The sequence below is a fragment of the Hydra viridissima genome, unplaced genomic scaffold, assembly GCF_058129835.1.
Source record: "Hydra viridissima isolate aposymbiotic clone 2 unplaced genomic scaffold, HvirCarnegie_v1 scaffold_14, whole genome shotgun sequence".
In the NCBI taxonomy this organism is placed as follows: Eukaryota; Metazoa; Cnidaria; class Hydrozoa; order Anthoathecata; family Hydridae; genus Hydra; species Hydra viridissima.
In genome coordinates, this window is record NW_028324313.1 from 5,421,724 (window position 1) to 5,493,812 (window position 72,089).

Sequence of the window (72,089 nt, forward strand, 5' to 3'; positions counted from 1 at the left end):
CACACTGCAACTAGTAATTAATGAGTGTATTTTTGAACAAACAGTTGTCAAGAATGTCATTGCAAACTGGTATTCAATTGTTGGGCATTTCAGTCATTCTCCCCAAGCCTGCCCTAAACTTAAAGCTCTTCAAGAAGCAAACAATGTTCCTAAGCACAAACTTATTCAAAATGTTCCAAAATGGTGGAATAGTACCTGTCATATGTTAGAACAAATTTATGAACAAAGGAAACCTCTAACCATATATGCACTTGAAAATGGTAAGCTTCCTTTATTAAATGCAAACAAATGGATGATTATTGGACAGTTTTGTGTTTTGCTAAAAGATTTCCACAAAACAAGAGTTCGCTTGAGTGAAAGAAATTCTATTGTCTCAGATATTATACCACAGATACAGTTTTTGAAACATTTCATAAATAAACCTTTAATTGATGACAACTAATTCAATGGAGAATAGTTTCAAACAATATACTGATAACTATAACATCATCTTGTCAATATTTCTTGATCCCAGATTCAAAGTAAAAATGTTCAAGAATGAAAACACCTTTTCAGCTGCTAAAAAAAGTACTGAGAACATAACCATTCAGCTTATTAAAACCCATGAAAATATAAAAAACATCAAAGTTACTGAAAATGATCGGTCTGCAGCTTGTGACATTGAAAATATTGACTCAGAATATGAAAATAATGGTACAGTACTAATGGAATAGAAAGATATAGTAGAAATGGGTTTTGACAATTGCTTTGAAGAACATGTAGGATTTAATTCTAAACAAATCAGTCAACCACAAACTTTAATTTCAAATGAAACTTTATTAAATAAAATTCAACTCAAATGAAGACCTTATTGACAAATAAAGCAATCTTTTGTTGTGGTGGAAATCACAGAAAACCAAAATGCGACTATTAGCAAAGCTTACTTTAAAGTATTTAAGCTCCCCACCGTCTTCTGTGGAGAGTGAAAGACTTTTTAGTATAGGTGGAAATGTATATACTGCAAAGAGATATAGCTTAACAGGAGCTCATGGTGAAATGTTAATATTTCTGAACTATAATATGAGAATTTAAAAATATTTGATTTTGTATACATTACTATAATTAGTATAGTATAATTCTTTACCAAGTGAGTATCTATGTTCTATTTTTTCATGAAATATAATTTATTTAGGAGTTTAAAAGCTTTGATACTATGAGGAGGTCAAATGAAAAAAAAAAAAATGTCATGAAAATTGTATAACTTTGTAGAATTAGAAAATTACAGGGAAAAAAAGTTTGGAAAAAATAATTGAAACTCTCTTTGAGAGCTTTTGCTCAAAAATAAAAAAAGAATGCCTCCCAATGCATTAATCAAAATTTCAAAGCATATTCTGTTGTGGATTTGAGGGTTGCGCAAATTAAAGAGTATTGTTAGCCAGGGTAACTTTGGGCAGTTTTGGCAGTTTTTCTTAAACATCTCTGAATCTTATTAATTTTTTACAGTTTTCTCTTGTGGTAATAACATTATAGGTCTTGACTATAGGCCTCTATATTTATTTTTTTAATTTTTTTATTACAAATATTTGTTTTTAAACGCCGAAAAGAGACCAATGTTACCCCAGGTTTTTATCATGTTTGATCAATAATACCCCTGCTATGGGGTAACATTGGTCACTTTTTGGAGTTTTAAAAAGTCATCAGTCCTTAAGCACTTAGAGAAACATGAAAAGAACATTTAAATGGACAAAAAATTTTGCAACTAGCTCCCTGTTATTGTGCAAAAGTCATTAAAAGTCATTTTCTAGTAGGTCATTATCGTCATCTGAGGATGATGACACTTGTTCAACTCTTGCCCTTTTCTTGTTATTCTTGGTGTTACTGTTATTCTTGGTGTTATTGTTATTCTTTGATGTGGTAGGAGTTGTGTTATTCACCAGATCTTGCGGTGTTATCGCTTTGCCAGGTGTGATCTTTTTCCCTCTGGTGCGATTTTTTTTCCCATTCTGTCCACAATGTTTCACTAATAGACCTTCTATATCTTAATTGAATACTTCCTTAACAGTACTACCGGTACCTCCTCCAATGTCTTTGTTAACCTGTGGCAAACGCTTCATGACCATTTCTTTATTGAAGGGAAATATTCCAATAGCCTTGAAGTCAGATCTCAAATTATCGCTTTTCAACTGACGTTGCAGTAGAGCAAGAAGGCCGAGGAACTGATTTTTTGGTATTGATTCTTTGATGCGCATTTCTATCTTTAGCGGACGGAAAACAGCAACGTCCAGCGGTTGAAGCCAACGGGAAGCGTATATTCCGAACTGTCGACTAGCCTTTCTCACGCTTATTCTTTCAGTTAAACATTCTTTTATAGCATTGGACAACGTTTCTTGACTGTATGAAGTTGCATATGCTCTTGAACCACGCTTTCGCTTATATTTCCTCGGCATTTTCACCGGCTAAGAATTCAAATGTATCAGAAGTGTCAAAAGATGCCAAAATAAACTCAATGTAGTCTACGAAGTAACTGTGCTATATTCACAAAAACTGTTGGTATACCAAAATTGTTAATATAATAGTCGATATATATTGTTGGTATCTCTAACAAAATTAAAACATGTTATCTTTGTTAAATTTTAGGAATTTAAAAAAAAAATCAACAATTGACCCCGGTCAACAAAGTCACCCCGGCGACCAAAGTTACCCCGGTTGACGGTACCATTTTGAATACTTTTTTAATGGGCGAACTTTTTTAACGCCGTAAGGCGTTAAAAAAGTTTTAATGATTTTGCGCATGCGCAGATTTCACATTTAATAAACTTTTTTAACGACTAACTTTTTTAACGAAACACCGGGATAATTTACACGAAACATCTCTTATATTACAAACAGCAGGTATGGCTGCACGTCAGCAAAAGAAACGTGATTTAGCATTGTTTCTAAAAGAATTGAACACAAGTCCATCTCGGCCAACTAAAATTAAAAAAACTGTATTTTCACCAAAAAAAGAAACAGTACGTTATGCAGCCGAAGAAGCATTAGAGCTAATTTTGGATTCTAATTTAAGTAAACAACAGTATCAAAACATTAGACAAGGAGCTGTTATCAAAAATTGTAAAATGTATCCAGATTACAAAGAGATTTAGAAATGTAAATCAGCATGTAGACTAACTGGTATATTAATTTCTGATATCATTGCACAAGTACCATTAAAGAGTTTGTTAGAGCGAAGGGGGTAGTGAAAGCGCTGAAGACCATGACGATGCAATTTCCGATGAGGGCTTAATTTCCGTAAACTATTTAGATTTAATTACATTTGATAATGAAATTTAGTTAAAATTTAACTGATTTTTTGAAGTTGAATTCATCTAATGATATTTTTTACAATAGATATAAATAATATATATATATATATATATATATATATATATATATATATATATATATATATATATATATATATATATATATATATATATATATATATATATATATATATATATATATATATATATATCGTTTGATGTAGTGTTGTATTAAAATAATACAAAGCTCTTGTTCGTTGAAAAGTGCTCGATGTTTAGGAAATTTATTTTGATTATATGTAAATTTCAAAACAGAGCGATTTACAACTATAATTAAAAACGATAAAGAAAAAACTTTTATTATGGAACTTTAAGTTTCATGCCTAACGGCAATCATCAGCCATATATTACAAAATTAAAAATTAAACGTTAAAATTACATTTATAATTACGGTGGCGTGAGTTCTAATGACTCCAAGGAAACAAAATTTTAAAAGTATAACGTGACGTAAATGTAGAGTAAACCAACCAGGATTAATCTTCGGTATCAAATGAGGAAATAAGGAACTTATTCTTGTGTCTGCACTTCGAGACCATTTCACTCCTTGTATTAAGTAGGCTATCTCCTTTATACATCAAAATTTGAAACTTCTAGTTCAAACAAAGGTTACAAACTCTTGATGCTGGGTTGTATGGTTTGCATTTTTTAATAATCTTCCGTCTGACAAAAGGTGTGAAGTTTTTTTCTCTTAATTTCCATACCTCTTTTGATAGCTCTGTATCATTCTTGTACCTAACTGCATTAAAAGATTTTAAGCGGTTAAGAATGTTATAAGCTCACCTCTTCAATATTTCAAACAATTCTTTACCAATGAGTTATTGCAGTTGATTGTTGAAAACACAAACTTGTGCAGCACACAAAAATTAGGGAAGTCCATCAATACCACTGTTAATAAAATTTCCATGTTAATTGGGATGCAAATGTTGATGGGTTTAGTCAAATTACCTGCCTACAGTTGTAATTGGTCCACTTCTCTTCGATATCCTCTAATTGCTGACAATATGTCGAGAAACCGGTATAAACTGTTGCGGCAAAATCTACACTTTGTAAACAACATGATTTTTTCTGAAGATTCTGGAAAGTTGTTCAAAATTGCACGTGTTATTTACTCAATCCGGAAGCAATGCATTGTTTTAGAACCTGAACGTTTCCATGCTATTGATGAACAAATAATACCTTCAAAAACTAAATACTCAAAGATAAGACAGTATAATACTAAAAAACCACGTAAATGGGGCTTTAAAAACATGGTCAGAGCTGGATGGTCTGGAATGATGTACGATTTTTACCTTTATGCTGGAAAGGAAAATACAATACTAGCAGAGTATGGTCATTTATATGCAAGTGCTCGATCAGTGGCTTATTTGTGCAAGGAACTACCTAAACATGAAGACAAAATTGTTTTTTTTGATGATTGGTTTTCCACACTTGATTTGATCCTATATCTCAAATGTATTGGAATAAAAGCTGCAGGTACCATCAGACCAAGTTGTTTACATGGGTGCCCAATAATACCATCAAAAGAACTCAAGAAACAAGATAGAAGTTCACTTGATTATCATATTGATAAAAATTCACTAACTTTTGAAAAATGGCTAGACAACAGTATTGTTCATTTAGTATCTAACTGTTTTGGCATAGTACCTATGAGTACCATATACCTCTGGTGCAGCAAAAAAAAAAAGAAAAACAGGCAATTGCGTGCTCATATATAATGGCAGTATACAACAAATGCATGGGAGGTGTAGACCTAGCTGATATGCTAATTGCCCTGTACCGCTCAGAATAAAAAATACAACGGTGGTACATCAAAGCGTTTTGGCATTTTGTAGATGTGGCCAAAGTGAATGCCTGGATTTTATACAAACGGCATTATAAGCAGTTAGGTTTTCCAATCAACAAACACCAAGCATTGGCAGAATTTACAATAGATATTTCAAATGCTCTTATCCACACCAATAAATCAAAGGCAACCCAGGGTAAGGGAAGACCAGCTAAACGTAGCAGTGTTGAGAAGATCCAACAAAAAAATAGAAAGAAACCAGCCATACCAATTCCTATTAATGATATTAGATATGATCAGATTGGACACAGGCCAAAACCACAAAAAGATAAAAAATGATGCAGAGTGTGTCAAAGTTATAGCAGAATGATGATGCAAAGTTATAGCAGAGGTATAGCAGAATGATGATGCAAAGTGTAATGTTTTCCTTTGCTTGGTAGCCAATCGTGATGCTATGTCAACTTTCACAATTGATTAAAACTGTAATTAGAGTTTTCTTAGTTCTTAGATATATTAAATAAACATGCTTTTTGAAGTAGAGCCGATTTGTTTGCTGTGTTTATATGTATTTATGTGTATATTTCAATGAAAGTGTTTCATAAATTTTTGTACCCATATTATCTTAATTGACCAATGATGCATGACCAATGATATGGCATCAAACCCAAATTTTACTAAAATTACAAAATTTTGATTTTTTTTTTTCAACAATATATTTTGTTAATTTAAATTGGTTATACAACAAAAAATGATACTTTTTATCATATATTGTCATAACTTGGCCAGTAAAGGGTTAATGTTAATGAGAATAATAGGTTTACATTTGTTAACTTTATCATTATCAGTAGTAATATTATAGTAGTAGTAATATTGATTAGTTCCTATATAATCCCCTGTTATTATTTAAGTGTTTTATCTATTTATGTTGTACTCAAAATGTGATTGTTAATAGCTAAATTATAATAATGGAATTAAAATTATTTTGGCTGGATGTTTATGGATTGCCAACTTGTCGTTTTAACTTTTAATTTCCATACCCCTCTTCCTTGCCTTATCTTTCTTGTAAGATTATTAACTTTTTATATTAATAAGCCGATGTATTACTTTGTCTAGGGTTAGGACTATTGTAATTGTAATTGTAAAAATTAAATACAATTACACATTACAATACAATAATATTGTATTGTGATATTACAGAAACAATAAAAAATTTTTTTTTTGGTATTGTATTGCTGTGATGAAAAACAATTACAATAAGTATTGTATTGTTTTTTTTTCTAACAATACAATAAAATTCGAGAACTATTGTATTGTTTTGTTTTAATGAATTAAAATTACAATAGCTATTGTATTGTTTTGATGAAAACAGTTACAATAACTATTGTAGTGTATTACTTTACATTAAAGTAGAAAAGCTAACAGATTTTAACGTATTTATATTCATCTCTGACGAACTTACTATTATTTTTGCTATTTTTTATTTACGGATTTGAAATATATTGCAAATTTTATTTTTTACATATTTAGATTTCGCATCACCTATCTTGTTATATATTTCTAAGCTCTAAATTGCCGCAAAATATTGCCTGTCTGATGATAGCTTAACTATTTAAAGTTGTCCAATTTACCATTCTGGCACCCCTTTCCCCTCCCATTATGTTTTAGTAAAATAGAATCAATCATTAAATATTAGTTGTACCCTATTTCAAGGGTACAAGGGTATATAGTCGGCAATTGGACTACTAAAACATTTATTAAATTTTGACAATAAAATAATTTTTTTTATTACAATAACAATATATTGTTATTGTATTACAAAGACGAATTACAATACAATATTTATTGTTATTGAAGTGGGTCATTACAATACACTTTTTTTTCAGATATTGTTATTGTTTTATAAAGATTAATTGCAATACAATATTTATTGTTATTGTATTACAGAATTACAATAGTTCTAAATCACAAGTATTGTTATTGTTTCTAAACTAAGTTGATACAATAACAATAATTATTGTTACTGTTATTGTTTTCATTACAACTACAATAGTCCTAACCCTAACTTTGTCTTTACACATGGTCAACAAATACATAGGAAAGACGTATTTGCGTACTTTTCTTTTATCCTCTACTTAAGTGCTCAGCTTCAGCAATTCCATTGGTTTTATATTAATTAACTGATCGACTTATATTCGTTTTGATATTTTCAACATTTTACACAATTTACTTTGTGTTGTTCTAGCATTATAATTATGAATGACTTTTTCTTTGAAAACACTTACGTTTATTACGTGCCATTCTGTCGCCTTTCAGCTGAAACTTTTACCGTGTCAACTAAACAACATTTGTTGTGTTTTTTATTTAACATAAAAGATTAATTATTAACTATTACGTCTTCCTTATTCTTAATTAAAACCTAAATTCGTAATAAACAGTATGCAATTAAATTGCAGTTCTGTTCTAATATTTAACAATATTAAGATAAAACTTCCGTTTGTTATGAAATATTACTATTTTTATACTGTTTTGGATTGATTCAAAAAAAAAAGTTACAAGAGAATATAAGTGAGAATATAAGAAATATAAACGAGAAAGAAACAAGAATATACAATACTGCTCAAAATTTTAGCACACATAAGATTTAAGTTTCATTTTTCTCCTTAAATTGAATTTTTAGGCGGTAAACTTCTTATGCCTTTTCAATTTTTTTTATTTACAGTTAGTTAAAACATACCTTATATAGAAAAAAAAAATAGAAAAAAATATTAGGTTAATTTTACCATCTGCTTTTAACTTAAACAAAGATCGCTAATTAAAGCGGTGTAAAAAAGCTTCTCATAAGTTTAGCACACTTGCACTTCTATTGTCTTTTAAATGCCGCTCTTTACTTTTTGACGTCAAATTTTTATTAAAAAATAAATTTAACTATCCATTTCTACTTAAACAAAACTGAACAAAAGTTTCTAAGATATGCATAGCATGTATTACCTCATTTGAAATAAACTTTGTATTTTTCGCTTAAATTTTGTCTATAATGTGACCAATAAGATGGGAAAAAAATCAATTAGCTCTGAAACAAAACAGCGTATTGTAGGACTACACCTTAGTGGTTTCAACAGCTCTGAAATTGCTCGAACTCTTAAGTCTGCATCTCATTCATGTGTACTCAGAACAATTCAGAAATTTGAAAAAACTGGTACTGCTGCAGACAAAAACCGATCTGGACGACCAAGAATCACAAGTATCACCGATGATAATAGTATCTATAGAATTGCAAGAAAAAACCCTAAATACTCAGCCAAAGAGATTGCACAAGAAGTGAACTTGGCTCTAAAAAATCATATCTCAAAACAAACTGTAAAAAGAAGATTGATTGATCGAAAAATTTGATGCTACGTTGCTGCTAAAAAACCATTGCTTAAACCAACTGATCGGTTAAAACCTATCAAATTTTGTAGAGCTATTTTGAAAATGACTTATTATGAACTAAGAAGAATAATATTCAGTGACGAATCCAACTTTACAGTTATTAACCGAAAGAACAGCGTGATTATCCGAAGACACTGTAATGAGATGTTTCGTAGTCGCTTCATTTTGCGAAACTACAAGGTGGTGGAGGTTCGGTAGGAATATGGGGTTGCATCACTTATGACGGCCCAGGTCTCTGCTTCTTATCCGATGGTCTTATGGATCAACAAAAATATATTGAAAAGCTTGAAAATCATTTAATCCCGACTAGAGATATCATTTTTAGCAATCAGTCGGAGTGGCAGTTTCAACAAGATAACGCTCTTTGTCTCATGGCGAAAACGGTGACTATTTGGTTTCAAGAAAACAGCATTAAGGTACTTCAGTGGCCAGCTAAATCACCTGACCTTTATCCAATCGAAAATGTATGGACTGCCTAGGACCGCAAACTCACTAAAGCTCCCGTAACATCAGCTGAACATCTTAGGGAAAGTTTGAAAGAGCCGTTCGACAGTTTATCAACTGATTATTGCCGAAAACTTTTTGATTCAATTAAAAGAAGATGTCAACTGTGCATAAAGAACAATGGTCGACATATCCCTTATTGATCTTGCTATTGAAGCAAACTTAAATTCAGGTGTGCTAAACTTATGAGCAGCTTTTTTTTAACTTTTTTTTATATATTAACTTTGATTAAAGATATTTAGTGAGAGACATTTTTTTTTTTTAGTTTTTTTTCTCTTAATGTAATTTAAAAAGTCAAATAAATATTTTTCGTTTTTTAAAAAACCTTGAATTTTTTATTTTTTACTTTTATTTCATTTTTAAAGAAAAAAACGCAACTTAAATCTAATGTGTGCTAAATTTTTGAGCAGTATTGTATTCCACATTTATTAGCAATAGTAACTAATAAAGGTTTTTAAGTTAAAACTCTTTTACAAAGGTTTTTAGCGTTTTTCTTTCCTTGAAAAAACTTTTTATTTTAGAGTTCCCTTAGTTTTGGAGGACAGTGTACAAAAAAACTTTAAGCGAACGGCATGATAATAGACAACGGAGTGGTTTTGCTGTGCCTCCAATCACATGTTTTTCGTCGACTACACCTCTTAAATGCACGTTTTATGAAACCAATCAGTGTTAAAATATGAACATAAAATTAGAATGTGGTCCCAAGGCAACCCAGGAAAAATTATTACTCTGTTTGATTAAGCATCCATTTTTGGCTTTGCTTTTGTCAGTGCAGCAACAATAACTAATACCGTTAAAATATTTGAATCAATTGTAATGTGGCTATTAAACATGCATTTAGTGATCCTTACTTTTTACTGTCTGTCCTAACAGATATTGAGATTCTTGCTCACAATTTTCGCTCAAGCACAAAAGTGTTGATATTGGTATGAAGAGTGAAAAAAGGAAAACAGCAGAGAAAATTTAATTTTAAAAAGGTGAAAGAATCAGACAACTCTGATGCAGATTTTTCATTTGTGTCGTCAATCAGCAACTAAAAGTTACTTGTAAAATATGCTAATGCAACTGGAAAAAAAATTTTATGACTGCTTGGATTCAGTATTTCAATTGTCAATGGTGGATATGTGGTAATTGTAATAATAAGCATAAGTAACAGCAAGAAGTATTGTTATGAGTAGACACTAGACAATCGGTCTCGAGTCTCGATTTCTCGTCTGGTATCGGTGCGATACCATACAGTATCGGTATCGAAATCACGCAATACTGGTATCGAAAGTATCGTTGATGTTGGTGCCGTTTGGTATCGCTTGGTCTCGATGCGATACTTTACAGTATCGACTTCGAGATCACGCGATACTGGTATCGAAAGTATCGTTTATGTTAGTATCGTTTGATCTCGGTGCGATACCTTACGGTATCGATATCGATACTAGTATCAAAAGTTGGTATTTTTGGTACCGATAGTATCATTTGCTATTGCAACTCGGGTCATCATGAGAACTTCCATGTTATTTTTATAAACGATTTGTAATTTGAAATAGTAAATTCGTATAATTAACAAGATACATATATATGGCTCATTTATTATTAAAAAAAAGTTCTCTAAGCTGGTTGTATGACATCATGTTTATCATTTAATTTCTCATCTGGTATCTTTGTTTTAATTTAAATAATTGTGTGGTATCACTTCTGTAATTTAATTTCTCATCTGTTATCCTTATTACAATTTTTTCTACCGTGATTAAAAGGAAAGAAAAGATTTTTTCAACATTTATTTCTGTATTAAGTTTTTACAAATTATTAAATTATGTTAAACAGTGTGTAAGGGCGGACAAAAAGGTAAGGGAGGGGGTGGTATTCGGGGTAACTACCCCCTTCCCCTACCTAAAAAACGTCAAACTTCAAAATATTATTGATAAAATTAAAAAAATAAGAAAAAATTAAAAAATTTTATATAACCATTCAATATATTTAATATTACTAACTATCTTATAACCTTTCTAAAATCATTCTAAATATCAAATGAAACAGTTGTTTTATTTTGAAAAAACGCAAACCTTATTTTTCATATTTTTTTTGGTCCGACAACTCCCCCTAGAAGAATGACCTGGATCAGCCCCTGCAATGTGTAATTTTCCATGTCGTTATTCCATTCAAGCGAAAATTTTCTGTGCGGATATAATCTCCAAGGGAATAATTTTGCAATCATTAAAGAGTGTTTTTCATATAATTCTCCAAAGAAAATTGCTTGTGATGCAATGGTTAATTATTATTCTAAACGAGTATTAGAAATGGTTGTTCAAAGGGAATTAATTTTGTAACTATCATTAACTAGAGTTTTTCATATAATTCTCCTAAGGGAATTGCTTGTGATGCAATCGTTAATGATTATTCTAAACGCTTATTAGAAATGATTGTTTAAAGGGAATTGATTTCGTAACAGTCACTACAGTTATTTTAATTTAGTTAATTGTGTGATATCGCATTCATATTTTAATTTCTCTTTTGGTATCGTTACTTTAACTAAATCTCTCGTGGTATCGTAATTCTCTCTTTGTTCTGTGTTCAACATTCAACAACTAAACTTTAGTTTTAAACAATTAAACATAAGTATACTTTAGTTGTTAAAGAAAACTAATCTTCACTCGTTATGCCTTTTACAGCATCTTTAATCTGGGATTATTTCAAGAAAAATATAGGTAAGCACTACTTACTAAGTATTTTTTATACTTTATTCTCAAAAGGTAATTGCCGGCAATGTCGGGAAATAATTCTAAAATTTATTACCGGCAGAATTATTGTTGCATTTAGTAACTTAACTTTTTGCGTGGCCAAGCGGATAAAGTTATGGCGTATAAGCACGGAGTTCTAGGTCCAAGTCTTTCATGAGAGTTTAACTTTTTTAAATTTTTTTTTAACTAAAAATGCAGGGTTTTTTTTACATCTTTACGTTATAACTATCATTGTTTATTAACTATTAATATTTAAAAAAAAATTAATTTAATTGGTGGAGCAATAGTTCATAAATTGCCAAGCACAATGTGCTAAATTGATGGCCAGGTTGTATGCTAGCCCACTCTAAATTTGTTTTTGTTTCATACTAATTGTAAAAAAAAAAAAATTGAATTCACGCCTATCAAAGCGTCTTTTTTTGGTAATAATTTTTTTGAAATTATTTAACTCTTATGACATTTTATAGAGGTAAAATTTACAGTAAATGCCCCAAAAACTTAATTTTGCGTCAGGCCCCAAGTGAGTTTGAAGCGTCCCGGCTCTATTGTTTTTAATAAAAGTAAAATAAAATGATAATAAAAAAGTAAAACTATTCTATTTGTTATTAAACTGTATTTGACATTTTTGTTATTAAACTGTATTTTACATTTTCAGGAGAATCTGCTCTGTGTAAAACTTGTGGAAATAAGCTTGCAACAAAGCAAGCCAATACTACTGGCTTGCGAAAGCATATTCAAATACAACATAGGAAGTTATTCATCGAACTTCAAAAAAAAGAAGACGAGCGGAGATTACAAGTAGATGAAGAACTAAACCTAATCGAGGCAAGTGCTTCTGGATCCTCAAATGATGTACCCTTCAAAATTCTCACTCTCCCGAAGAAGGCGGTTACAAAAAAGTGGCCACTTCAAGATCGGCGTCAATTAGTAGTTGATCATGACATCATTACTTTGATTGCTACTGAGTGCTTGCCGTTCAGTTTTGCTGATTCTGAAAATTTTAAGAGGTTTATGAACAAAATATTACCAAATGCCACAATAAAACATTCAACGACTTTCTCAAAAATTAAACTCCCTCAGCTTTACCATACACTGAAGGAGTAATGCATGAAGTTATGGAAAAAGAGCTCATAGATCTTAATCAGGTTGCCATAACCACCGACCACTAGACATCAAGGGCAAATGATTCATACATGCCCGTGACATTGCATTATATCTCGCCAGACTTTGCCCTAAAGAAATTTACATTAGAAGTGTGCCTATTCAAAGAGCGACACACTGGTATCAACATTGCAAAAGCACTTGATAACACACTCTCATACCAGGGTATCATTAAAAAAAAAATACCCAATAAACTGTGTGTTATTGATCAGGCATCAATAACACACAGTTTATTGGGTATGTGAGTAATCTCTAAATACCCTCCACAGTAACCAAGAGATGGAACAGCCATTACGATATGCTGCACGTCATGCTTCGGCTGAAGGTTCCACTCATATACTTACGCGATACAGAAGGTGATGATTGGAAGAAAACCGTACCTAGTAGGTACTACCTACAGATGAACAGTTCCTACTCTTTGAAGCTATTGTTCCAGTGCTTAAATCTGTTAAAGAATTATCAGTTTTTTTATCTTCTGACACAGAGATCCGAATTGACATGTCACTGTGGAAAGTAACAGCACTCATCAACTTCATCGAGAAAGAAAAAAATAATTATGTTAGTCATGGAAACAACAAATTAGTAGAAAAATTCTTGGAGGACTTATTATCAGAACTAAATAAGAGATTCCCAGACAAAGGCCGTAAATTACCCGCATTTGCACTAGGACATTACCTTCATCCATTTTTTCGTGGACATCTTCTTGATGTTGACGATGAACATATTCAAAAACTGGTTGAAAACCATCCCACAACCAAAGAATACTTTGAGAACTCTTCATTGTCTGTCTCAAGCTCCAGTAATAACAACGGTAGTAACGATTCCGTTGCTGATAATGCACAAGGTTGGGAGGAAAATGAGTACAATATTATTTTAGCATATTATAAGGAAGATACTATTTCACATCATATACACGAAAACCCTCCTATTAAACTTGAAATGGAAGAATACCAAAAAACAATAAGATCCAAAAATGCTGGAAAAACTGACACCTTAGCATGGTGGAAGTAGCATGCAGCGGAATTTCTTATCCTTTCGGGTGTTGCAAGATCTTGGTTGGCAACTCCACCAACCTCTGCATCATCTGAAAGAGCATTTTCTGCTTCTGGCCTTGTCATCCCTGATCGTAGATACAATCTCGATAGTGACAAGGCAGATAAGCTTGTATTTATAATGCAGAACTATTCCGCTCTTGAAAATTACATTAAAAAATGGCCCATCGAACAAGAAAATGAAAGTGATATAGAACATGAATCAGACTTATCTTTGTCAATATTAATTGAAAAAAATCCTAAAATACCAACGAAAGTACGGCAAAGGAAAAAACAACAAATGGACGATAGCCAAAGTATTGTAGATTGTTAAAAAACAATAACTAAATCTCTAAAAAGCAATTGTACTTGTATTTTGTTTATAAAAAATTCAATAAGTCACATTTTAACTTTTTGTTTTTTTGTTTTATTGGGAGTCTCGAGTCGAGACCATGCGATACTATACGATTCTTTTTATTATCGGTATCGTTTGGTATCGAAGCGATACTGATAGTATCGACATTGGAACATAAGCGATACCACACGATACGAGACCTTCTAGGTATCGAGTGGTATTAAACCGGTACTGATAGTATCGACATTAGTATATTAGCGATACCACGCGATATGAGACCATTCTTCTCGGTATCGACTTATACGATACCGATTATCTAGTGTCTGGTTATGAGTGCAACCTATGAGAAGTTAAACTGTTATTATCTTTTACACTTTCTCTTAAATCTGATTTTTTTTTACATCTGATTTTCTGTGTATTTTAGGAGAAGCTATAATTACTGAACTTTTTTTTTTTTTATGAACATTTATGAAGTTTCAATTTTTAAATGTATTATGTTGAGTTTTACCATGGACCAATAAGAGATGTACGTGCAACCTATTTTTTTTTTGCAAACCATACTTGTTGCGTATTGGTACAAATCTTTTGTTTCAAACAATAGAAATTAAATTATATTAAAGTCTGTCGGATTCATCGAAAATGTTTGGTCTCGTCTAACCAGTCTTATCAACTTCCTTTTAGTTATTAAAGATAACAGCAATAGAACCAGGTTTTAAGCTTAATTTTATATAGCTAGACATTCTTTTTAAGAAATGACGCTGATGATGATATAGAAATTAAAATTTACTTAACCACTTTAGTAGATGCATAACTTGAGATATAATAAATAATGCAAAATATCAACTTGTTTTGTAGCTACCTAGAGCACAATGGTTCCAAGGAACGACTCCATCTACTATATTGCTGTAGACTTCTAGTCTACAGCAATAAATATATTATTCTAGTCTATGAATAATATAAAGTTTTCAATTTTTATGTTTAAAAACAGAAATATATACAGTTAAGGATAAATAACTTATCATAAAATGAATATAAATACAATAAAGAAAAAATAATTTTTCACAGTTTTAAAGAATTTAGCAAGGCCAATTTATGGCAAACCGCAAGAATTACTAAGTATTTAATATTAACATAACATGATTTACCAGCTATATATAAACTAAATTTTATTTGACAAAAAGAAATGGGTTATTATGTGCTTTTTATGACAAATGAAATATATGAAATATGAAAAACGAAAACATGAAATATCTGGCCGCATTTTGCCAAATTATAATAAAAATGAATAAGTTTTTAAAAGGTTTTGCTTTATCAAATTAATTGTAAAAAATTCCATTAGAAAATACACCTGCTAAAAAAATAATGCAGAGTGGAATATATATTATGGAGCTTATAGAGTAGTCGAGGCAAAAAATGGCGACATCGGAGAAAATACTAAAAAATTACACAAAATAAAGGCTGATGAATGAAGGACGAAGGAATTGAATGAAACCAAATCTTGACAAAAAATTTTATTTAAGCTTTTTTGTATTTTGCTATACTTTTTTTAGTCATTTGAAAGTTAGCCTTACAGGTCTATTTTATCATTCACAGACTTTTTTTACACGGAAAAAGTTTAAAAAATTTACAAATGTTTATCTTGAAAAAATGATGAAAATCTGTTCGTGCCGACAACTAATTTCCTTTACCTTTTCCTTTAGTAATTTGTCAACGCGTGAAGTAGTTACTTTATCCTGAACAGTCTTATTAAACAAATGGTATAAAAGTTTAAACTAATACCACGTGATCAGAGTTTCTGTTTTAAAACTGTGGGCAGCCATTTTAACAAATTTTTTTGTTGACGGGTGAAAATTTAGAGTTTGTCGGAAACTCGCATGGCTCGCTGATTTCTGCGGCCACTTTGCTGTAAAACAATAGGTTGCATGTCAATCTCTTACAGGTCCATGGTTTTACGTTAACTAAATTAGACTTAATATGATATTAACTACAGCTCACGCTAATGGGTATTCCATACTCACATTCATACTGTAGTAATTTATCCAAATAAAAATCACAAAGCATAATATTCTTAAAGGAGAAAACTCTACTTTGGTTTAAATTAAGAAAAAAAATTGAAACAAATATAATATCTTATTTAATATCAAAATTGAAACAAATATAATATCTTATTTAATTTAAATGGAAATTAAAAATTTTACATCAAAAAATTAATAGATTTCAATATTAAACATTTGTTAAAGCTTTTATAATAACTCTCAAATAACTCTTAATTATGATAAAGAAAAATTTTATCCGTAAGGTTATGTCAAGATTTGATTGAATCAAAAGATAATTTAACCTGTTTCCGAAGCCCGCCCAGCATAAATTTAAACGCATCATAGAAGCAAATGGATTTAAAAGTGCATTTATTACAAATTGCAGAGTCTACAATCAAATTTAAAAATCATTCAAGGAATTAAGATAAATAAATCAAGTTGCTTTTAGTTACATAACGCTTATTAAGTTAGCAATTAACATTTAAAGTTAACGCTTTCATTTCATAACAAAGAAGTATTTTAAGCAAAAGGTCTATTATCAAATTCGAAAATTATCTAGAGAGGTGCGTTCATTTCTTTAGATGAGTTTACTTACATCAGGGATTAGTGGCTTATGCCATCTCTGATGTAAGTAAAGAGTGTTAGTAATAAAACTTGTCTAGTTTTTCAGTAATTTTGTATTTTATAACCAATGTCTGCCTATGTCGGCTGCGCTGCAAGAGTTTTTTTGTTAACAAAAAAACTTATTTTTTAAAAAAAAGTATAGCATATATCTATACAAAACTAAGAATTTTATTTTACGTACTATTTTTATCTAAAATTTTCTTATCATTTGTGGTTGTTCGTGTTTGTAGCCATTTGCGAAAGCAATGTTTGGGGGAAGCATCTTCTTAACGATCGTTAGTTTGAGTTGTATTATTGCGTATGTTTTGGCAACCGATAAAACTAACGCACAGCTTTTAGCAACCGATATCTACGAAACTAAAGTACGGCTTTTACCAACCGATATCTATAAAACTAACGCACAGCATTTAGCAAGACTTAACCAGAGCCTAGAATTCAAGTATTTTTTTTGTTTTTTAATACAATTAATTTAGCATAAAAATGCAACTTGTTTTAACTCTTTTCCCTCCGGTTTTTTTTTTTTAACTTTTATTTTATTTTATTTATTTTTTTTATTTGTTTGTATCATATACTTGTTTCTTCAACCGACTTGTTACAATTTCAAGAAAAAGTAGTAGATTTTGAACAATTTTTATAAAAATAAATAAATAAATATACCACGAAAATAGATATTTAAATTATTAAATGTATGTTTGGCGACCTAATAGTCGCAAACGCAGTAACAAAGGAGTTTATCATGTCAAAATTGTCGCCAACAGAGTTCAAGGGTTAAGATGATGTCTATTTCCCAACCACCAAAAGAAATTATTGAACTTTTAAATTATCATAAACTTATTTTTAAATCATTGTAAAATCGTTTTTTAAGTTTTGAATCTAGTGGCAAATCTTGTAGGCTGTCTCTGTTCTTAAAATCCAATACTAAATAATTCCACATCAATCCACCAGCTACCTATCCCCGATCTTTTAGAGGTTTTCACCAAAAGAAATCTTATACACCAATTGCTCAAAATACCACCTTCGGAATTTTTCTATAACTTTTAATTTCTTTGTATGGTTTTTGAAGAAAAGCCTAAAAAAATTACGATTAATGTTACATTCAAATTTCACACAATTCAAGAAATTGACTGTAAATATTTGTGTAGAAGGAAAATATTTATTAAAAAAGAAAAACTTTTAAACTTGATCTATTTAAAACAGCAGATTAGTATCTGAATTTCATTTTTGTTAGGTATCAAAATCATCTTCATAATCACCAGAAACCTTATATATTTTATCAATAAGAAGCACTTTTTCAAGACCCTCCAGCATAAATACTTTGAACAGTTTTTTAAAAGTATTCTTTGATAGTTTTCTCCTTTAATTTTGCATCTACGAGTAATCTTTATTATCGTTTATTTTGATGATAAAAAAAAAGAGCGTGTACTACTGTAAAAATAGATCATTTTAAAAAACCCTTTTTTAGTATTTGTTTTTAGATAGTCTTGAAAAATTTTCGTTACTTATTCCAGAACCTCCTAATTTTCCTAAATTTACTACTAAGCCTATTTTATTTCAGCTGATTCAACTGTTATTCAACTGTTAATTTTTTTCCTTGTCTTCTTTTTCACTAGCCTCTCTTACTTGATATTTCTCAGTTTGTGTTCTTATGAAAAACTGATACTCCTCCATATACCTATCAAATCCAAAAACCCTTCTTTCTTCAAATTCTCAGACATTGTTAGTACTTTCTCTCACTTATTGTAAACTTGCAATCGTATAATGAGCTGAGCTGAGTAGAGTTTGTTGTTCTATTGCGTATTGTTGCATTAATGACTATTATTTCTAACTTATAGTTTTAATAAGGACTCATAATGATTTAAGGTGACATCCTTTAAATTTATTTACGTATTGATATTTGGCGATCAATGCATTTTCCGTTTCTTTTACATACTAAAACCTAACAAACCTGCTATGTAAGTTGAAAACAATTTGTTGTTTCTCCAAAAAATCTGTCCTTTCACCTCTACTCACGGTGGTTTAGTAATGGACATTTGTTATGCGCATGCATTACATTTTGCTCAAATGTTGGTGAACAATAATGTTCGCAAGTAAACAGAGAACAACTAATAAAGTTGCCTAAACTTCAAATTATATTTTTTTGTAGATATTTCTAAATAGTCTATAAGAGATGATATCAAAACAATACTTTAGGTGTGGTATGTGTCATCAAAGCTATCATTTAAATAATTTTACAAAGAGAATAAAAGTGGGACTAAAGTGAAACTTAGCTGTGTTTTAGGCGAAGTTTAACTTGTGCTTACATTATTGTCTATATTCTAAAGTTTTAAATTTTTTAGTGACTATCTTGATTTTTTTTTAAAAAACATAAAAGTTTGTGAATCATTTAAAGCAAAAATCAAAAACCGTTTACTTTTTTTTGTGATAATATGCCTACATAATATTTCTGTCAGTATTTTTAACCTTTCAAATAAAAAGAAAACTTACCAATCTTTTAAAGATTGGTAAGTTTTCTTTTTATTGCTTGATTGTAGAGCTGATGCTTTTTCCACATGTTTTGCTCATATTATGTTTTAGCTGTAATCGTCGTCTGCGAATTGTGCGTAAACATACATCTGAACTTTCTTTGTAGGCTCTTGGTGTTGATGTAAAGCATAAGGGCTAAAATGTTGTGTAATTTATTTAAAATATTCAACAAATCATACTAAAGTTTCCTATTATAAAATTAAAAGCATTTTTGTTTTGTTACAGTAATTTTACAGTCTCTCTTTTTGTAAAGATAATCTTACCCTTGGTCCACCTGTCGGAAATTCAATGACCATAGATGTTGTTTGAGAGATTTTTTGTTTTATTACATGCAGAGCAGCATCTTCAATATTTCTTGGTATAACACTTGTTTAATCCAATTCAAATATATCTGAAAAATATATTTGTGAATTTGATGACGACGATATTGATAATGTTGTTGAACTTGATATCGTAGTTGTCTGACAAGTTTTTTTATATTTCTTTTGTTCTGACAGTTGTGTGACTTTAAACAATTTACCACAACCTTGCTTGCATACTTCTTGCAAATTTTCTATCATTTCAATGGTATTGGTTGATGAAATTAACCCATCACTTGGAATTGAAAAGGAACATTAAGAGTATTTTGTTTTTGATATTAGTTTGCCAATCATAAGTGGTAATAGACATAGTGCGCAGAATGAATGAAGACATTTTTTTATAATAATTGGTTTATGCACAATGTCGTTGCAAATAGTACACACATAAAGATGCAGTTTAAGATTAAATTTTGTTTTAGGTAAAAGTTTAGATTGTATGTTATTTATTATATGTCTAGTCCAAATATTTTCACTATAACTAATACTTAAAAGTCTTCCACTTATCTTTTTCTTTTTTATTCTTCCTTTATTGGCTTTAAAGCAAACACATTCAGTTGCAATGCAATTTTCAGGCCAAGATCTTAATTTTAGTTCAGTGTTTGAACCTTTTTCAATATTTCTTAATATTGAAAAGCATCTATAACTTATTTTTTTGAGGATGCATATTTGGGTGGTCCTTATCGATTCGGATAAAAAAACAAAATTCTATTTTAACAATATGTTTTGTTAAAAGAACACTATCATTATCTAGACTTTCTCTACATATTCTGCATAATGTTTTTAGTTTTGTTTCATGAGATTCAGTCATTTTTACGTGTTTTTTTATTGCTAAAATATAAGATTCGATGTAAAAAAATTTTAAACTTAAAAAAGTAACCTGACTCTGATTTTTTTTTTATTATAAAGTTAAAACCATCTTTTTTTTAAATATATATAGCTTTAAAGTATAAAAATTTTAATAAACGCTTATCTATTATGTTTAAGTGGTAAGGATGAACATAAAATAATTTCTGACTTTCCTGTGTATTTTATCACATAAAAATTAACAAATTTAAGTATTTCAAATAAAGTGTGTTTTCCTTGGCCACTCATTTTATCAGTTTATAAATTTATATCTGGTATACACATTTTCAAAGCAATGATCTGACTTTTTTTATTAGGTTACGGTAAAAGACCATTAAAAAAAAAAATCAAAATTACGATGTTGTTGTTGTTTTTAATGTTATGCATGCGCATAATAAATGTCCGCAAATCCTTAAAATTAAACCACCGTGAACTCTTAGCATTAACGGAATTGACCTACTTCTTTAGACATATCTTTAGGTTTCGTACCTTCTGAAGCTATCTAGTTATATTAAAATTACATATAATAAAATTACGTAGCATATATTTGATAACTGGGCAGTCAGACTGTCCAGTTATTAAATGCATGTCTGGCCTTGCTAACAATCAAAGTTATTTTGGCAGAAAAGACATTGAAATTATTCTCATCTCGTTAGTTTCCATTGCTAGAGCGTAAGGGAGAACAGTAAAGACTTAGAAAATATTCTTTTGTAACTTTACTAAATGAGAGTATAAAGAATTTATATCTAAATTAAATTATACCTGGATAAAAAGCAGAGTAAAAAAGTTACAAAAATTAGTTAAAAAAAGATTTAAAGATGGGAAGTTGATCGATAGATTTCTGAAAATGACAATTAGGATAAACGCTATGTAAATAGGATATTATTAACTGTTGAGTTCTGGTAGGTTCTTTTCTAAAAGAATTTGATACCTCACAGGTTGTGAAAAAAAAATTTCAGACATTCAGAAAATTCCACTTTTTATGCCATTTCTTTTGCTTCTTAAAGATTAATCAAGGTAGCTGTGCTATGAGCATTTAATATACTTCTGTACCGCTATATATTTGGTGTAGATGAATACTAATTTATCAATGGGCACTAGCACAGCATGTACTGGTTGAAAATTTACTGATTGGCTACCGTCAGCATCAATAGATAAAAAATCGATTGGACGATTCTCACTAATTGAGATCATTCAAATATATGTAATTCTTTCATGTGTACTCATCTAATGTCAATACAACCTTCTCTCTATAAATAACCCTCCACCCCTAGCACCTAACTTTTAGAACTTATTGTAAATATCTCCTTAAACACCCACTCAACTACTTTAGTTCTTAATTTATATATTAGAATTAGGAAAAAGTGTTCTAAAATCAACTAAGATATTGAGTTAGCCAAACTTTTCTTAAAAAAGTTTAAAAAACTCAATTAAACTAAAGGATTTTATTCAAAATAATTAAAAACTCAAATAAAATCCAAAACTAAATAAAATCTTGCAACCTCTTGCAACCTCTTGCAACCTCTTGCAAACTCTTGCAAGCTCTTGAAACCTCTTGTAAACTCTTGCAACCTGAAAAAGAGAAAAAATACCTTTATATAAGTTATACTAAATAGTTTGGAGTACCCCCATCCTAAAAATGTACTGGTATATTTTTCTTTATCTTTCACCCACTCCCAACCCTGCTTTTAGGGATAAATAGGAAAATACTATCCTTTCCAAAAAAAATAGGAAAATGGGTCACCATCTTCCCATCTTCCGCATATAAGGTCAAGAGATTGAGGACACATGTATGAATATGTAAAACATTCATTTAGAATTACAACTTTAAGCTTACGCCATTTCTAGCATTACATTCTTTTGGAACCACTTGACCACATTTGGTACATGATATTGAGCATTTTTACAAAATGCTATAACAGTCCGAGACAAAATGAATCAAAAAAAAAAGTAAAAATAAATAAAATAAGAAAGTTCATTTAAAAAAGCAAACAAAAAAAAAAGAGATCAAGAAAGGACCCGAAAGCAGCGTCAATATTAAAGCAAATAAAAATCTAAGTATGTTGAAGTATGTTAACTACCTAATTTATAAATAAACCTGTAAACGACATTTTGTATACACATTAATTAATATCAAAGGGATCTGAGGAATAAAATCTTAAACAATGTAAAATCTTCTAAGTGAACTAAATAAAATATTAAAAAAAAAAAAAAAATGAACAATCGATTACTTGTTTATAATTCCTTAACATAAAATTAACTTAAAAGCAAGGCTAAAGTTAATTAAAATGAACTATATTTTAAAGGAAACTCGGTTGCTGGAAAGACACACCCGAACGAGCTTTATTAGAGTTGGAAGGAAAGTCCTCGATTCTCGACGGATCGCCACAAGCACGTTTAGATCCTTTAGTGAAATGTTACAAGGCTGCTAAAGCGAGTGGTTATTTGATTTTTTCGTTGCAATACGGTGGCCAGTGTTTCGCAGGAAACGGACTGTCTTACCAAAAGTACGGACAGTCGAGCGATTGCAATGCAGACGGAAGAGGAGGAACTTGGGCAAATGAAGTCTACGAAGCAAGCAACCGTCATCAAGAACGACATGAACTTAAGTGAGTGCATTGCTTTTTCTCTCCGGAAACGCAGTTCTGCCCATTGCTGCGTTTCGCTTAGCAAGCCCTTTTTATACACGAACAAATTTACAAAAACTAAGTTGTGCGATTCGTATTTTTTGCTTCCTTTCAAAATGGTAAACTGCTTTTGAAATTACTTAACGGTATTCAGTAATGCAGACGCATTCTTTGTTTTAAGGAAACTTGGATGCTGGAAAGACACTCCAGAAAGAGCTTTAATTGAACTGGAAGGCAAGTCGTCCATCCTTGACGGATCGCCGCAACAGCGTTCCGATCCTTTGGGTAAGTGCTCCAGAGCTGCAAGAGAGCGTGGCTTTGAGATCTTCTCGTTGCAATATGGTGGTCAGTGTTTTGCAGGAAACGGGCTGTCCTATCAAAGGTTCGGAAAGTCAAACGACTGCAACGCGGACGGAAGAGGAGGAACATGGGCAAACGAAGTCTACACATTATATGACCATCCTCAAGAAGGGCAAAAGGAAGTTGACTTTAAGTAGGTTTTAGAGTTTATCATACTGGATTATTTGCTCGTATCAGTTTGCATGCAAAAAAAGAAATAAAAAATTTGTAAAAACAACAAAAACCTGCTCACGTAAAACTGATGCATAAATTTGTTGATTTACTTCAGGCAGGCTAAAGTTTATTAAAATGAACTATATTTTAAAGGAAACTCGGTTGCTGGAAAGACACACCCGAACGAGCTTTATTAGAGTTGGAAGGAAAGTCCTCGATTCTCGACGGATCGCCACAAGCACGTTTAGATCCTTTAGTGAAATGTTACAAGGCTGCTAAAGCGAGTGGTTATTTGATTTTTTCGTTGCAATACGGTGGCCAGTGTTTCGCAGGAAACGGACTGTCTTACCAAAAGTACGGACAGTCGAGCGATTGCAATGCAGACGGAAGAGGAGGAACTTGGGCAAATGAAGTCTACGAAGCAAGCAACCGTCATCAAGAACGACATGAACTTAAGTGAGTGCATTGCTTTTTCTCTCCGGAAACGCAGTTCTGCCCATTGCTGCGTTTCGCTTAGCAAGCCCTTTTTATACACGAACAAATTTACAAAAACTAAGTTGTGCGATTCGTATTTTTTGCTTCCTTTCAAAATGGTAAACTGCTTTTGAAATTACTTAACGGTATTCAGTAATGCAGACGCATTCTTTGTTTTAAGGAAACTTGGATGCTGGAAAGACACTCCAGAAAGAGCTTTAATTGAACTGGAAGGCAAGTCGTCCATCCTTGACGGATCGCCGCAACAGCGTTCCGATCCTTTGGGTAAGTGCTCCAGAGCTGCAAGAGAGCGTGGCTTTGAGATCTTCTCGTTGCAATATGGTGGTCAGTGTTTTGCAGGAAACGGGCTGTCCTATCAAAGGTTCGGAAAGTCAAACGACTGCAACGCGGACGGAAGAGGAGGAACATGGGCAAACGAAGTCTACACATTATATGACCATCCTCAAGAAGGGCAAAAGGAAGTTGACTTTAAGTAGGTTTTAGAGTTTATCATACTGGATTATTTGCTCGTATCAGTTTGCATGCAAAAAAAGAAATAAAAAATTTGTAAAAACAACAAAAACCTGCTCACGTAAAACTGATGCATAAATTTGTTGATTTACTTCAGGCAGGCTAAAGTTTATTAAAATGAACTATATTTTAAAGGAAACTCGGTTGCTGGAAAGACACACCCGAACGAGCTTTATTAGAGTTGGAAGGAAAGTCCTCGATTCTCGACGGATCGCCACAAGCACGTTTAGATCCTTTAGTGAAATGTTACAAGGCTGCTAAAGCGAGTGGTTATTTGATTTTTTCGTTGCAATACGGTGGCCAGTGTTTCGCAGGAAACGGACTGTCTTACCAAAAGTACGGACAGTCGAGCGATTGCAATGCAGACGGAAGAGGAGGAACTTGGGCAAATGAAGTCTACGAAGCAAGCAACCGTCATCAAGAACGACATGAACTTAAGTGAGTGCATTGCTTTTTCTCTCCGGAAACGCAGTTCTGCCCATTGCTGCGTTTCGCTTAGCAAGCCCTTTTTATACACGAACAAATTTACAAAAACTAAGTTGTGCGATTCGTATTTTTTGCTTCCTTTCAAAATGGTAAACTGCTTTTGAAATTACTTAACGGTATTCAGTAATGCAGACGCATTCTTTGTTTTAAGGAAACTTGGATGCTGGAAAGACACTCCAGAAAGAGCTTTAATTGAACTGGAAGGCAAGTCGTCCATCCTTGACGGATCGCCGCAACAGCGTTCCGATCCTTTGGGTAAGTGCTCCAGAGCTGCAAGAGAGCGTGGCTTTGAGATCTTCTCGTTGCAATATGGTGGTCAGTGTTTTGCAGGAAACGGGCTGTCCTATCAAAGGTTCGGAAAGTCAAACGACTGCAACGCGGACGGAAGAGGAGGAACATGGGCAAACGAAGTCTACACATTATATGACCATCCTCAAGAAGGGCAAAAGGAAGTTGACTTTAAGTAGGTTTTAGAGTTTATCATACTGGATTATTTGCTCGTATCAGTTTGCATGCAAAAAAAGAAATAAAAAATTTGTAAAAACAACAAAAACCTGCTCACGTAAAACTGATGCATAAATTTGTTGATTTACTTCAGGCAGGCTAAAGTTTATTAAAATGAACTATATTTTAAAGGAAACTCGGTTGCTGGAAAGACACACCCGAACGAGCTTTATTAGAGTTGGAAGGAAAGTCCTCGATTCTCGACGGATCGCCACAAGCACGTTTAGATCCTTTAGTGAAATGTTACAAGGCTGCTAAAGCGAGTGGTTATTTGATTTTTTCGTTGCAATACGGTGGCCAGTGTTTCGCAGGAAACGGACTGTCTTACCAAAAGTACGGACAGTCGAGCGATTGCAATGCAGACGGAAGAGGAGGAACTTGGGCAAATGAAGTCTACGAAGCAAGCAACCGTCATCAAGAACGACATGAACTTAAGTGAGTGCATTGCTTTTTCTCTCCGGAAACGCAGTTCTGCCCATTGCTGCGTTTCGCTTAGCAAGCCCTTTTTATACACGAACAAATTTACAAAAACTAAGTTGTGCGATTCGTATTTTTTGCTTCCTTTCAAAATGGTAAACTGCTTTTGAAATTACTTAACGGTATTCAGTAATGCAGACGCATTCTTTGTTTTAAGGAAACTTGGATGCTGGAAAGACACTCCAGAAAGAGCTTTAATTGAACTGGAAGGCAAGTCGTCCATCCTTGACGGATCGCCGCAACAGCGTTCCGATCCTTTGGGTAAGTGCTCCAGAGCTGCAAGAGAGCGTGGCTTTGAGATCTTCTCGTTGCAATATGGTGGTCAGTGTTTTGCAGGAAACGGGCTGTCCTATCAAAGGTTCGGAAAGTCAAACGACTGCAACGCGGACGGAAGAGGAGGAACATGGGCAAACGAAGTGTATGCGTTTAAATTTTCTCGAAATTGTCACACCTTTTTATCTTTTCCTCATGGTAACAAGGTTTAATTAACTGTTGGTTGTTTTTCGAGATTATTTGTTAGATCTTAGTAAAAGATATATTTTTCATTGTGTTCGGACGGATTGGTTTAAGCATAAGTTAATTGTTTCGATGCTTTATGTATTTTTCTACTTATTTCTTTACTTTTTTTATTGGATTTGGAAACGGGAACTTTTAATGGTATTTAAATAAATAACTTTTTTTTGCCATTAAAATATATTCGGTAGATTTCGTATCTTTTATTATTTTAATGTTTTGTATTATTATTCTTATAATCTGTTATAATTCGTTATTAAAGGAAAAAGCGAATTATTGATGTGTTGAATATTTTCAATTTTTTTAGTTTAGTTTTAGACACTTCATAATTGCGAATCATTTCACTTGCAAGTATACTCGTATGAATCAAATTTAAAACTTCAATTCTTTTGGCTTCCATTTTAAATCTTCTAACTAAAATATTTTTCATTCATAATTTTATTCAAATCTTTCTTTTGTTCAACATTAATCTACAAAAACAAATTTCAGAACTTTTTCGATTACATCACAACCACTAACCAAAAATTGCGAATCGCTACAGCACGCAAATCCAATAGGACAATCATGCTTAAACGAAATATCAAAACAATCTCTCACAACTTTTCTCAGTTATCTTCTGCATCTTACTTTACTTCCTGAAGACTGGGTAAGTTTAAAGAGGTTGGTATTCAACTTCAGTAGATACCAGACACTAGATAATCGGTATCGTATAAGTCGATACCGATAAGAATGGTCTCGTATCGCGTGGTGTCGCTTATATACTAATATCGATACTATCAGTTAGGGTTGAGCTTTTACCGAAAATTTACCGGTAAATCGGTAAAATTGTTTTACCGATTTACCGGTAAAATGATGTCGGTAAGTTTCGGCAAGTATTGTTTTTTTAATAACGTTGAAGGATGCTTGAAAATGTTTTAGAATGCTTGAAATGGCTCAACCAATAAATTAAAAATTTTATTAAAAATTTAATTTTCATTTTCCTGCCAACAAAGCTGTTGTTTCTTATGCTTGAAAAGTGATTTTGTTGGTTTAGTTTTGTCTAAACACTTTAAGAAAAACGTTTTTACTTTCTTGTGACATTTATCAATCAATGTATTTTGGAAAACGATATTACATCCACGGTCATTTACAAATAGTTATAAAACATAAAAATAGGGACAAAATCACAGAAAAAATAAAATTACACAACATTTAAACATAGAAATAAATTTTAAAAAGTATATATTTTTGTTACATCTTCGACTTTTCGAATTTATAAAAACGTTCCATGTTTTTCTTAACTTTGTTTAGCGTTTAACTTCTTTTTTTTTTTTCATACATTTTAACTTAAAGATATCTTTTTGTTGTATTTGATTGCTTTTTTTTTTTCTTTTTTTTTCTTTTGGCTTAATTTTGTTAATGCTTTCATTTATTCTTTAATATATATATATATATATATATATATATATATATATATATATATATATATATATATATATATATATATATATATATATATATATATATATATTTCTTTTTTACTTTTAATAGTTTTTGTTTTTTTCTAGATGATTTTTTTTTTTTCTTTCTTTTTCACCGTTACAAAAAAGCGACCGCCATTTGCGATGTCATTGCAATGTCTTCATCATTCATATTTATTGTGGTCTTTATCACTAAATTTGATTTGCGTTTTGGCAAAATGTCGGACGCTTGGAAACACTACACCTTAAACAAAGGGAAAACAGTTACTTGCAAAATTTGTGGAAATACAAGTCAATACACAAGTTCCACAACTGGAATGTGGTATCACTTAGACAAGAAACATGGAATCAAAAAGGAAACACAGGAAAAAGTCACACCAAAAGCTGCATCACAATCAAAAAGGCCTAAGATTTCAACTTTTTTTCAAAAGCAATCAATTGAAGAAGTGATTTCAAGACTTACAGCACTGGATAGATTTAGTTTCAATGCCATTGTTAACAGCTCTTTCATTCAATCTGCAATGTCTGAAAAAGGTTATGATTTCCCAAAAAATCACACGCTTTTCAATTACACTGGATGAGTACACTTCTTTGAAAAATCGAAGGTACATGAATATTGATATTCATCAAAAAAACAATCACTGGAATCTGGGCTTGACTCGAATTTCCGGATCTCTGCGGCTGAAAAAGCTGCAGCTGTTGTCACTGAAAAAGTGGCAGAATTTGGGTTGAAACTAGGCAACAGCATTGTCTGCTCAGTTACTGACGGAGCTTCCATGATGGTTAAGTTCGGAAAACTGGTTCCAACCGAGCATCAAACTTGTTATACCCACGGAATGCACTTGGCCGTTCAAGAGGTGCTGTACGAGAAGCCTTCTCAACAAATCCAACAAAACTCATTTGAAGAAACAAGCGACGACGACGAAGTCAGCAGTGACGAATCTGAATCTGACATCGAAGTCAGTTTTCTTGGTGCCGCCATGGATGAAAACATTCCCATTCCGAAAGTGAAAGTTCACTTGCAATCTGTCATCACAAAAGTCAGAAAAATTGTCAAGTTATTTCGAAAATCGCCCGTCAAAAATGACGTCCTTCAAGAAGAAATTAAGAAAGAGCACGGAAAAGAGGTTTCACTTATCCTTGACTGCAGAGCAAGATAGAACAGTCTGCTATCAATGATTCAACAGTTCCTCAAAGTCAAACATTCAATCAGAAAAGTATTGAAGGACATTTCTCCACATTTGATTTGCAGTGATGATGAAGAAGACATTTTATCCGACATTGTTGCTGCTCTTGAACCAGTGAAGTTAGCAGCAGAAGCACTTTGCCGACAAAATGCAACTCTTCTTACTGCTTAAGGAATTTTCAAGTTTCTTGTGAACAGGCTGAAACAACAAGATTCACCTCTTTGCATTGCAATGAAGAGTGCAATTTTGAGACGTTTTGAAGAGAGAAGGCAGAGCAATCTTGTAAGCTTGTACAGATATCTTTCCAATCCAGAATGCTTGTCCGACATTGAAGAGCATAAAATTTTCAATATGCCTCCGAAGTCTGTACTTCAAAAGACCGCCAAAAACTTGCTGTCTAGGCTTTTTCCAACAAATCCAGATGACCTGGAGTTAATTCAAGAAGTACATGGCTCAGAAACTCTTGACGAAAATCCACTTTCTCTTGAAGGAAGCAATTCAGCATTCGGTCGAAAAACAGCGACACAATTCAAACGACGAATTCAAAACCATTTCACAAGAAATGTTGGTCTATGAAGCGACCGGAAAGAGAACTGCAAACCTTGAACTTTTGTTCAATGCACTAAAAACCATCCCACCAACAAGTGTCGAATCTGAGCGAGCCTTTTCTGCCGCTGGATTATTTGTGACAAAAATTCGATGCAGAATGAGTGACGACTTACTTGATACACTTTGTTTTCTCAAAGCTCATTTTTTATCCAAAAATAAATCTCAAACCTAACATTAATATATTTTATTTACTTATTACTGCATTTTATGGTCTTCTGTTTATGCCTTTTTATTTTTTACTGATTTTACCGATTTTACCGGTAAATTTTGATTTTTTTACCGTTTTACCGGTAAATTTAAAAGTCGGTAAAAACTCAACTATACTATCAGTATCGGTTCGATACCACTCGATACCTAGAAGGTCTCGTATCGTGTGGTATCGCTTATGTTCCAATGTCGATACTATCAGTATCGCTTCGATACCAAACGATACCGATAATAAAAAGAATCGTATAGTATCGCATGGTCTCGACTCGAGACTCCCAATAAAACAAAAAAACAAAAAGTTAAAATGTGACTTATTGAATTTTTTATAAACAAAATACAAGTACAATTGCTTTTTAGAGATTTAGTTATTGTTTTTTAACAATCTACAATACTTTGGCTATCGTCCATTTGTTGTTTTTTCCTTTGCCGTACTTTCGTTGGTATTTTAGGATTTTTTTCAATTAATATTGACAAAGATAAGTCTGATTCATGTTCTATATCACTTTCATTTTCTTGTTCGATGGGCCATTTTTTAATGTAATTTTCAAGAGCGGAATAGTTCTGCATTATAAATACAAGCTTATCTGCCTTGTCACTATCGAGATTGTATCTACGATCAGGGATGACAAGGCCAGAAGCAGAAAATGCTCTTTCAGATGATGCAGAGGTTGGTGGAGTTGCCAACCAAGATCTTGCAACACCCGAAAGGATAAGAAATTCCGCTGCATGCTACTTCCACCATGCTAAGGTGTCAGTTTTTCCAGCATTTTTGGATCTTATTGTTTTTTGGTATTCTTCCATTTCAAGTTTAATAGGAGGGTTTTCGTGTATATGATGTGAAATAGTATCTTCCTTATAATATGCTAAAATAATATTGTACTCATTTTCCTCCCAACCTTGTGCATTATCAGCAACGGAATCGTTACTACCGTTGTTATTACTGGAGCTTGAGACAGACAATGAAGAGTTCTCAAAGTATTCTTTGGTTGTGGGATGGTTTTCAACCAGTTTTTGAATATGTTCATCGTCAACATCAAGAAGATGTCCACGAAAAAATGGATGAAGGTAATGTCCTAGTGCAAATGCGGGTAATTTACGGCCTTTGTCTGGGAATCTCTTATTTAGTTCTGATAATAAGTCCTCCAAGAATTTTTCTACTAATTTGTTGTTTCCATGACTAACATAATTATTTTTTTCTTTCTCGATGAAGTTGATGAGTGCTGTTACTTTCCACAGTGACATGTCAATTCGGATCTCTGTGTCAGAAGATAAAAAAACTGATAATTCTTTAACAGATTTAAGCACTGGAACAATAGCTTCAAAGAGTAGGAACTGTTCATCTGTAGGTAGTACCTACTAGGTACGGTTTTCTTCCAATCATCACCTTCTGTATCGCGTAAGTATATGAGTGGAACCTTCAGCCGAAGCATGACGTGCAGCATATCGTAATGGCTGTTCCATCTCTTGGTTACTGTGGAGGGTATTTAGAGATTACTCACATACCCAATAAACTGTGTGTTATTGATGCCTGATCAATAACACACAGTTTATTGGGTATTTTTTTTTTAATGATACCCTGGTATGAGAGTGTGTTATCAAGTGCTTTTGCAATGTTGATACCAGTGTGTCGCTCTTTGAATAGGCACACTTCTAATGTAAATTTCTTTAGGGCAAAGTCTGGCGAGATATAATGCAATGTCACGGGCATGTATGAATCATTTGCCCTTGATGTCTAGTGGTCGGTGGTTATGGCAACCTGATTAAGATCTATGAGCTCTTTTTCCATAACTTCATGCATTACTCCTTCAGTGTATGGTAAAGCTGAGGGAGTTTAATTTTTGAGAAAGTCGTTGAATGTTTTATTGTGGCATTTGGCAATATTTTGTTCATAAACCTCTTAAAATTTTCAGAATCAGCAAAACTGAACGGCAAGCACTCAGTAGCAATCAAAGTAATGATGTCATGATCAACTACTAATTGACGCCGATCTTGAAGTGGCCACTTTTTTGTAACCGCCTTCTTCGGGAGAGTGAGAATTTTGAAGGGTACATCATTTGAGGATCCAGAAGCACTTGCCTCGATTAGGTTTAGTTCTTCATCTACTTGTAATCTCCGCTCGTCTTCTTTTTTTTGAAGTTCGATGAATAACTTCCTATGTTGTATTTGAATATGCTTTCGCAAGCCAGTAGTATTGGCTTGCTTTGTTGCAAGCTTATTTCCACAAGTTTTACACAGAGCAGATTCTCCTGAAAATGTAAAATACAGTTTAATAACAAAAATGTCAAATACAGTTTAATAACAAATAGAATAGTTTTACTTTTTTATTATCATTTTATTTTACTTTTATTAAAAACAATAGAGCCGGGACGCTTCAAACTCACTTGGGGCCTGACGCAAAATTAAGTTTTTGGGGCATTTACTGTAAATTTTACCTCTATAAAATGTCATAAGAGTTAAATAATTTCAAAAAAATTATTACCAAAAAAAGACGCTTTGATAGGCGTGAATTCAATTTTTTTTTTTTTACAATTAGTATGAAACAAAAACAAATTTAGAGTGGGCTAGCATACAACCTGGCCATCAATTTAGCACATTGTGCTTGGCAATTTATGAACTATTGCTCCACCAATTAAATTAATTTTTTTTTAAATATTAATAGTTAATAAACAATGATAGTTATAACGTAAAGATGTAAAAAAAACCCTGCATTTTTAGTTAAAAAAAAATTTAAAAAAGTTAAACTCTCATGAAAGACTTGGACCTAGAACTCCGTGCTTATACGCCATAACTTTATCCGCTTGGCCACGCAAAAAGTTAAGTTACTAAATGCAACAATAATTCTGCCGGTAATAAATTTTAGAATTATTTCCCGACATTGCCGGCAATTACCTTTTGAGAATAAAGTATAAAAAATACTTAGTAAGTAGTGCTTACCTATATTTTTCTTGAAATAATCCCAGATTAAAGATGCTGTAAAAGGCATAACGAGTGAAGATTAGTTTTCTTTAACAACTAAAGTATACTTATGTTTAATTGTTTAAAACTAAAGTTTAGTTGTTGAATGTTGAACACAGAACAAAGAGAGAATTACGATACCACGAGAGATTTAGTTAAAGTAACGATACCAAAAGAGAAATTAAAATATGAATGCGATATCACACAATTAACTAAATTAAAATAACTGTAGTGACTGTTACGAAATCAATTCCCTTTAAACAATCATTTCTAATAAGCGTTTAGAATAATCATTAACGATTGCATCACAAGCAATTCCCTTAGGAGAATTATATGAAAAACTCTAGTTAATGATAGTTACAAAATTAATTCCCTTTGAACAACCATTTCTAATACTCGTTTAGAATAATAATTAACCATTGCATCACAAGCAATTTTCTTTGGAGAATTATATGAAAAACACTCTTTAATGATTGCAAAATTATTCCCTTGGAGATTATATCCGCACAGAAAATTTTCGCTTGAATGGAATAACGACATGGAAAATTACACATTGCAGGGGCTGATCCAGGTCATTCTTCTAGGGGGAGTTGTCGGACCAAAAAAAATATGAAAAATAAGGTTTGCGTTTTTTCAAAATAAAACAACTGTTTCATTTGATATTTAGAATGATTTTAGAAAGGTTATAAGATAGTTAGTAATATTAAATATATTGAATGGTTATATAAAATTTTTTAATTTTTTCTTATTTTTTTAATTTTATCAATAATATTTTGAAGTTTGACGTTTTTTAGGTAGGGGAAGGGGGTAGTTACCCCGAATACCACCCCCTCCCTTACCTTTTTGTCCGCCCTTACACACTGTTTAACATAATTTAATAATTTGTAAAAACTTAATACAGAAATAAATGTTGAAAAAATCTTTTCTTTCCTTTTAATCACGGTAGAAAAAATTGTAATAAGGATAACAGATGAGAAATTAAATTACAGAAGTGATACCACACAATTATTTAAATTAAAACAAAGATACCAGATGAGAAATTAAATGATAAACATGATGTCATACAACCAGCTTAGAGAACTTTTTTTTAATAATAAATGAGCCATATATATGTATCTTGTTAATTATACGAATTTACTATTTCAAATTACAAATCGTTTATAAAAATAACATGGAAGTTCTCATGATGACCCGAGTTGCAATAGCAAATGATACTATCGGTACCAAAAATACCAACTTTTGATACTAGTATCGATATCGATACCGTAAGGTATCGCACCGAGATCAAACGATACTAACATAAACGATACTTTCGATACCAGTATCGCGTGATCTCGAAGTCGATACTGTAAAGTATCGCATCGAGACCAAGCGATACCAAACGGCACCAACATCAACGATACTTTCGATACCAGTATTGCGTGATTTCGATACCGATACTGTATGGTATCGCACCGATACCAGACGAGAAATCGAGACTCGAGACCGATTGTCTAGTGTCTAGTAGATACCGTATTTTGTTTTGATTGAAAAACAAAGAGAAGTAAATATGTCTGAAAAATACATATAGCAGGTTTGACTGGAAAAATATTCCAAGCTCGTTTAAGAATTATTAACAGAACATTTGAGAATAATTATTATCTCAGGATAGCTCATGATTAGTATGAATTAAAATGATATTTAACAAATAATAAAACTGTCGATAAATAAAATGCCGAGTGTCCGATTTAATACTTGATTCAAGAAATTTTTATTTCAAATTTTTCTTAAGTTAAGTAAGTTACTTAACTTCTTATTTTAAGATTTGAATTCAATACACGAGAGTGTTCCATACGAAAGAGTATTTAATACGATAGAGAATTCAATACCTGGAGATATTCCATACAATGGAAAAATGTTTTTAAAAAAAGTGTTTTGATGATGGAAGAAACTCAATTTTATTAAAATACTCTAGTTTCGAGCTTTCATACTTTATAAATGCAACATTAAGAGCAACAACCGAAAGAATATTTTCTTTAGCCAGATGGTCCATTACTTCGATAAAATAAGAACAGATATTGGCGAATGCGATCATTTGCAATAATAGCCGTGTACAGCTATTCACGAAAGTTTAAACGATTGCAGAATTTTCAGATCTAATCTTCGGTTTTTCTTGAATAAAAATCTAACGGAAATATATATCAAAATAATTTTTTTTCCAATTTGGTATATAGGTTATTTGTTAATAGAATAAAAAAAAGGTAGGTTTCAACTCAACACTGTTTACTCAGAAATTTCATTAAAAGGTAGGTGATACAAATTAAGAGGTGTCACAAAAGTTTAAACGATTTTATTTAGGATCAATTATTTGCTATTTAATTGATAAATCCGGTGCGAAATTTTTTTTTATTTTTAAATAAAGTTAAAATGAGTAGTTTTACAATCAAAAAACTCATCGCAACATCATCAGGCAGCTTTTAATTCATTAAAAGTCAACTTGAAATATTGTAAATTTCAAATTAATTTCAATTGCGTGCAAATGGGTCGAAAATCAGTTTCGAGTGACATCAAATGGCAAGTTATTGGTATGGCGAGGACAAAAAATCACACAAACGTTCAAATAGGCAAAATACTTCACGTTTCTGAATATTGCGTTAGAAAAACCATCAAAACCTGGGAACTTACCAAAGACGTCTCCGACATGCCGTGTACTGGGAGACTGTGAAATCTGGTAAGGTGGAGTTTTCCCGCCACAACGCTCCTCCGTGCCTCATTGCCAATCCCTCTTGTTGTATTATATGAATCGCTAACCGCAGAATAGCAACAAGTCCACAAATCCTAATTTTACGGGAAAGACAAAAAACTGTTTCGACCCTTTATTTTTAAACTTTGGGTTTTCAATTTTTTCCTAGTTATTCAACAGTTAGTAGGGGTTTGAAAGATATATATATAATTTTTTAAATTTATTTTGTTATGAGTGTAGGACACATTTTCAAACATGGACATGATCCCTTTTTGCAGTAAACGAGGTTTAAAAATAAAAAAGAAACTACTAAAATCTTAAAAAGTGATTTATTTAGGCTGCACTAATTAAATAATGCTATTTTATTGTTTTATTATCATAATAAAATGCACACTACAACTTAAGAACGTTATTTATTCAGTTGGTTGATCTTCTTGAATGGGCACAGTTGTTACAGGCCATAACGTTATTTCATTCCAAAATCGGAGCTTTTCAACCGGAATATAAACCAAAGTTTTCTTTATATCTACAATTTTTAAGTGGTTGATGGATAATACAGCTGAATAAGCTTTATTAGTTGGTAGTTCAAAGTCTCCTATAGTGTTTCGTAAGCGAAAAATGTCACTTATCAATCCAGCAATATGCATACTGCATTCAATCTCCGCAGTTTCATCAGAAGAAACTGACATCTCACGATATTTTGAGATTGAAAATGTTATTTTGTTAGATTTTAGTACCTTTTTTCCATAAGAGTCATTGCTTAAGCATGTTCTCTTGTAAAACTTGGGCCACCAGGCACCGTAGTCAATAAAATCTTCAAATGACATTTTTTTCACATTAAACTTTCCAGGAATGTTTGAAGAACTGTTAATCAGATTAATCACTTCATCAGTTTCATAATATCTCTCTACTTTTTTTAGTTTTCTCCTTATAATTCCAAAATCACGGTCATTAGGCATAAAAGAATGTCCCCTAACAGGAAACACCAAATTTATTTTATCAAATCTCTTAATTTCACAAAGAGCCATCATAAGTCTAACAAGGGTGTGGTTCTTGTTTTGACCAGCACAGTTGTCACCAAAAAGGTGTAAAGTTTTAACTTCATCTGAAATTTTGTTTTTTACATACCACATAAGCATAGAGCATACTTCGTTTGAACCTTTACCTCCTTCGCCTTCATGATAAATAAAAACAGACATTTTTCGGGAAGCAATGTCGTGAATTCCAAAAACGTTTACTATGAGTTTCCTGAAATAATAAGTATCTTGTACTGGTATGCACGGTAATGTAACATTAGACATGTAATCTATACATAATCCAACTTGTTTAGCGTCTTTTATGCATTTCTCTGTGGTATCTTTTATTTTGTTGTAAAACTTTTTAGCCCTCCTATTGTGGACCATAAGCTCTGCTATTGCATGTCTTTTTTCATTGTCATTAAGAAAAGGACTTTTTATTTTCAACTTAAGTTCCTCACAAGCAATACATGCGTCTTTTGCAGGTTGACCAAAACGTAATGAGTAATTTTCTTTGAAATAATGCCAGAAAAATTTATATGACAGCCTTTTCTCACTGCCAAGTGTAGCTAAAAGGAAATATTTATGTTTGTTTATAAACATCTCATACATAGTTTTTACATTTAAATTAGCTGGTAAGTATTCTTTATCTCTTCCAGTATAGTGTTCAGTTTCTCTAGGATATTGTTCAATATCAGCTCTCAAACAAGTGATTACAGTGCCAGGAATGGCATTACCAGAAACATTTCTACCTCTTTTATCTATTGGAGTTTTGCTTAGCTGTAACAGATGTGAGAGTCTGTAACACTGTTTGGAAGTACATCCGTATGATTTCATAAATCCATTTTTACATATCTTAGTACGAACCCCATTGTGCATAATATGGTACTTCACTACAACAGATTTAGGTTTTGTAGAAGAAGAACCTGGTCTAGATCTTGGACGGTTAACTGGGGAAACCTCCATTAGTGACTGCAAGTAGACGTCTTGTTGTGTTTTAGTTTCCATATCATGTAGCTTGGTAAATATTGCCACCATGTCATCCGCCATGTAACTCTTCAAACAGTTTTTCTTGTAACTGAAATAAAAATGAAAAGGTTAGGTCTATCTACGTTTTAATATCTGTTTGAAAACACATAAGCTAGGTTTCTACCAAAAACCCTAGGCATTTCCTAATTAATCAGAAAATTAGACTACTACTAATAGTACTAGTTGTTGCATGGCTTTATTTATGTAGTTTTAATGTAACCTAGCTTTGTTCAAATATCATAAATGCAAAATGTTATGACACATAATCAAACACAGCGGCAAGAAACCTACAAATGTTGCGTATTTCCTTCAGCCAATTTATCTTATGCAAAAGACACGAAAGATAACAGTATTTAAAAAACTTTCTAGATGAATATTACTGAAATATTAGAACAATTAATACAAATAAATCGATAACAGTTTACCTGCAAACATTAGATGCTGGTTTCTTGGCAGGTATTGTTTTTCCAACCATGTTTATATGTTCTTTTCCTGCCACTTTAGCCTTCTTAATTACATTCCTTTTATATCTTTCGGAATTAACAACTCCTTTCTTTCTTCTCTTTAAAGAATTGTCATCTTCATCTGAATAACTGATTATTAACAAAGAAATTTGTAAGTCACAAGCAAAATGTTATTATTTTATGTTACTAATGTTTACCGCAGAAAAGGAACAAGTCCCGGACGTGTTTCCTTTCTGCGGTAAACGCAAAATTCAAAATGGTGCCATGCCTATAAAAATTATAGCAGGTTTATCCCTTTTAGCAGTAAATAGTGTGTCTACCTTTTCAAAACTGATTTATGTTAAAAAGTCATTTTTGAATTTTTTGGACTTGTTTCCTTTCTGCAGTTAGCAGTTCATATAGTTTTAGTTGAAATAAAGAGTATTAGCTGGAAAGACGTGTCTATATAAAAATTGAAAGTCTTTTCCCTGTCTTAAAATAGTTTATATTTTAAATTGGCGCCCGATGAGTAGAAAGTTGTTGCTTTATTGAGTTAGTTTAGTTCCTGTTTACATCGAGTTTGTTTAAACATCAACAAAGTTTGTTTGACATAGTTATATTTTCAGAGATTGTTTTGACATTCATACTCATTATGGCAGCCTTAAATAGGAAAATATCGCGAAGAGCGGGTCTACAAAACGACATAAACGAAATTAATGAGGAAATTGAAACGAACTTAATAAATAATGGTGATAATAATTTAGTCATTCTAAGAGGATTGAGGAACTCATTAAGTAGCAGTTTAATAGAATTTAAAGAAATCGAAGAAGAAATTATTAATTTAAAGGAGCCAGACGACATTGCTGAATTCGTCATTCAGTCCAAAAGATTTGTGCGTCATTCTAATCAACTTCTTGCACAAATTGATTGCAAAATAAATTTTCAAAAAGTGTCACCCAATTCTCAATCTGTTAGTTCACAAAGCATCTCATTTAATTGTAAATTGTCTAAATTAGAAATACAAACCTTTGATGGAAACCCTCTAAAATGGTATTCATTTAGGGACCAATTTAATGCCACCATTAATCAAAATGATTCCTTAAGTGAAATAGATAAATTTTCATATTTAAAAAAATATTTGCTTCATGCTCCTCTATCAGCCATATCAGGTTTAACATTATCAAATGAAAACTATAAAGAAGCTATTGATATTTTAAAGTAACGATATGCAAACCCTCAAGTGCAAATTACTGCACACATGGAAACCTTGTTAAAAGTTCGTCCTGTGACATCAATGGATAATCTTGAACAATTGAGAAAGCTTTATAACGAGATTGAAATCTGTATCAGAAATCTAAATTCATTAAAAATGGACATCACTTCATATGGTTGTCTATTTATACCTATTCTTAATGAAAGAATACCTGAAGAGTTAAAAATCCTTATTTCAAGAAGGTTTGCTAATAATATTTGGTCGTTAGAAAAAATGTTGGAATTTTTCAATGATGAACTTTTAGTCAAAGAAAGATGTCAAAGTCTTCATGGACAGAAGGAACAGAAACGAAATAATGTGAATGGAAACATTCAATTTACTACACAAAATTTACATGCCCAAGGAGGTCAAGATTATAGTAAGTGTTTGTATTGTCAAGGTAACCATTCCTCTACTAAATGCAGTGTAGTCACCAATATTGAAGCTCGCGTAGCCACTCTAAGAAAGTTAGCAAGGTGTTTTGTTTGTCTATGAAGTGGTCATATAAGCAAAAATTGTAGTAGTAATTTTGTATGCAATAAATGTGGTAAACGCCATCATATCTCAATCTGTCAAAAGGACAGTGATCAAAGTAAATATAAAAACCCAAAAAATCAAGAAGCAAAAGAAACTAATGCAACTCACACATGGTCAAACAACAGCAATACTGTACTTCTTCAGACTGCCACAACTCAAGTTTCAGATTGTCAAGATTCTCAATCAAAAAAAGCGTGTTTAATGTTTGAGAGTGGAAGTCAGTTTTCTTACATAACTGAAGAGTTAAGAAATGCCTTAAAACTAAAAACTTTATGAAAAGAGAGGCTCATTATTAATACCTTTGGAAACTCAGTTGGTCAAGTAAAAGAGTTAGATGTAATTCAACTTTATGTGAAACACAAGATTAACAAAGGGTGGACATATTTAGAAGCATTATGTATCCCAGAGATTTGCACCCCTATTAAAAGGGAAAATATTGCAGAAGCCATCAATAATTATAAACATTTGAAACATTTAGCACTAGTAGAAAATAAATTTAATACCACAATGAGTATTGATATTTTAGTTGGAATTGACTTTTACTATTCCTTTATCACTGGTGAAGTAGTTTGTGGTTCTGATGGTCCGGTTGCCATTAAATCATCATTAGGCTGGATTTTGGCAGGCCAAAGCAAGTTATCAATTCCAATTGACTCAAATAAACATTTTAACAGTCATTCCATGAAGTGTAGTGTTCTTCCTTTACGTAGTAATGTTGATAGTGAATTAAAAAACCAATTAGAAAAATTTTGGGAGCTTGAGTCTATTGGTGAGTTTAAGGACAGTGTTATGCATCAATTTGAAAAAGATATAAAATTTAATGGTAAAAGATACGTCACAAAATTACCTTTCAGACTAGACCATGTAATGCTGCCTGATAATTTTAACATAGCAAAGAAACGTTTAGAAAACCTGTATAAAAGGTTAAAATCGAATGAAAAGTTGTTAAATGACTATAATAAGATATTCACACAATATGAGAAAGATGGTATAATAGAAAGGGTTACAGGTGATGAAATTATAAAACCACCTGGATCAGTATGTTATCTTCCACATCATCCTGTTGTTAGAGAAGAAAAAGAAACAACAAAAGTGCATGCTGTTTTTGATGCTTCATGTGCTGTAAATTTTCCTTCATTAAATGATATTTTATACCCTGGTCCAAACTTACTCTCAAAGATATTTAACATTCTTATTAGATTTCGTTTGAATGTTTTTGGTATTACGTCTGATATCAAGCAAGTCTTTTTGAATATAGAAATTGTTCCTGAACATAGAGATTTTGTTCGTTTACTTTGGTTCACTAATTTAAGTCATGATGGTCAATTAGTTATTTATCGATTTACTCGTGTTGTGTTTGGTCTTACTTCAAGTCCATTTATTTTAAATGGAACAATACAGCATCATCTCAATAAGTTTTTGTGTTCTAACCCCAAATTTGTTAAAAAGATCTTACCTGATTGGTATGTGGATGACTTAGTTTGTGGGTGTGACAGTTTAAGTGATGGTATACAGTTTTATCATATAGCAAAAGATATTATGCTAAAAGGAGGTTTAGAACTTAGGAAATGGACAACAGATAATTTAGAATTACAAAGCCACATTAACAACATTGAAGGAATTAACGTTGATAATGATGAATACAGTAAATATGATAAAGTCAATATAAATACTCCATTGAATAATAAAATGATTTTGGGAAATGATTGGGACATTAAAAATGACCAGTTTGTGTGTAAGTTTCAATCACTTTTAGAAAAAGAGAAGTTGTTACCCAAGACGAAAAGAAACATTTTACGTTTAGCTGCATCAATCTACGATCCTCTTGGGCTCATATCACCAATTACTACTCGTGTTAAAACTATATTTCAAATACTTTGTAAGGATAAACTGGAATGGGATGAGGAGATTCCTGATAGCGTCAAGTTTCTATGGGAGTCCTTTGTATTACAGCTTTCAAAAATTCAGCATATATGCTTTCCACGATACGCTATAAGAGAAATTAAAGAAGATATTATATCAATAGAGTTACATGCCTTTTCAGACAGTTCAACCCAAGCATACGCTTCTGTTATTTATATTCGTGCTATATCAAGAGCATCAATAAAAACCTGCTTACTAACCTCAAAAACTAAAGTTGCACCACTTAAAACCTTGTCCATCCTGCGATTAGAACTGTTAGGTTGTCATTTGTCATCCAAACTCATGAAACAGGTCAGACATTCCATTGGCGATAAGGTTATTGTATCAAAAATTGTAGCATGGTCAGATTCTTTAGTCGCATTACATTGGATAAAAGGTAGATCATGTTGTTGGAAACCATGGTTAGAAAATAGAGTAGTAAAAATTAGGGAGATAATTGGTTGTGATAGTTGGCACTTTGTTCAGGGTGAAATTAATCCAGCTGACATTCCTACTCGTCCTGATGATTTGTCTCATTGTAAAAGCTGTAGATGGGTGGAAGGCCCAGAATTTCTTAGGGAGGAAAGTGTCATTTTTCCAATGTTTGAGTTTGATAAGAATCATTTAATAGGAGAGACTGATAAAGAATGTAGTAAGCATGGTAAAATAGTTGATTCAGAGGTAGTTAGCAATTTGTCTTCGTGTACTTTGTTTTGTGGGGAAGTTGTCCTCAAAAACATAATTGATATAAACAGGTATAGCTCTCTACAACATTTAGTTAGAGTCACCGCATATGTTTTACGTTTTGCAAAAAAATTGTTAAAGAACATTAGAAATATTAATGACAATAGCTTAACATGTGATACACTGACAGTTGATGAGTACAATTATGGTTTACATCTATGGGTTAAAGAACATCAAAATGAGGTTTGTAAGGATGAAAAATTTAATAAAGTAAGAACTGCATTTAATTTGTTTGAGGACCAATTGGTTTATTGCGACTAAAAGCAGTTATTTGTGTTATCTTGTAATTCAAGAGGCCCACAAAAAGGTATTCCATCAAGGCGTCGAAAGCACCCTTAATGAAGTACGAAAATTATTTTGGATCATCCAAGGTAGGAAGACTGTTAAATCAGTGTTACACAAATGCTACATCTGTAAATTCTTCCAAGGACGAACAATAAAAAAAAGGGGTGAACCTGATCTTCCAGAATTCCGAATACAATCAACCAGGAGCTTTAAATATACTGGACTTGATTATGCTGATCCATTGTTTATAAAGGAAGATAATGAAAGAGCTAATGTGTTAAAGGTGTATGTATTATTGACTTGTGCAACAACTAGAGCAATTCATTTAGAGTTAACAAATGATCTTCAGACACCTTCATTTTTAAGAGCTTTGAGAAGATTCATATCCAGAAGAGAAAGTCCTGAACTTTTAATAAGCGATAATGCAAAAACCTTCAAGGCAAAACCTGTGCGTGAATTTATGTTAAATAGAGGCATCCGACAACAATTTATTCTTTCTGCTTCACCCTGGTGGGGTGGCTTTTATGAGCGATTAGTACCTTCTGTAAAACTTTGTCTCAAGAAAACCTTATGCAAAGAAATAGTTTCATATGATGAGTTGTCGTCAGTTTTATGTGAAGTTGAGTATTCGATTAATCAGCGACCGTTAGTTTATGTTAATGATGAGGACTTGTGTGAATCATTAACTCCATTCCATCTAATGTTTGGTGCTGACATTTCTCGTAGAGAGTGTATAATATCAGATAATTTACCGATCTGTTCATATCCACAAGACTGCTCCAATCGAACAAAATATATTAGAAAACTGTTTGAAGGTATTTGGAATAGATTTTACAATAGTTACCTGAACGAACTGAGACAACATAATTTGTACAGGAAAGAATGCACTGCCTCAAACAACTGCCAATTATCCAAAGGTGACATTGTATTAATCAAAGGTGAAAACAAAATTCCCCGTGGACAATGGAGGATTGGAAAAATTGAAAAGTTAATCACTGGTCGAGATGGAGTTGTACGAGGAGCAGAGTTAGCCGTTATTTCTAAGGAGAAAAGATGTACGAAAACTGTTAGGCCTTTACAGAAATTAATTCCTCTAGAAGTTAGTACAACACAAAATGTTGAAGAGTTAACACAAGAAAATGAATCTGAAAATACCAAACAATTTGGAGCTACTCGTCCGAAGCGTAGAGCAGCACTTGTCGGAGAAGAAACTAGAAGAATCTTTGAACAACTTTATTAAAACGAAATTTTTTCTTACATAATAGTTGGTTATATTTGTATTGTTGACTACAAGGGCTGTAGTCAACGGGGGGAGTATGTGAAACCTGGTAGGGTGGAGTTTTCCCGCCACAATGCTCCTCCGTGCCTCATTGCAAATCCCTCTTGTTGTATTATAGTTTTAGTTGAAATAAAGAGTATTAGCTGGAAAGACGTGTCTATATAAAAATTGAAAGTCTTTTCCCTGTCTTAAAATAGTTTATATTTTAAAGAGACCATCCTAACTCAGCAACCGTGACAAAAATGGTATATTCAGAATGAGCAGAGAAAACCCCAGACTCAGCTACAAAAAGCTTGCACAAATCTTCAACGAGTCAAAAAATAATCCAAAAGTTAGCAGAGAGCTCGTGAGACGAACACTGTTGGACAAAGGTATTGGAACGTACATAGCTGCTAGAAAACCTATTCTTTCAATCACGGATAAACGTAAACGACGAGTGTGGTCCAAAGAAAGGCTGGACTGGTCTGTAGAACAGTGGGCAAAAGTTATTTGGAGTGATGAAGCTAATTTTCAAGTTGTAAACCGCAAGGGAAGAATCTATGTCAAAAGATTAGCAACTGAGAAATATTCAGACAGGTTTTTGCAACATCGTCGACAAGGCGGTGGAGGTTCGGTTGGCATCTGGGGATGTTATTCTCACAAAGGTATAGGCTTCTGTGAGCTGTATGAAGGCCGAATTAATCAATACACCTACAAGAACACATTGGAAACGTGTTTAGTTCCGTCAATCAGACACTTGTATGGCAGAAGCAAGCAATTCATCTTTCAACAAGACGGGGCTTCAGCTCACACAGCTCACTCAATCAAAGAATACTTTTTGAAAAAAAAGTTCAATGTGATGCCCTGGTGCCCTAGATCACCAGATCTCAACCCAATTGAAAATATTTGGTCTTGGATTGACAATCAACTGACATACCATGAAATTCAATCAACTCAGCATTTAAAGCAACTTTTGAATGAGTACTGGCTGAAGGAACCTCGCGTGATGTGCATGAAATTAGTTGAATCAATGCATAAACGAGTTTATCTTTGCTATAAAAACAAAGGAGGACACTTTAAATATTAATTTTGCTTTTTTTTCATTTTTTGTTCGAATGTTGCAATTCGTTTAAACTTTTGTGCTTCGTATTTTTCCTATATGATTTTTTGTAATTGTTTTTTTCAAACTAAATAATAAAATTTTTATAATATGTTCATATTCATTTTAAAGCTAATTACCTTTTCTTTAACAAACAAAAAAAAATTAAGTCGATATCATTTTACAGTTTTTTTTTATTAAACAAAAACCAAACATAATTGATAAAAATTCTGCAATCGTTTAAACTTTCGTGAATAGCTGTATGAGTTTCAATTTTTTAGCATTTGTATGTTAATAAAATGTTCGGTTTTTGGTAGGAAAAAATCTAATATAGTGTGATGAGGGTGGATGGGACGAGGTAAACGAGAAAGTAGATTTTTTTTAGTAATGAATTTATATTTAAAACCCTTCTCCTCGCCCCGTTTCTCCCACGTACACACTCACTCACACACTACTTCTTCAAGTTTTCCAATATTTTCAATGTTAGGAGGAAAACCCAAGACATCTTTAGAAAATGTTTGTGTTGTAAAAAAAAAAATTCAACGTTGCATAGTAACTGATTCGAGCTATTATTGTAATTCTCTAATAAGTGTTCAACGATCAGTTCTTTATACATAGCAGGCATTCAGCAAACGGCTTTATACTTTAGCGATCAATTTTAACAATAGAAAATCGTTTTGATCTTTTAAACTTTGTAATTCATAACAGTAACTAGCTGTTTTGAAGGTACCAATAAGGTAGCTTGTTGCCCTACCATTTTATATATTTTAGCACAATTTTTAAAAACGGTGCAGAAAATTTCATGCAGAAGAGATTTCTGGAATTTGAACTCAGCAAACGAAATTTCAATATTATGCACAAAAGAAACAAGAAATTAGTCGAAAGTTAAATTAACTCTGTTTGCACTTTTTTAAAAATGAACGACCTATTGATGATGTTATTAATGTTAATTTTGTATTGACATGTCGGAGATAATCGATCTACCAAAACAAAGTATTTTCTGATTCAATCATAAATTTAAAGTAATCACTTTTATGCATAACTGAACAATGATGGTATTGAAGACTTTTCATAATGCAAAATATAGTTTGAGTTTATCATGGATTGTTTTAGCTACAATAACAATGCTTTGTTCGGCAGTTTACGATCCGAACAAAAAACCACCGCACCCGCATATTATCGTCGTCACTCTTAGAGATATGGTAACAAATTAACTATTATCATAAATGAAATTAAGCTTTGTTAGTTTGTTTTTAAACTTATTTTTCTAAAACGTGAAGACATTTTGAGTTGAGACTATTTTCTTACTACAGAGCACTTTACCACAATTTTTTTTCTTACATTGTTTATTTGATTAAATAGGAATAAATCATTTTTCATTTAATTGGAATGATACATTGCGATTTATTGTGATTTTATATTTTGCTCTATTTACTGCATTTTAAGTGTTTTCTGCTTTATATATATATATATATATATATATATATATATATATATATATATATATATATATATATATATATATATATATATATATATATATATATATATATATATATACCTACCTACATACATACAAACAATGTATGTATGTATGTATGTATGTATGTATGTATGTATGTATGTATGTATGTATGTATGTATGTATGTATGTATGTATGTATGTATGTATGTATGTATGTATGTATGTATGTATGTATGTATGTATGTATGTATGTATGTATGTATGTATGTATGTATGTATGTATGTATGTATGTATGTATGTATGTATGTATGTATGTATGTATGTATGTATGTATGTATGTATGTATGTATGTATGTATGTATGTATGTATGTATGTAGAATATAATATTCATAACATAATAGCATGTAATATGGGTAATAATGATAAGTGTTACATATGTAACATATGATACTTGAATATACAAATATATATTATAGGTTTATGACATAAAAGGCTTCGCTAGATCGCTTTTGGAAGAGTGCTGACTTAGCAACAATATATGGTCTGGTATGCACAAGAACAAAACGCATAAATAAATTGCGCACGCCGTTTTTATGCTTGATTAATCATTAAACCAAAAACAACATTTCATTGAACGAAAATATTCGAAATTAAAAAAAAAAAAGCATGAGTAAAAAAAGCTAAATAATTTTACATACAACAAAATTATGATTCACGAAAATCCAAACCAAGCATTTTGAGTAAAATATACATACATATTTCAATATATATCACACAACGTTAACTAGTGACCTTCGCCGCGGGTTAATATTTTAGTGATCTTAGCTGCAGGTTAATATTCTTGTTTTTTTTCCAATGTTAACTTGAAAGGGATTATTGACCGCATGTCAGGACCATTTACATTCTTTTCATTTAAAAAAAAAAGTGTTGCTTTCAATAAATAAGTTATTAAATGGTAGACATTATCAGATAATGTTAACATGATCACATTTTTCTTTTCTTTTAAAGGGATGGGATGACGTAAGTTTCCACGGGAATCCAGAAATTCCAACACCCAACATTGATAGGATCGCAAATCACGGTGTAATTTTACAACAGTATTATACAACTCCTAATTGTGAAGACTCAGTATCATCTTACCGCACTGGAAAGCACCCCATACACTATAGTAAGGATATTTCTACGCTTTTAAATAAAACATGTACAATCTTTGAAAAAGTATAAACAGATGTTTGCGGAATTTAACGTTCGGTAAAAAACAAGCCGACCGTAAGTATTTACAATTTGAGATTTTAATGGAAAAGTTGACGTTCTTTTCCCTTCTTTAAGGAAAATCGGCGGAGAGCGGAGAAAATGTGAGAGTGACGTATGATATTTGGAATTACCTGGATATTCAAAGTTATGTCATTCGAGAAGTTGGCGTAGTAAGTCCGCATATTTTTTGGGTGTTTTACAACATATTTTACGACGTTGATGAATATGTTGCTCCAATAAAATCAATCGCTTTTGTTTTGAGTTTCAAAATTAGGTTTACGAAGTACCTTCTTATGATTATTAACCATTTATTTGACTAGTTTTATTTGTATGGATTTAAATATTATTTGAACCGTATAAATATATAGTTGAAAGATGTGTCAATTTAAGTATTATATATTTATAAACGTATAAATATATATTTGAATGAGATTTGTGTTCTGATATACCTTTTGAATACAAATAACAAACTTGTTCTTTTTTTTTTTTTTTTTTTTTTTTTTTTTTTTTTTTTTTCATATTATAAAAAAATATTCTTATTGCAAAAATATGGATTACCGGATTCAAGTTGAAAATTTTTGAAACAATTTTTTTAACTTATTTCTAGATTGACTGCAAAGATACAGATATACCTTTTTATCCATGGGATGTTATACAAAAAGCTGAAAACGTTTTAAATCAGCAAGATCAAATATATTCTTTGTTTTTGCAAATTAATTTTCCGCAGTTACACGCAGATTATCCAGAGCAAATACCAGACGAATACTTAACACGCGCCAAAAATATTCCTTTTGAAGCCAGAAAGATTTACGCAGGTAAATCACTATTTACTGGATCCACTAAAATTAAAATTGTTACTGGGAAAAAAAAAACAGCAATTTAATTTGTTATACTTGCTTGTGCTCATAAGAGTGTTTTCGTTTACTACAAGCACGGGGCATATAATCCTAAAGTAAATGAGTTTTTTCAAAAAAAATCTGTAATACAACTGCTGCAATAATTTATCACATAAAAGAGTTTAGAATGAGATTGACACTTTCTTATATATTGATAAAGAAATTTTTTCATTTTAGGGATGATCATGCAGCTTGACAGAGCTGTTGGTCATTTAATTCGAATACTATATGACACAGGAATTCTACATGATGCTATTCTTATTTTTACTACATTAACTGGAGGAACAAAAGGAAATAATTTTTATACTTGGCCATCGACATACCCTTTCAGAGGAGGAAACGGTACTCTTTGGGAAGGAGGGTCCAGAGCTTTAGGATTTGTATACAGCAATCGGATAGCAAGAAGAGGTAAAATGTTACTTATGATATTTAGAGGGATCAAAGCAACAGCGCTTTGCTGTTTTAGAAATTTTTCTTAGAGGTGAACTATGGGTAATTTTAAATGACCTCTTTAGTTTTTCTTGCTCTCACTTAATGTTAAGTAAAACTTAACCGACTGCATTTGCATTTTGTGTTTGTATGTATCATTGGTATAACATACCATTGCTAAATCTGTATCTTACTTTTCGTTTACATGAATCTTAATACCAATTTAGGTAGAGTTTCATATGGTCTCGTTCATATAAACGACTGGCTACCGACAATATTTCGTCTTGCAGGAGGCAATCCTGATCATGTTGTTGAAAGTGACGGTATGGATGTTTGGGATTCAATCAACAACGATGACTATTCACCAAGGTATGGCTTCTTTAAGCTAAAAATTCTATAAATGAAAATTTTTAAATATATAAGGGCATGAAATGAATATATGTTTATATTTTTCACGCAAACTCGTTTACTATACGGTAAAAATTACTATTTTTATAGAATGGAAATACTGTATGGCATTAACGGAAATAAAGCTGCAGTACGAGTAGGAGATTTCAAACTTATCATTGGAGAAAGTTATGTGCCACTTTCCCCGAGACCTTTAGCGAAAGGAGAATTAGACAATTTAATCAAACCAATAACGGTTTGGGACAGCGAGCTAGAATGCGCAAACTATCCTGACGCTATCGGTTGTTGGCCAGATATCGAGCCTTGTTTATTTAACGTTCGTTTTGACCCGTGCGAACGAAACAATGTTGCGTATTACATGCCACAGACTGTCGAAGCATTAACTTATACACTAAACAAATATAACACCTCTGCAGTATACAGAGATAAAAGAGCTTTGGAAGATTGGGATAACGAGTATAAAGACCTGTCGTTAAAGTTAACACTAATTAAACTTGAGAAAAGTCGAAAGACTTTAGACCGCAGCAAAGTAGCAATTTAAAAATGAGTTTGTGCGCAAAATAACTATTCGCTCCGATGAAATACCAGTCGGTTATTTGCTAAAAACTTAATGGAAACTGAATAAAAATGAATAAATACCTACTCCTTTCTTTTTAAAAAAGGAAAGTAATACAATGGATAATTAGAAGATCAAAGATTTGAGTTTAGAGGACTCTCATTTTCGCAAAAAAACAACGCAAAAAATGAGTTAAAAAATAAATTAAAAAAATGCTTACTAAAATGACCTAAATGACACAATTAGACTAACAAATCTAAGCTATTGAATTGCACATAAAAGCGCCTCAAACATACTTTGTACTTAGAGCGCCTTGATGTTTACTCACTACTGTTCCAAAAAGTGAACTTAATCCGCTTGAACGATTTTTAAGTGAGAAATTAAGCGATAGCTTTCATGATTTTTAAGTGATTTAAAATCATTTTAAAAATTTTTCAACGTGTTGCTTTTAATAAAAAAGAAAATTATTTACTTAAAAACAAAGTCCATTATCAACAGTATTACACAAAAAAAAATTTATTGTATCAAAAGTTTCTGAAATTTTTTGCCAGTGCATAGTGTGTTTAGCGCTCTAAAAATCTTACAGCTTTTAGGGTTTTTTTTACGTCATTCAACTGAAATTTTCATTTCAACAAATGCTTACATTTTTAGCGTTTGATGATCGGCTGCAAAAAGGGTGGAAAAAGACGAAAAATGGAAAAAGTTGCTCATGAGGGTGTTGTTAAGAAGAGCAAGTACTATATTAAACCTAAATTTAAACCCTTGATGAATAAATATTAATCAGCAGACTTTTGGCCAGGATTCTTTATATTTAGGATCAGCATCTTGTATGTATTTTTTCTTTTTAACAATAAACAATAACATAGATGATTAATGAACAATCACTTAAATGAATTAACTTCATAAGAGGAAAAAATACAGTTTAAATGTTTCAGTAAATAACGTTTACGCAAAGATTTTTCCTATGCTCATAAAATTGTAAAAGAATTGGTTCAGTCCTCAGTCTATTGTCATACAATAAAGGGAGAACTGAACCAACTATAATTTGTAAGATATAATTAGAGAGATGAATAGCTCGACACTATTTATTAGAAAATAAATTTTAAAAAGCTGTAGCAACCATGAAAGATATTTTTTGTGGTATATTCATGAACAGCAAGAAAACAGGAGCTGATATTTAACGTTACAAAGAATGTGTGCGAAGCAACTAAATCTCTAACACTGCAAGAAAGTTTTTTTCAGCTGTGAACCACCATTAAACTTATTTGTAGAAACTAATATTTTTTGTTTTATCAACTATTTGTATCGGTGAGAGTATTGTGAGATTTGACTTAAATTCCCTGTTAGATGAACTCTGAAAAAAACTACTGAGGCTATGAAAATGCTGATTTTCTTGCTAAAATCCTAAACTTCCATGGGAATTCATTAGAATATAGAAATATACCGATTTATATTGAAACATAACTTCGTTTTGAGAAAATATAAATTTATTCTAAACAAAATATCAATTCTTTCCTTTTTTTTTAATGTTTGAAGGTGAACAAAGCTAAAAAAATGTTTTAAATATTTATAAGAATTAACATTAAATTATATTTGGGTACTGTCCATAAGTCATCATCAAGAAAGAAAATTTTTAATGTTCGTGGATTTCTGTTTTTGGAAGACAACTATTTAACTTAACTCTTTTATTAACATTGAATTTTCCATGAACTTGTTTTACATAACTGCTTATTAATTACTGATGGTATTTTTTAAACATTCTGTAACGTAAATTCTTTTTATTTTCTAAATTTTCTGTAATGCAAGTTTAGTTTTTAATTTTTCTTAACTTTCTGTAATGTAAGATCTGTAATGCATATTTTTTCTAAGATATACTTAAAGATCAATGTATATTTTTTATATATAAATTGAGAAGGCCAAACAACGAAATCGAAGCATAAATACAGTTTTTTTGGTATTAACATTAAACGGTTAAATTTAGAAAAAAATGGCAGCATTAAACGGTCAAATTTAAAAACAAAGAACGAAATTATATTTTAGTCAGAACCATGGTCGTCTGTACTAACAGGCCTCGTAAACGCGTTAATCGGGGCCTGGGGCTAATCTAATACTTTTAAGCTTATCTTGTATTAATAAATTCTAGCAACATCTTGGTTAATTTTCAAATTAAGTAAAATATTATCTTGTTTGAATCTAAAATCTATCTAGAATGCCTAAAAAATGTTGCGTGACCAACTGTAATGGTAATTACAATAACCAAAATAAAGAAAAAGTTTTTCGGTTTCCTTCTGAAAAAGAAGAATATAATAGTTGGATGAATTATAGTCATAATAACAGATAGTCTGGCCAGTTAAGCCGTTTTCGTAATATTCGATTGTTTTCAAACAATAGAAGTTAAAATTTTGAATTTATGTTGAAATAGTTAATTTATCGTGCCCAGTCTACTAACTAGTGCATAAAAATCTAAAAAATGGCTTTGGAGAGGAACAGTCCATTGATTCTCTTATATTAGATCTAGAATCAGACGTTTTTTTTTTGAAAAAAGTAAGTTTCTTAATGATGTCGATGCTTTTCTTACAGAAATTGAGAATGGAAGCGTTTCAAACAACTTTAACTGCCAGCAGTCTGTGAAAAAATGCATATCAGAGAAAGGACTCAAACACCATATAAAAACACATCACTTTAAGATGGACTCTTCAACACTGCAAAGAAATACAGCAAATGATATTAAGCGGGCGCTACTCCACTTTCTCCCCCTCTCCCCCCCCCCCCCCCCCTAATTTTAAGATTGATTCTGATAGAGAATTTTATGCTGATTAAGAATCGTATAAAAACATGGGTCTCAAAACCAACGGAAAGTGCTCTAATCTGAAGTTGAAAGTACAAAAATATACCACAAATCGCTAATATTCGCCATCTTGAATTCACTAACTTTACGGTTGATATTGTTTTTAACCGCAAAACATTGCCAGCCTGGTTTTTACTATAAGGAATTGTTTCTGGTTTAATATAGATAGCGATTCCACGGCTCAACGAAAAACATTTGACGTTTGACAAAACACACTCTCTTATTTCTTTTTGTATGCTTAAGCAAACACCTTGAGGTTTTTTGAATCAATTAGTGTTACTCACCCTCTTTCCAGCCAAATATAGAAAGTACTATGGATTATATGGCTTCATTTAAATTTTATCCATATCTTAAGACCACTTTTAAGAAAAATGCTTGAAGCGGGAACGTTTTTTTAAAACGAAGCTTTTGGAGGTTAGGATTCCTTAGTACCAAAACACATCCAATTTTTATAAAACTTTCCGTATTTATTAAAAAAGGGATGAGGAATCTAATGGAATGTGGACACTTTTTAACTTTTATACATAAATTTTTAGTTCTTAGCGTTTCAAAACTTCAAGGTTAAATTTTTTTTTTTAAAAAAAGTTTTTTTTAAAAGTGTCCAGGTGGAAATTGCAAGTTTAGTCTTTCCTCTTTTTATAACAAGTATTTATTTATGTTTTCTTGAAGAATAGATTCTAACGATTTGTATATAGAAATTATGTATATATATATATATATATATATATATATATATATATATATATATATATATATATATATATATATATATATATATATATATATATATATATATATCTATATTCCTTCGCATATTTTATGACGTTTTTTATTTTGATTTTCGCGACGTAAGAATCATTTTATATGTTTATTTGAATTATAAAAAAATCGTCTGGAATGGCTAATATAGACGCGTAAGATCTTTCCAGAGCTATCAGGCAGACGATCGAGTTATAAAGTTATAAAACGTGTCGCTCTTGCGAAATTGCGATTCCTTCTTATGAATTTTAGTTTTATAACAGAATTTACTAGGGAAGGCACTTTTACTTTTTTTTTTATTTACTCAAGTAAGTAAGCCTTTATGAAAAAGTAAATTGCGTATATAATTGTAAGCGTTCAAAAAAAACTTAAATTTACTTTTCTAAAACAATTTTTATTTTGTAAAGAAAGGTGAATTTACTTTCAAATGTAAGTTATATTTAAGTAGATTATATAAAAAGTAATTTACATTTACATGTAAAATTGAGTTACATAGAAAAGTAATTTACTTTTACATTTATAAGTTAATTAATTTTTTAAAATTGCATTACATAATATATTTTTACCTCGAAATGTAACTTACTTTTACATTTAAAAAGAATTTATTTTTAAAAAAATTGTATTACCGTAATTGTAAAAAAAAAAAGCATTTTACAATAGATTATAAAAAAGTTACATGCAATCAAATGTAAATAAAATTCACTCATATAATTAGTTTTCCTAAGTAGACGTGTTATTTTATAACTAAAATGAAATGGCTATTAAAAGTAAATTACATAAAAATACTTTTGATTACTTAAGTTTACATTTTAAATAACTTTTAGTTACAATTAAAAGTAAGTATACTTATAAAGTAAGTAAATTTACTTTTAGTCAACATTTTCTCTGAAAGGATATTGATTAGAGAGTGAAAAGCAGTGAAACAAAACTTGCAGTAAAGCATAGTTAATTTAATTTGGGGCAACAACTGGTCTGAACGGATTAAGACTTTTTTTTCCCTGTGCACCTTTAAAATACCAATAATCGACTTCGATCCATGATTATATTAGCAATTAAAACCATTGCTAGCGCCGGAACAATTTTGCATTTGCTTTGAAACCATTCTTAGACCCGGGTTAAAAAAAAATTCAATTCCTGGCCAACATGGAAATATTTTACAAGTCTTAGGCTGGAACAGTTATCTTTTTGAAAACTTTCAATGACGGAACGTATGGAATTCAGACGGTATCAAGAAAAATATCCTCCTGAAAAAACCTCCCAGGAAAAATGCCTAAATAGTTTTTTTTTTATATACTTAGATACGCTTTACTGTCATTTTATCTTTGTATCATCTTTTTTCCTGCTACCACCTTTAAGGTGGTCCTATACTAAAAAAAATCAAAAAAATCGATTTTTCAAAAATTGCATATTCTTGAAGCCCAAACATTCTACATTCTAAATATATATAGATCATTATAGGGAGTGAATTTAAAAATGCTCTAAAATAGCAAGTTTCACAGTGAAGTTAAATAATTTTCTTAGCAACGGCCTTAGCAACGGGTTGTTTATATTAGAAAATAGGCGTTTTAGAATATTGCGCCATTTACTTTTAGTTTTTGACACTGGTGCCAGTAACTGTTTCATGTTTATTTTCCTAAATAAGCCATGATTTTTAAGTACAATTACTATGTTTACATATATTACTTATAGAAAAATCAGCTTTGAGTTATACTTAGTGCCTCGTGCTTGTTTTTATTATGGGAAAAAATAAATGTGATTCAAATTTAAGAAGGAAAGCAGGTGGTAACAGGATTTTCAAAAAAAAGTACTTTAGAAGAAATCAATTTTCCTCAGCATCAACAGTCAGCATCAATTTAACTTCTAAATTGGAAATCACTAACTCAACTCAATCAAATATCTTGACATCAACATCTTCAAAAAAGTTATCACATAGCAGTAAAAATAGTAATGCAAAAAATAATGATTCAAATAAATTGCCTTCATGCTTTATACTTATTGACACAGACATTTTAAAATCAATTGTTACTTTGATTGGACATTGTCCTCAATGTCATAATAATTCAATTGAAATCTCAACTGATTTATCAAAAAAGAAAGGCTTGGCTGTGTTTTTAAACATTTCTTGTACAACATCTTCGTGCGATTGGAAACAGTCTTTTTATTCTAGCAAAGAGATTGAAAAGCAAGGTCCAGGAATGTCACCATTTGAAATAAATTATAGATCTGTTGTTGCCATAAGAGAGATAGGAAAAGGTCATTCTGGTTTGGAAAAATTTTGTGGTCTAATGAACTTACCTCCTCCAATGAACATAAAAGCATTTAATGATATTCAAGATAAAATTCATATGATATACCAAAGTGTAGCTGATGTGAAAATGAAAAATGCAGCAAATGAATTTCGATATCTTAACAACAATATCCAACCAAATGATTTTGATATTAACGTATTAGCTGATGTAGTTGTTTCCTGTGATGGAACTTGGCAAAAAAGGGGTCATTCCTCAATTAATGGTGTTGTTACTGTTATTGCTAGTGACTCAGGGAAATGTGTTGACTATCGAGTTCTTTCAAAAATATGCAATGCCTGTACATCATGGGAATCAAGAACGTAGTTATTGTATATTATCTTTTTATATTCAAGCTTTTTTTCATTGAATAATTCTATTTTGGTTAACTGTTTTTCAAATATCAGAGTTTTCACTTTTTTTTTTTTTCTGTGTTTTCAATAATGCTCAAGTCGTTTTGTTTTTCAATAATTTTTTGACCTTTTTATATATTGAAAAATTTTTTTTCATTAAAAATCTTTATAATTGTTTTTCTCAATATGTGAGTTTTAAGCACGCTGCGATAAATATCTTGAGATTGGTTTGTCTGATTGTGTTGAAATTTTCAGGAGTTGTTTATTATATATATGCACATTCACCTTACCAAAAGAATTCATGTTAGTTAACTGGTTCTAAAAATAAGGTCTAGGTTCTAAGCCTTTTCAGGGCTTTTTTTTAGGCCTTAAGCCTGTTTTCTTACAAAAGCTTCAATAGTTTGTTAAATTATTTGATTTTGGCAGGGTGAGTGTAATCATCTGATATTAAAAAGCTGTGAAAATTTCATGATCATACCATTATTAGTTTACAGGCTGTTTATCGCAGCGCTTAGTCCATTTTTAGGGTTCATGGACCCAAAATTTTGACCAAAAAAAAATTTTTTTTATTTTTTTTTCCTTTACTGTGCTTTTAATATAAAACACTATTTCTTATATGAAAATCATAAAATATGAGTGTATTTTTAAAATTTTGGTTTTATTAGTATAGGACCACCTTAATGTGTAAATTTTTAAATTTATTTGTTGCTTTTTTATTTTTGTTTTATCAACTGATTTTTTTGGAATTAGTGCAGCCGAGTGTACATATATATCGACTGATTGTTAGGGATAACATACACAAAAAGGAGTACACAAAACAACTGACGGTTAAGACTTAGGGAGGCAATCTTTTAATTTAAACAAGTTTTTTTTTTTCCTTTTTTTGTGGTGAGGGCGGATTTTTTCCAGGGGAATTTTTTGTCAGGGAGATATTTGGGTGGGGTTCTCGGGTTTCTTTCTTAAACCAATTTAGAAATAGCCTAAACATATTAGTAAGGAGAAGACGCATTTACCCTGGGAGATACCCATTTAGGAAGAAGAGATTCTTTGAAAGGCAAATTTGTAAGTAGTTTTTTTTAAGGTTTTATGTATAAATGTTTTTATTATTTAAAAATTAAGGAGGGACACTAAATATAATAAGGGCATATAAAAACAGATTTTAATAAGGCCATTAAAACTGGCCAGCATTTTAGCTTTCTCGCAACATAAATAAATTTTTTGGAGAGATAACTATTATCATATCTACATAATGATAATAGTTATATCTCCAAAAAATCTCCCTTTACAAATTTTCTTGTTCATTTATAACGGATAGTTTTCCAAAAATATCCCTCAAATATCGTCATTAAAAACCGCTTTAACATTTTTCTTATTTTCACAGGTAAAAAATGTTTAAATTGTTAAATCTGTAACGCCGTTGAACGTTCGTGCTCTTTCCGTAACGGAATTACAATTATAAAGTTGAAGACTTTTGATGTTAAGCGTTTGTTTTAACTATTAGTTGTTTTTTTTTTTTAATATATTGTTTATGTAGTTCCTAAACATTTTAGCATTTGCAAATAGGGCCGTGATTAGGCTCCCCGACACCCCAGCGATTTATGGGGGTGTTTTTTTAATATAAGTAGCTTTTCTTTTTTTAAGTTGAACCTAATATATGATATTTTTTGAAGATTTATTTGGCCATATTACTACGGGTTTCAGACTTTTCATACAATTAGAATAAATTGGTCTGCATTTTACAATAATTTTCTAAATTTCGAATTAATATTCAGCGTGGTTCTTGTTAGCGTTAAAGTGGTTGTTGTTATTCAGCGTGGTTGATAACAACAACCACGATGACCAAAATGAAAATTATTTGGGTGCATAAACCTTTACTAGAAAGTCTATCGGCCTCCGATGCCCCTGACGGAAATCGTTTTTAATCAAATAATTTACACTTGATTTATATTTTTTGCAAAACTTTTTGAAAGGTCCATGTCCCACCCTAAACCTATTTGATAATGCGTTAAACGAATTATGAAATATGTTTAGGGACGTTAGAGTCGATCAACGGCTTTAATTGAATTTTTTCCAATAACTAAAGCTTTCACAAAAACGGAATATTTTACTTTCTAAATAGAATTTATTTTTTGCGACAAAATTGCTTACTGTCAGATTTTCACTCTCCGTATAAAAATATACTTTTTGGAAAAATGTATTTTGCACAAATTAATCTTTAAATTGCTTAATAATGTAAAAACAAACATTGAACTTTCTTCCATTTTTTCTGGTGACAGGAAGCGAAAATTTGCGCCCACAACCACCTACCCCCCTTCCCTTTGGCGGCCGACGCCAGTTAAGAAGTGGAAACCACTGAAGGCAACCTTTTCATCTTTTTGCATACAAAATAACTTCTGACGGCAACCGCCAGTAGTTTTCACCTTTTGGTTGGCGTCAGCCTCCAAAAAAAATTTCTAGCAGCGGCCGCCAATTGGAAGGCGGAAGCTACTGTAGGCAGAGGCAAAAACATTCTGCCCGCAAAAATATTTTGGAAGGCGGACGGCAATTCTTTGCACCTCTAAAAAGAGTTCGTGTTACGGCATAATCTTACTTTGCCGCCGGAAGGGATTATTAACGCTGATGCGTTAAGGTGAGTTTCCACTCATCCGTTTTTGCTACGGGAAAGGGATGGGAAAATTTATCACGTTAGCATGCGCAATGATTATTTTTCAAAATTTAATTAGAAACTGCACACGCTCACGTGATTAATTTTTCCTTCCCTTTCCCTTTCCCTTAGCAAAAATGGATGAGTGGAAACTCACCTTTATATCACCATAAAAAATGTTTGATCAAAAAGCGCAATATAAAGGAAGTTTTCGAAAAAGTGTGCTCCGTCGGAAAAGTGACGTTGTCAAGGATTGGCATGGATAGGAAGCAACCCACCACCATTAAACTTGCCCCCAATTTACATAACCCTTCCACAAAAACGGTCCGCATACATGCAGAATAATTCCTAACATTATAACCCAGAAGTATCCAGAAGCAGGCAATTCTCCTTAATACGCTGTTTTTCTTACCAATCAGTATGTTAAAACAACATAAAATGACTTATTTGATAAAAGTAAATAAAATAACTTACATTTTACTTACTTACTAAGTAAAGTATAGTATTTCAATGATAAAAATTTACATTTACTTGTAATGGTAACTAGTTTTTTTTTCAAATAGTTTTTATGTAAGTTGCCTATGTTAATTTTTGTTACTTTTACGCATAAAAGTAATTTCATATTACGATGCAGTATTCTCTTACTTTTAAAAGTAAATATGACTTTTTTAAAATCTTATATTTACGTAAGATCACTTTCAAAAATAATTTACTTTTACATGTAAAAAGTAAATTACATTTCGATACAAACTATTTGTATAAGTATAAATCTAAATTACTTTTTAAAGTAAATTACTTTCACACGGCTTTCTTTTAAAAGTAATTTACAAAAAGTAAATAACTCTTTTATGTAAACTACTTTTATTTGCAATAAAAAAATAACGCATTTTTAATAAGTTTTTAATAAGTTACGCATTTTTAAAATTAACTTTATGTAAGTAATTTTATATGTAATATAATGTTATTTTTTAAAAAATAATCTAAGTTATGTAAAGTAATTTTTTTTTAAAAGTAATTTTTTTTTACATCAAGACAAGTAAAAATGCCATCCCTAGAATTTACGATTATTTTTTCGATTAATTTTTTTTGTGTTATTAAAGAAAAAAATTAATTGGAAAGACAAACTTTCATAGAGTAATAAAAAAGGGCTTTCTTAATGTTCTTTGCAAAAAATGTTCTTAATAATTTTGTGTGGCTATGAAAATAGCCGTTTTTTGATTTACACAACCTTAGGCATGAATTATAATGTATGTTACGTTTGATGCACACAGGATATCAAACAGGATATGCTGTTAAAACTTGATCCCAAAAGTGAAAAAACCGATGTTCGGAAAATCTCTGCATCCACATAAACTCGGATAAATAATCAGCTACCGTTTCGCGGTTAGTTGGCCCCATCATTGATTTGAATTTTGCTTTTGCTCGACACCACATAGCTTCCACGTGATTTGCTGTTACACCTGTCTGTAGATCTACAAAGTTGAGGGTGTGGTTAACGGTACCATGTAAATATGCAGGAGCTTGCAAATCATCGTATGCTGCCCACATATCACTCCAGACAATAGAGCCAGGAAGTATCCATTGATGTATGATAGGAATTAATGTTGCAGCATCGCGATTCTGGATAGGAACCAAAAAGCTTTTCTTCGTTGCAGGTTCATATCCACCAAATATCCACTGCTGCGGGATTATTCTACCAACTTGATATTTTCTTCGACAAAAAACAGATTCATCTATTTCAACAATGCACCCTGGACCGCCTATGGGATCAGGGTTATTGAGGAAATATGAGACGCAAATGTCTCTGCAAAATTGATTCCAATCAACAATGGTGCTGTCGTTTCCGATATTTAACTCTTGCCTTAAATCACTTGTTGATAATCCCTGGCTCTTACCTGCACTTCTACTCTAAGCGTAAGTTAAGCCCAATATTTGCCACAATTGTAGGTGAGATTTCTCAAAGAAGCTGCCTTTTTTAATGTTGAAGGTTCTTTTGCAGCGCTTGACTGGACATCTCCAAATAACTTGATCAACTGACCCATTCTTTGTTTGCTGTGTGCAGGGCACGTTACATACACTACAATTCATATTTTCAGCGAGTAAACCATAAGTTCTGCACCAGTGAATTGTAGCTTCAATATCGTATTTGAATTTTGCTCCTATTTCTGTCAAAGAAAGTGAGTCAAAAGCGTCTATTGTTGGTCTTCGAAAAGCCATGATATGTAGATAAATGAAGAAGCAGAAAAACTATTCTGAAGCACTCCTTTTTATATGACAAACATACTGAAAATGAATTCACGGGGGGTTAACTTGAAGTATTAAAAGAAAGTCAATAGTTTTAAAGAGTTATTTTTTTAATTAAAAAATTTTTAACTTGTTTTAAAGTTAATTGTAGAATATAATCAATGAAAGAATTTTTCAACTTATTTGACAAAAGTTTTAAAAGAAACTCAAGCTAACAAACTAAGAATCAAGTTAAAGCAAATTGACGCGATAAGAGTAAATGCCATTGAATTCCATTACCTGCTAGTAGAAAAAAAAAATGCGGTCAATACAATTGATTATGAACTTAACGCACCGGTGCACAGTGGAAAATAAAGGTGTGTTTCGGACCAAAAATCGATAACTTTTTTGTTACTAAAAATAGAGATTTGAAATTTTGCACAAATGTAAAGTAGTATATGACGCTTCTTGTGAAATACTCTTTATAAGAATTTTTTGTAATACAATATTAAAAATAAATAAATAAAAATCAAAAACTTCAAAATTGGCAGTTAGTTAATTTACACTTTAACACAATGCTTTACAAATATATGAAAATACCTTAAAATTATTAAAAACTACGAAAAATACATAAAGTGCTTACCTACTAATTATAGAAATATTTAAGACAGTTTCTTAATAACAATTTTTAAATAGTTGTTTTTATGAAATAATGTATAGGTATATTAAGGTGGTACCAGGGTAAAGGTAACTTTTTAACAAGAAATTGAAAACTATTAATAGACTTTAGCTCTTTTCTATTAATGAACAAAAAATATATATAAAACAGTAGCCAAATAAAAAAATTTTAGTGATAACGTCATTAATTATGCGCATAATTAGTGTTATTTTACCCCCAAACCTTCTTATTCTTTCATCTAATATAACTAACTCAAAAAGAGTCAAAACTGCTTGAAAATTTGAACATGAATTCTTTAATGTATTTAGAATGTTGTCTATGAAACAGAATTTTTTAAAACATTTTTAATTTTACCAGGTTGACATTCGAACTTTAAGATATAAAATCAAGGGAAGTTTGGGACAAAAGCATGATAAAAATGAGTTTTAAATAAAAAATAACAAAAATTTGCTTCATAGACAACATTCGTAATATGTTCATCTTTAAATCTGCAAAATTTCAGCCCATTATCTATTTTCTATGAAAAGTTATTTTTTCTGAAAAATTGAGATTTAGCGAGATAAAAAGCGTTTCTAAGGTCGTTGTTATGAAGCAAGAACCAAACTGCTCTTTAAAAAAAGGCCAAATTTGATTAAAATTAAGAAGATTTTTGACTTTTTGCAAAACGCATATTGAAATAGGTAGATTTAAGAATTCAAAACATTAATTTTGGTATTTTTCAAAATTTTATCAAAAATAGCCGTTTTTTACCCTGGTACCACCTTAAAGGTACTATATCATAACTACATAGGGACTTTCAGTTCCTGAAATCAGTTCGTTGACTTTCAAAAGCTGCAGAGTATCTTCATCAAGTTCTTGCACATTTCACGCAAAGAGTTTATTTGGCTCTTTACTTCATCTACAATGGCTTTAGTTTTCTTGGAAGTCTCTTTGCAAAATTCAATGCATATAGGTCGACAAAAACGAACATATGAAGGTGCCGGATTTTGCCAAACAACTGCGCCAGTTACTTTATCAATTAGTTTGATAGGCACCAAAGAACTAGTAAACAAATTTGCATAAGAAATAAGTTCAGATTCCTCTGGAAGTTTCTGCTTGTATTGGCTTTGGCCAGAGGAACCATCACAGCCCCATTTACTATATGAAAGTAAATGCTTGAATTCAATACTGTACAGAGAATCTATGGTCAAAATTCTAGCTACAGTGTGATCCAATAAATCTTGCAGTTCCAGAATTTTCGCATGTGTGTTCGTAATTTCTATTGCAGAAGATGGTGGATAGCAGGTCTGTTTAATTTCTTGAATTTTACAATATGGTGGGAATATGGAACAGTTTCGTTCATTTGTCACCTTCCTCATATACAAATATTGTGCTTTTGTTAAATCTAAATCAATAAACACACTGAGTGCTTCTTCATCAGTTAGCATATTTTTCTGGCTTGCGTTTTCCATAAAACTCGATGTTAATTTTTTTTTGTCTTTATCAGCAATCCTTAATGATTCCACAAGTTTTGCTTCTGCTTCTTCTCCTATTGAATGCAACGCCTGAAGATATGTATTAAAGATATGCTCCATCGTTTATTAAAAGACGGAATAATGTGCCTTTAAATACCACTAATGATGAAACACAAGTTGTCCTCAGAAAGTTGATAATTTTCTTTTAAAATTGTTGACAGTGCCTCAACTGTCATTCCTCCATCAATATAGGAAAGCAATAATTTACATTTCAAACACTTAAAAGTTGTCATTTTAACAAGTCACAAAAGTAACTTAAGTAATATTCAATAGTCCAACGAGTCGGTTTAATTTCCACTGTGAGTTTCTTATACTGATATAAATGTTTCAACTCTTTATATATTGGCAGTGTACATTCACCACAAAATGAGTGCAAAAATAAAAGAATGCCATGGTATCAATAAAAAATTGATAATAAATTAAAAAACATATACCAAGCTATTGTTATAAATGAACAAAATTTGAAACCACGATAAAAAGCGGTTTTCTGTTTTTTTACTTTTATCACTCTTTTCTCGATAATTTCGGAAACCGCACGTTTCTGCAACTCATTCTTATACATGTTTTTAATAAACACCTAGGCTACAATACTACATTAAATGTAAAGCGTGGGGAAGTGTGGGTAACTACCAAAAGTCTCAGTGAACTTGAAGAATATTATTTTTTTTCATTTATTTTATTTTTCAAATAATTACTCCTAAACTGAACCATATAAGTAAAAATGTATAATTTTCTTAAAATCTCCATAACATGAGCTTTTCAAAAATGTATAATACTTTATACTTATTCCTAGAAAGTTTTATAGAAAATTCACTTTTAAAGTGATGAAGCGAACAGGTTTGAAATGAACATCCGCAAAAGTAATAAACAGTAGGGCTTCAAATCTTTTATTTTTACATAAAGTTATGTGAAATTCCTGCATTATAGTAATGATTGACTATTAAACTATTAAATAAAATTGAAATATAATGATAGTAGCGACATTAGTAAAAAACATTTATGATATGCTGTTGCTCTACAATTTTCCACTGTGCGGTGTTGCGTTAAAAAAGTTAGTCGTTAAAAAAGTTTATTAAATCGATGGCTCCGCGCAAAATCGGACTATCTGCAATCTCCGCGGAAAACAAATTTGGCATATCTGCAATCTCCGCCAAAAACAAAATTGGCATATCTGCAATCTCCGCGTAAAACAAAATTGGACTATCTGCATTTTTGCCAGATACATTTTTGGACTATCTGCGTTTTTCGGGTGCATAAATTTTTGGTGGTGTTTCTTTAAATATTTGAAGTTTTTTATAAAATTCTACAATTTTTTAAATAATAGCGATTATTTAAACATTTATTAATAGCGATTATTTAAACACAAAACCTTGATCATAACTTGATTAAGTTTGTGAGTAATCAAGTAGTTTTAGTTAAGATAAATATGTTAAAAATAACTTATGTTATTGTTAATAATAATATAGCATATGTAACAAAACATTGTTATGTTACATACTAATTGCTAAATTCATCATACATACTTTGTCAATTTTATTTAGCCTTGTTGTTGTGACTAATAAGTTTAGATTAAATTAAATTCTTGTTATGTTATGTTGCAATGTTGCTAAGTGGTCTTTATACACAAGATCTGCATATAAATATATACAGGATGTCTGCGAAATCAGGGAAATGCCAGGGAATTCGGATATCTTCAAAATAATCAGGGGATTATCAGAGAAATTAGGTTAAATTTTAGAAAAATCAGGAAAGATGAGTCTTTATCAAACTTATATAATTAAATAAGTTGTATATAGTTCACGTAATCTAAAAGTTTATTTGGCAGATAGTTTTATGAACTTCTCTTGATATATTTAATGTGGGTTGTATTATTGTTTATATTTTTGCAGTTGAAGAGCATTTTTCTAAACGAGAAATAGGTAAATATCAGGGAAAAGCTAGGGAAACCCAACTTATAATATTGGCAGACACCCTGTGTATATATATATATATATATATATATATATATATATATATATATATATATATATAAACTATGTTAGTGTATTCTATAAATAGAGTGCTCAATGGTCTTAAAGAGCAGAGCAGTAATAAATTAGTAAAAACACTTATCTAATTTTTTCTTCCACAACTTGTTTCACCATCAATAAGTAATCAGGAAGGTTAACAAATTAATCATTAGTTAACATGTTATATATTAACCTTATATATTTATAAACTTATCTTTCACCATCACTAGGTTCATCAGACTTCCTGATGAACCTACTGATGGTAAAACAAGCTGTCAAAGAAAAAATTAGATAAGTATTTTTGCTAATTTATATATATATATATATATATATATATATATATATATATATATATATATATATATATATATATATATATATATATATATATATATATATATATACACATATCACAATAATTTTGTGTATATATAAATATATGTATGTATATATATAAACATATGTATATATATATATATATATATACATATATTTATATATACACATATATATACACACACGCATTTATAATATATATATATATATATATATATATATATATATATATATATATATATATATATATATATATATATATATATATATATATATATTGTAACCTAGATCGTAACTAACAAAATTTTTGTTATTAACCTATTTTTGTTCATTAAGCAATCAAACTATGTGGAGTTTTCTTTGTTGTCTACTTAAAACTATTCTTTTTTGGAGATGCCACTTAACTGAACACAAACTAGTTAAAAACTCATGCATGAGTATTAAACATTATGGTTTCCAACTTTTCTTAAACTTGGTTTATCAATAATTAGGATCAAAATCAAACTGAACCTAAGGTTCAGTTGGATTTGAGCTCTAAACCATTAAACATTGGTTTAATCAGATGTCACCTCAACTGCAGTGATGATCAAACAATTTTGGTCCAATTATATTTGATAATTTTTTTATATCCAAGACTTTGGGATGTAATGATATATAAAAAAGGGTTGTAATTTTTTTACTATGATAGTAATAACTATGATACAATCAAAAATAGCTGTATTTTTTCTATAAAAGAATAATTACAAAATAACAAAAAACTGCTGTTTTAAATAAACATATCCTTAACTTGCACATTGATCTGAATATCAGGCTTTTATTACTTTTACAGTATACCCAATATAATAAATTATCACATTTGTAATAGACAATATTAATTACTTGAATTTAAATTATAGTCACATTTAGGTAACTTTTAACTTTAGAAATTATAATTTAACATACAAACACAACTTATCTAAAAACATCTATAATTTTGTAGTCCTAACATATTTTTAAGATCTAACATATTTTATTTGACGATAGCAATTATACACTTGAATTAATTAATTTTGTAAGCTAAACAAACCAACTTGTTATTTTCACATTTAACCAAAACATGACTGACTGCTATATGCTATATAGTATACCTATATAGTATAGATAACACAGTAACACTACTTTTTTTTTTTCTGTTGAAAATAGACAAACTTGAAAAACACCAAACAATGTTTCGAATAAGCCTCGTAAAACTGTAAAACGTTTTCTTAATCCAGCAGCATTTTAATTTCAAATTAAATTTGAATACATAAAATTGGTTTTGCGATCAGCTACACTTTGATCAATTCATGATGTGTATACGCTTACTAAGTTCAGACTTGAGATTAAAGTAGATGCAGACTGTTCTTATTTTAGCTGCTAAAATGATGTTCTAAAAATATTGTAAATTTTTCATTTGCATTAACATACCATATGTCATATAACTATTTAAAATAATTACTTCTAAACAAAATCAAATGTGGCAAGTGAAACTTTGTGTTTAAACTTAAACAGACTTATATCTCAGGAATAGATGGAAAATAATGCAATTACTGTCTTCTTATTAACAACTTTTATCATCAGATCTGCCATTTGTAGTGAAATCACATTTTGACAAGGCGCATAATTTCATGCAATAAAAACTTTGAACGCCCGGAGAATGCAGATAGTTCAAAAATAAAGCTGGCGGAAAATGCAGATAGTCCAATTTTGTTTTACGCGGAGATTGCAGATATGCCAATTTTGTTTTTGGCGGAGATTGCAGATAGTCCGATTTTGCGCGGAGCCATCGAAATGTGAAATCTGCGCATGCGCAAAATCATTAAAACTTTTTTAACGCCTTACGGCGTTAAAAAAGTTCGCCCATTAAAAAAGTATTCAAAATGGTACCGTCAACCGAGGTAACTTTGGTTGCCGGGGTGACTTTGTTGACCGGGGTCAATTGTTGATTTTTTTTAAAATTCCTAAAATTTAACAAAGATAACATGTTTTAATTTTGTTAGAGATACCAACAATATATATCGACTATTATATCAACAATTTTGGTATATCAAAAGTTTTTGTGAATATAGCACAGTTACTTCGTAGACTACATTGAGTTTATTTTGGCATCTTTTGACACTTCTGATACATTTGAATTCTTAGCCGGTGAAAATGCCGAGGAAATATAAGCGAAAGCGTGGTTCAAGAGCATATGCAACTTCATACAGTCAAGAAACGTTGTCCAATGCTATAAAAGAATGTTTAACTGAAAGAATAAGCGTGAGAAAGGCTAGTCGACAGTTCGGAATATACGCTTCCCGTTGGCTTCAACCGCTGGACGTTGCTGTTTTCCGTCCGCTAAAGATAGAAATGCGCATCAAAGAATCAATACCAAAAAATCAGTTCCTCGGCCTTCTTGCTCTACTGCAACGTCAGTTGAAAAGCGATAATTTGAGATCTGACTTCAAGGCTATTGGAATATTTCCCTTCAATAAAGAAATGGTCATGAAGCGTTTGCCACAGGTTAACAAAGACATTGGAGGAGGTACCGGTAGTACTGTTAAGGAAGTATTCAATTAAGATATAGAAGGTCTATTAGTGAAACATTGTGGACAGAATGGGAAAAAAAATCGCACCAGAGGGAAAAAGATCACACCTGGCAAAGCGATAACACCGCAAGATCTGGTGAATAACACAACTCCTACCACATCAAAGAATAACAATAACACCAAGAATAACAGTAACACCAAGAATAACAAGAAAAGGGCAAGAGTTGAACAAGTGTCATCATCCTCAGATGACGATAATGACCTACTAGAAAATGACTTTTAATGACTTTTGCACAATAACAGGGAGCTAGTTGCAAAATTTTTTGTCCATTTAAATGTTCTTTTCATGTTTCTCTAAGTGCTTAAGGACTGATGACTTTTTAAAACTCCAAAAAGTGACCAATGTTACCCCATAGCAGGGGTATTATTGATCAAACATGATAAAAACCTGGGGTAACATTGGTCTCTTTTCGGCGTTTAAAAACAAATATTTGTAATAAAAAAATTAAAAAAATAAATATAGAGGCCTATAGTCAAGACCTATAATGTTATTACCACAAGAGAAAACTGTAAAAAATTAATAAGATTCAGAGATGTTTAAGAAAAACTGCCAAAACTGCCCAAAGTTACCCTGGCTAACAATACTCTTTAATTTGCGCAACCCTCAAATCCACAACAGAATATGCTTTGAAATTTTGATTAATGCATTGGGAGGCATTCTTTTTTTATTTTTGAGCAAAAGCTCTCAAAGAGAGTTTCAATTATTTTTTCCAAACTTTTTTTCCCTGTAATTTTCTAATTCTACAAAGTTATACAATTTTCATGACATTTTTTTTTTTTTCATTTGACCTCCTCATAGTATCAAAGCTTTTAAACTCCTAAATAAATTATATTTCATGAAAAAATAGAACATAGATACTCACTTGGTAAAGAATTATACTATACTAATTATAGTAATGTATACAAAATCAAATATTTTTAAATTCTCATATTATAGTTCAGAAATATTAACATTTCACCATGAGCTCCTGTTAAGCTATATCTCTTTGCAGTATATACATTTCCACCTATACTAAAAAGTCTTTCACTCTCCACAGAAGACGGTGGGGAGCTTAAATACTTTAAAGTAAGCTTTGCTAATAGTCGCATTTTGGTTTTCTGTGATTTCCACCACAACAAAAGATTGCTTTATTTGTCAATAAGGTCTTCATTTGAGTTGAATTTTATTTAATAAAGTTTCATTTGAAATTAAAGTTTGTGGTTGACTGATTTGTTTAGAATTAAATCCTACATGTTCTTCAAAGCAATTGTCAAAACCCATTTCTACTATATCTTTCTATTCCATTAGTACTGTACCATTATTTTCATATTCTGAGTCAATATTTTCAATGTCACAAGCTGCAGACCGATCATTTTCAGTAACTTTGATGTTTTTTATATTTTCATGGGTTTTAATAAGCTGAATGGTTATGTTCTCAGTACTTTTTTTAGCAGCTGAAAAGGTGTTTTCATTCTTGAACATTTTTACTTTGAATCTGGGATCAAGAAATATTGACAAGATGATGTTATAGTTATCAGTATATTGTTTGAAACTATTCTCCATTGAATTAGTTGTCATCAATTAAAGGTTTATTTATGAAATGTTTCAAAAACTGTATCTGTGGTATAATATCTGAGACAATAGAATTTCTTTCACTCAAGCGAACTCTTGTTTTGTGGAAATCTTTTAGCAAAACACAAAACTGTCCAATAATCATCCATTTGTTTGCATTTAATAAAGGAAGCTTACCATTTTCAAGTGCATATATGGTTAGAGGTTTCCTTTGTTCATAAATTTGTTCTAACATATGACAGGTACTATTCCACCATTTTGGAACATTTTGAATAAGTTTGTGCTTAGGAACATTGTTTGCTTCTTGAAGAGCTTTAAGTTTAGGGCAGGCTTGGGGAGAATGACTGAAATGCCCAACAATTGAATACCAGTTTGCAATGACATTCTTGACAACTGTTTGTTCAAAAATACACTCATTAATTACTAGTTGCAGTGTGTGTAAAAACAAGCCATACTATCATATGGGCTATCTTTAATAGCCTTAACAATATTTGTACCATTATCTCTAGCTATTAAATGAATTTTTGAAGGTGATATTTTAAATTCAGCCATAATATCTTCAATCAATTCAGCAATATTTGCTGCTGTATGCCTCTCAGGAAAAGGAGCTACTCTAAGTACAACAGTTTTCTGATTAAATGTATTGTCTAAACAGTGACCTGTCAGGCTAATGAAGCTTTAATTTGAACTACTGGTCCATATATCAGTAGTAAAGTTTATGAATTCAGCAACTGAGTAAACATGGACAGCCATTTTTAACATAAAGTATAAAATAATTTCAGCAACTGAGTAAACATGGACAGCCATTTTTAATATAAAGTATATACTAATTTTTATTATTTTACATACCCTAATGAAACAATGCAACTTTTTAACGTCTAATTTCATTCCCTAACGAACACTCCTTTGACCATATTGCGCATGCGTAACGCATGTGCAGAACTATTTGTTAACTTTTTTAACGACTAACTTTTTTAACGCAACACCGGTTCTTTGTTCTATTATTCGAAATCTTTAATATAAAAAATAAAAACCAGGCTGTTGATACTTTGAAAGGATAACTTTTAAACAAAAAAAAATCACTTTTCAAGATGGCGAATATTAGCGATTTGTGGTATATTTTTGTACTTTCAACTTCAGATTAGAGCACTTTCCGTTGGTTTTGAGACCCATGTTTTTATACGATTCTTAATCAGCATAAAATTCTCTATCAGAATCAATTGTAAAATTAGGGGGAGGGGGGGGAAGAAAGTGGAGTAGCGCCTATTAAGCGTGCGTGTACTGCAGAAGAGTTCACAATTTTCATTAAAAAAAGCATTAAATTTGTGTAAAACGATCTTTGCTACCCTCCATATGTCAGAGATGAGCTTCAAGGTACAGTTTCTCAGAAGATGATGCAAAGCATTCATTCGATCTAATAAAAGAAGTTATTGAAAATTTTAATGGTGATGCAGAAGTTTTTTATCCACAATTTTACAAAGTTGCTGGTCAGAAAGGTTTTATGAAAAATCTCACAGATAAAACCTCAACTCTTGTAGGATATGACCTTGCAAATCACATTTTGGCTCACATGACTAAGTCTAAAAATGCCACCTCAGTTTTAGTTATTGGACAGGCGAAAAACACGAAAACACGGAAGCCGTGTTTTCCGTGTTTTTCGTCATTTGTCGTGTTTTCCGTGTTTTCTGAGAAATAATTACTTGCATTTTAAACAATATAA

At 31.2% G+C, this 72,089-nt stretch overlaps 5 protein-coding genes and 4 pseudogenes across 6 annotated transcripts; 6 read left to right on the forward strand and 3 right to left on the reverse strand.

Moving 5' to 3' along the window:
* The first annotated feature begins 8,172 nt into the window (after nt 1-8,172).
* On the forward strand, nt 8,173-8,514 carry LOC149879018 (uncharacterized). The gene has a single exon (XM_090071260.1). It carries the CDS (start codon nt 8,173-8,175, stop codon nt 8,512-8,514), a length of 342 nt encoding a protein of 113 aa, XP_089927386.1.
* Nucleotides 8,515-11,703: 3,189 nt separating this feature from the next.
* On the forward strand, nt 11,704-14,320 carry LOC149879019 (uncharacterized; annotated as a pseudogene).
* A 2,657-nt stretch (nt 14,321-16,977) lies between these two features.
* LOC145182221 (uncharacterized) lies at nt 16,978-27,126 on the forward strand. Its single transcript, XM_090071585.1, has 10 exons — nt 16,978-16,999; nt 17,227-17,435; nt 23,028-23,330; nt 23,530-23,841; nt 24,015-24,317; nt 24,517-24,828; nt 25,002-25,304; nt 25,504-25,815; nt 25,989-26,291; nt 26,491-27,126. The coding sequence occupies exons 2-10, from the start codon at nt 17,242-17,244 to the stop codon at nt 26,816-26,818; spliced, it is 2,670 nt and encodes an 889-aa protein (XP_089927711.1). The 5' UTR covers nt 16,978-16,999; nt 17,227-17,241; the 3' UTR covers nt 26,819-27,126.
* LOC149879020 (uncharacterized) lies at nt 19,511-20,712 on the reverse strand (annotated as a pseudogene).
* Nucleotides 27,127-28,403: 1,277 nt separating the features above from the next.
* LOC149879021 (uncharacterized) lies at nt 28,404-30,274 on the forward strand (annotated as a pseudogene).
* A 337-nt stretch (nt 30,275-30,611) lies between these two features.
* On the reverse strand, nt 30,612-32,218 carry LOC149879022 (uncharacterized; annotated as a pseudogene).
* Nucleotides 32,219-36,301: 4,083 nt separating this feature from the next.
* Nucleotides 36,302-38,739, reverse strand: LOC145188790 (uncharacterized). Its single transcript, XM_090072331.1, has 2 exons — nt 38,457-38,739; nt 36,302-38,080 (listed from the first exon to the last, which is right to left on the reverse strand). The coding sequence occupies exons 1-2, from the start codon at nt 38,504-38,506 to the stop codon at nt 36,400-36,402; spliced, it is 1,731 nt and encodes a 576-aa protein (XP_089928457.1). The 5' UTR covers nt 38,507-38,739; the 3' UTR covers nt 36,302-36,399.
* A 2,031-nt stretch (nt 38,740-40,770) lies between these two features.
* LOC149879023 (uncharacterized) lies at nt 40,771-44,434 on the forward strand. Its single transcript, XM_090071262.1, has 2 exons — nt 40,771-43,119; nt 43,217-44,434. Exons 1-2 carry the CDS (start codon nt 40,771-40,773, stop codon nt 44,432-44,434), a joined length of 3,567 nt encoding a protein of 1,188 aa, XP_089927388.1.
* A 1,886-nt stretch (nt 44,435-46,320) lies between these two features.
* LOC145181159 (arylsulfatase I-like) lies at nt 46,321-50,666 on the forward strand. Of its 2 annotated transcripts, none has more exons than XM_080056180.2 (7): nt 46,321-46,753; nt 48,027-48,186; nt 48,348-48,442; nt 48,880-49,087; nt 49,346-49,576; nt 49,825-49,966; nt 50,096-50,666. In XM_080056180.2, exons 1-7 carry the CDS (start codon nt 46,601-46,603, stop codon nt 50,544-50,546), a joined length of 1,440 nt encoding a protein of 479 aa, XP_079912306.2. In that variant the 5' UTR covers nt 46,321-46,600; the 3' UTR covers nt 50,547-50,666. The 2 variants fall into 2 exon arrangements, with proteins under 2 accessions (XP_079912306.2, XP_089928472.1); XM_090072346.1 differs by lacking the exon at nt 46,321-46,753 and adding an exon at nt 47,495-47,849.
* Nucleotides 50,667-72,089: the final 21,423 nt, after the last annotated feature.

Excerpts from the sequence above, each read along its gene's own strand:
- LOC145182221 (XM_090071585.1), top strand. The coding sequence starts at position 17,242 with ATGTTTGGGGGAAGCATCTTCTTAACGATCGTTAGTTTGAGTTGTATT. Across the intron at positions 23,331-23,529 it reads CAAGAACGACATGAACTTAA|GAAACTTGGATGCTGGAAAG; the intron begins GTGAGTGCATTG and ends CTTTGTTTTAAG. Across the intron at positions 25,816-25,988 it reads CAAAAGGAAGTTGACTTTAA|GAAACTCGGTTGCTGGAAAG; the intron begins GTAGGTTTTAGA and ends TATATTTTAAAG.
- LOC149879018 (XM_090071260.1), top strand. The coding sequence starts at position 8,173 with ATGGGAAAAAAATCAATTAGCTCTGAAACAAAACAGCGTATTGTAGGA.
- LOC149879023 (XM_090071262.1), top strand. The coding sequence starts at position 40,771 with ATGAGTATTGATATTTTAGTTGGAATTGACTTTTACTATTCCTTTATC. Across the intron at positions 43,120-43,216 it reads AGGATGAAAAATTTAATAAA|GTATTCCATCAAGGCGTCGA; the intron begins GTAAGAACTGCA and ends GCCCACAAAAAG.
- LOC145181159 (XM_080056180.2), top strand. The coding sequence starts at position 46,601 with ATGATGGTATTGAAGACTTTTCATAATGCAAAATATAGTTTGAGTTTA. Across the intron at positions 48,443-48,879 it reads TCATTCGAGAAGTTGGCGTA|ATTGACTGCAAAGATACAGA; the intron begins GTAAGTCCGCAT and ends ACTTATTTCTAG. Across the intron at positions 49,967-50,095 it reads AACGATGACTATTCACCAAG|AATGGAAATACTGTATGGCA; the intron begins GTATGGCTTCTT and ends CTATTTTTATAG.
- LOC145188790 (XM_090072331.1), bottom strand. The coding sequence starts at position 38,506 with ATGGTTGGAAAAACAATACCTGCCAAGAAACCAGCATCTAATGTTTGC. Across the intron at positions 38,081-38,456 it reads CCAGCATCTAATGTTTGCAG|TTACAAGAAAAACTGTTTGA; the intron begins GTAAACTGTTAT and ends TTTTTATTTCAG.